The 72089-nt window shown below is 42.5% G+C and overlaps 1 pseudogene; it reads left to right on the top strand.

The window, feature by feature from the left end:
- Window positions 1-38787: 38787 nt before the first annotated feature.
- On the top strand, window positions 38788-39236 carry LOC147432864 (uncharacterized; annotated as a pseudogene).
- Window positions 39237-72089: the final 32853 nt, after the last annotated feature.

The following is a 72089-nucleotide window of genomic DNA, read 5'->3' on the forward strand; positions in this document are numbered from 1 at the left end:
GAGCTGACCTTATCCTGATGTGATAAGGCTTTAGACGCCATCCATTTGTCCTGGTCTTGTGCACTTTACCATCAATGTCTTGAAGTATGTAAGAGCCATTTTTGAACTTTTTGGTGACCAAGAACGGGCCTTCCCATCGGAAAAGAAACTTTCCATCCTTACGAGTGTCGAAGCGATTGTCATATCGAAGCACCAGAGATCCCTTTTTGATGTCTTTAGATGCTAGCTTTTTGTTGAACTTTTCTCTGCGCTTCTCTGCTTCTTGAGAATAGTGGTTGATGGCTTCTTCACGATCCAATTGCAGCCTCTCTAGATCCATGATCCTTTGATGTACTTTCTCCTTTTGAGAGCCTACCTGGCTACCCAATATTCGAAGACTTGTTAACTTCACTTCAATGGGCAAAAGCGCCTCCTTTCCATAAACCAAATGAAAGGGTGTGTACCCTAATGTGGTTTTGAAGGAGGTTCTATAGGCCCATAGAGCTCCATTCAGGTGTTGTCCCAATCTTGGCGCCTGGCATGTACCTGCTTGGTGAGAATTTCGCAAATGATTCCATTTACTTTTTCCACCAAACCATTGCACTGAGGGTAGTAAGGAGTAGAGTGTTGATGCTGAATATTTAGCTTCTTCATGAGTTCTCCTACCAAGTCTACTCTAAACCCTGGTCCTCTATCAGATAGTATTTCAAGAGGGGTGCCAAACCGGCAACAGATGTGGTCAAAGATGAAGTGACTCACATTCTTAGCAGTAATTCTATTGGTCGGCATAGCCTCAGCCCATCTAGTCATGTAGTCTACTCCCATGATGATGTACTCTTTACCTGACTGAGTGCGTGGTAGAGGCCCTATGGCATCAATTCCCCACTTCTCAAAGGGCCCATATACCTTTATTGGGTTTTGAGGTTCACAGCTATGAGCCGTCGTGGTCCTGCTTTCTGACATTCATCACATGTTTGACACCAGTATTTGACATCACGATGAAGACTTGGCCAAGTAAACCCAGCTTGTAGAACCTTTCTACTAGTGACGTCGTGTGCAAAGTGTCCTCCGCACATATCATCGTGACAAGCTTTTAAAATCTCTTCAATTTCACTCTTCAAAGGCACTCTCCTAAGCACACCATCCTTACCAAGACAATACAAGTCATCATTTACTATGCGATACCTGGTAGCCTTCCTAGCTAACCATCGCCTTTCCCTTGCATTCAAGTGTTTAGGAGCCTCTCCTTGCTCCAGAATGTGCATAATATCTTCCAAGTCCTCCTTGCCTTGCTGAAGTGGAAGTTTGATGGCCACTGCTCCCACTATTGACTCATTTAACTTTGATGATGCTAGGTGGTCTGCATCCTTGTTCTGGTCTCTTGGCACATGATGTACTTGTGCCTCCCTAAATCTCCTCATAAGAGCTTTGGCTTCTCTCATTTTAGTAGAGAGACGGGCATTTTTGCAAGCCCATGTACCTTGCATTTGCCTTACCAAAAGCATGGAGTCACCAAAACTGTTTAATCTCTTAATTGAATTATCGAGGCACCAACAAAGGCCATGAATTAGAGCATGATATTCTGCTTCATTGTTGGAGTGGACATCTTCTAGAGTGATCCCTTTACCATGGATCCTCTCTCCCAATGGGGATAAGACCACGATGCCTGCAACTGCCTTATCCTTGGTTCTCTTGTATGCTCCATCAAAGTAGAGGCTATAAGCATTGACCAAAACCTCTAGAGCTAGAGGTGGTGGAAGTTCCTTTCTCTTCAAATGGAAAACTTTTTCATAGCACTTGTTTGTTAAAATGTCGGCTAAGCATGCTCGAGTTGTTCTTTCAACTTGTATTGTATAATCAAACTCTTGAAGTCGCACCACCCACTTTGCTATTTTGTCAGAGATTTCCATATGTTGTAGTGCATAGGGAAACATATCCTCCATGATAAATTACAAACCTCTTCGGCAGCAAGTATGGCCGAAATTTGGTTACCGAACATGAGAGCTAACACTAGTTGTTCCATCAGGTGTGTAGGCCTTCTCTGTGCTTTCCATGAGGCGGCTAGCAAAATACACAGGCCTCATAAAGGAGGTTTTGGATCTTTTTGTAGAGGGCAGCACCAATGGCTTCTTCTCCCACACTAGGGTTTACAAAGAATGTTTCTTCCCAACAAGGTTGGAGGATTACAGGGAGTGACCCTAACATTTTTTTAATCTCTCGAAAATGCCCTTCACTTTCTTCACTCCAAACAAGGCGTCTCTTGACGAGTCAGCTGTTGTAGAGGAAATATCACTTGGGAGAGTAAGTGTATGAATCTACTCAAATATCTTAGCTTTTGCAAGAAGGAGATTAATTGTTTGATGGAAGTTGGGGAAGGTAGATTTAGCAATGTTTCTATCTTTTCAGGATCTACCTCGATTCCATCAATGGACACTACATGCCCTAATAGTGTAACCTTGCTTTCCCCAATGTGACATTTGTCCTTGTTTAGTTGTCCACCCAGCTTAGCTAAACGAGTAAATACTTCATCAATCTTGCCGAGATGCATACTTTTGGAGCTGTAAATACAAAAGTCATCTATGAAAACCCTTATGGACTTACCAAAGTAAGGTTGGAAGACCATGTTCATGAATCGTTGAAAGGTGGCTGGAGCGTTGGTGAGACCAAAAGGCATGACTCGAAATGCAAAACATCCCCATGGTGTGATGAAAGTAGTCTTTTTTTGGTCCTCCTCTGCAATGCGTATTTGAAAGTAGCCAGAGTAGCCGTCACACACTGTGTATCTCTCATGGCCTGCTACTTCATTTAGAATCTCATCTTGAAATGGGAGAGGAAAGTGGTCCCTCTTTGTTGCAGCATTTAGTGGCTTGTAATCCACGCACACTCGCCATTTACCATTCTTCTTTGGCCTCACCACTACTGGGGAGACCCATTCTGAATCTTCTACTGGGTATATGAATCCTACTTCTAAGAGTCTCTTCACCTCAGACAACAGTGCATTTTGTTGCACAACTCCTAATCTTCTTAGTTTTTGCACTACGGGCTTGCTCCCTTCTTTTAGATGGATATGATGCTTCACTGCAGTGACACCTGTAATGTGAGTGTAATCAGAAATAAACAATGATGCATGCTTCTTGAGAACATTTACATAACCATCCTTTTCTTCTTCCTTTATATCCTTGGATAACATCTCCTCTAGGCTGGCATCCCACACATTCTCCATTTGGATCCTTGGGTTGTCTTCTGATGAGGTAGTTTCCTTTATGGTGACGCCCTTTATGGTGACGCCCATTTATCACTCTCTTCACTTGAACTCTCTTCCTCGTCCATAGATGAGGAGCATCCACCTGAGCTCCACTCATCAGCTGACGTCTCTAGTTCAAGGTTCTCTTGTCGCCCATTCTTTAGGTTATAAACCACCTTCCGACTATGGCCACCCATGCGAGTCCTCAAACTCCAAGTCTCCTGTTGCCCGATCTTGCCTAGCTCCTATACCCATGAGCCAAGGTCGTCCTAAAATAAGGGGGTATCCTTCTCCCTTTACTGGCATCACATAAGCATCAACCTCTGTAGTGATTCCAAAAACAGAAACTCTCAAAGCTTTCACTACACCCACACAAGTGACAGAGACATTATTGGCCATTTTTGCCCTAAAGTTTGATGATTCCATTACCTCTAAACCCAATTGATGCATTAACTTTTCTGTCATGACACAAACCTCTGCTCCACTGTCAATGTAAGTTTTTGGAATCCGTTGTCCCTTGATTTGAGCCTCCACCAAAGGCACTACATCCTTGAGACCATATGCTTTGATTACACTTACTAGCTTTCTTCGCTTTGCCCTCGTGCTCACCATTTTTGACCATTGTCGTCGAAGTTTGGGGAGATATGAAGTAGTTGTGGCCAAGTAATCTTTGGTCCTTGAGAACTCACATTAGCTGTTAAGTCATAAGGTTGTGTCCGAGATCCCATAGGGAAATCAGAGATGTCAATTTGAGACCTAGTACGGGTCTTTCTCTTCTTCGCTTCATCTTTAGTTGCCCGAGATGTACTTGCTTCATTGCTTGCATCCTTTCTTGTTTCTTTACCTACTTCATCTTGGACACGCACACGTTTGATAGGCATTGTAGCCACTTCATCTATCTTCATCTTCCCTTTAGCTATTTCTTCCTGGTTGCTTCTGCCCTTGAGGACCTCCTCCATCCTTATGATGCTCACATTTGGTTGAGTAGCAGGGGCTTGAGCTTGAGCACAAGGTGGCTGCAAAATTTGAGGTTGCGGTTGCTCTTGTACTTGAGCTCTAGCACGGGGTGGACTTACTTGTTGTCGAGGACCTCTGACAGGGTAGTCATATCTTCTGGGATGAGGGAAATTATACATGCCGTGGCCAATTTCCCCACAATTGTAACACAACATTTCCCTTGCTTGACGTCGCATTGGTGGCCGATTCCCACCATTTCCCTCAATAGGACTTCTTGCACCCTGCACAAGATTTACTCTCAACCCCTCTAGCTGGTTTGTGAGATTGTTTATTTGTTGGAGCATATCTTCTTGTTGACCTCTATTGAGGTCTGGTGCATTAGGCACATTTGGAGGTGTGTGAGAAGCTTCCATAGTTGTGATATTGCCTCCCAAAGCTAGCTAGCCAGCTTGGGCTTGATAGAGAATCTTTATATTCTTTTCCCTAGCAATTCTTAAGGCATCTTCAAAAGCATTTGGAAATTTGCTCTTTACCTTCTCCTTAGCAAGGGGTACAAACCTGAGATAAATCGATCCTTTTGGAGCCAATTGGGAGCTCGCTCACCAGGGTTTAGTGAGTCTACCCATTGGCCCCAAAGTTTCAGAAAACCTTCCTCATAGGTTGCATAACCATAAGGGTCAACTTGATGAAGGGACGGAAGCCGTTGCAATAGTTCTTCTGCCGAATTGGCTCGTTGAAATCTTCGTAGGAAAGCCACCTTCAATCCTCCCAATCAATTCTTTGGGTTGGATCTAGAGCTTGGAACCATACCCTAGCTTCTTCTTTGAGCACCAAAAGAAAAGCTCTCAATTTCAATGCTTCGTCATCCCTCCCGGAGACAAGGAAAGCCATCTCCAAGTTATCCAAAAAATCCCGAGCATTTTCCCCACTACGCACAAAAAAATTTGGGAAAGCCATCATAAAAGTGGGTTGCCTTCCTCTCAATACAACACAAAGATGAAAACGTCTAGGCCCAAATCATATCTTATTAAGGGTAGAATAAATGGATTGATAGATGCATTAATCTCAGCTAGACGACGAGGGCCTAGTAAGTCCCTTATGATGTTTTGGAACCTACGCTTTGTGCTAGATATTATATGCACAGTTTGTCTAGCAAGAGGTTGGAAAGGTCCATATAAATCCCTATGATTCATGGAGTATGCTTAAAGCAAGATGAAGATGTGAACATCAAAAGATACATTATACTCCAAAATAGGAAATATTATAAGGTCAGGGGACAACAATATCTCTCTCAACCTCTCAGCTCCAAAATAGAAGACCAATCTTTGTTGGAAAAAAATCTTTCTATCAATGCGCACATTCACCCTAATATTCTGAACTGATTGAAAGTTGTAGAAAATGGGATTATTCATTTGTGCATTAATTACAAACTTCCATGAAGCACTTCATTGAAGTTGAGCTCTCTTGGATCCCACCATTTGAGAGATGCGAAGAATTTGCTCACCAGTGATTAGCCTAGCTTTGGTGTGACCATCTTCAGCTTTGTAGAGTTCATAGGGTTCGATGGCTACCCTCTCAACACCTTGAGCCTTCTTGCTAGTAGTAGTTGGAGTGCATCACCATATGTAGCCTCTTGCCAATACCGCACCCCATTGATGTGTAGCTCCCCCTCCAAAAACTTGTTAATACCCAAGTTTGAGAGTGCTTTCACCACCTGAAGTCGAGGCTTCAAAGGAAGTGTCTTCACACTAGCCACAAAGCACTGAACACAATTTTTTGACCTAGGGACTTGATGACTACAAGATTTTCCTTGAAGCAAAGACGGGTGTGTGTAGTTAACTCTCTTTACCCGCATACGTGCCGTTTGTCGATAAAGACGCTTCTTTTCTCGAGCTTCTTGGGGAGACCATAGTGGAAGTCTTAGAGAATTTGATGGATCTTCCTTCATAGGATTGATAGAGCGCTGCTTGAGAACTCCTCAGTGGGGGCACCAATTTATGACGAAGGAAATTTGGAATGGCGGCCTCTACACCAAAACAAACTCCATTGCGCCACAAGGGAAATGAAATGAGGGCACCACCTAGTCTTGGAAGCGTGGACTAGGACCGCTACACAAAAGAGAGAGAGAGAGAGAGAGAGAGAGAGAGAGAGAGAGAGAGAGAGAGGGAGAGAGAGAGAGAGAGAGATCACTATGAATGAAGCATTAACCATAGTGTGTGTACAAGGAATGGATGACTTTAAACACTCCCAACACAAATAGCATATATACTACCAAACAATCACTCAAGGATTAGCCAAGATCACATCAAGCACTCTCACACACATATAAAACATTTCTCTTAATTAACATAAGTAAGAGGAGGAGAGGTTACTAGCATGAAACAATTTGCACTCTAGGATGTGCAAGAATAGAGTGAATGAATGAGCTTATGGCTCATGGTGAGTGATACAAAGGCTCAATGGGGCTGAGGGAGGCTTGAAATCACAAAGGGGAAGGCCTCTTTATATAGGAAAGAGAGTGATTAGGAGTGAGGTTAAGATCCAAGTGTAATTTGTACAAATGAAGCTTGATTAGGGACATTCAACCAATGAAGAAGCCCTTCCAAGTGATTTGTTGACCAATTAGCTCCATCATCACTTGTGTTGTCTTCACTCCTTCCATAGCTTGAGTCCAAGAGCTTCCTTATTTTAAAATGTAAAGAATCTACATAAAATCAATACATATCTAGTAATAATAGGAAGGGGTTGAATGAGAATTTATGAATTACAACAAGATTAAGCATGACTTGAGAGGTGATTAGAAGAGGAACTTTGATGGTTTTTTGAGCTTGAGAGAGAGGAGGAAGGAGAGGAGGGTGAGAAGACTAATGGATGATTTTAGAGAAGGTCTCAATGTGGAAAAGGAAGGGTGTGTGTGTGTAAAGGTAGAGGGGGTGGTCTCCACCACAGTTGAAAAAACTGGCGTCCACCATTTTGGCCATATCTCCTAGACCGTAGATGCAAAAATTATAAAACAAATATGGCCAGAATCTCGAGCTCATCAGCTACAACATTGATGAAGACAACCTTTCTTGGATCGGAGTGGAAGTATTTTTTAAAAATTCAGCAAAATCATGTGTCTGGTTTCTTCCTTTACCAAGTCTTCCACTTGGGTCCCATTTGTTTGAATCATCATATGGCTCCAAAGCCATGATGATATGAGCCACTCATGACCCTTGAATCATGGGTGAATGGCTCCACAACCACATCATATCTTTTCTTTTCACATTTACATATTTTCCCTTCCCTTTACCACTAGGTTCTCTCTCTACCTTTCACTCTCGGTGAACTAGTCAAGAAAAAATCATTTTTTTTAAAAAAATTTCCAAGAGGTTGTTCTCACTCTTTCTTTTATTGTAAACCTCTAGAAGCAAGGAAAACCAACAAAATATGATAAACAAAAATTTGTGATAGGCTCGGATCAATGGCTTGAGTGTAAGATCTTGAGGGAGAGAAGGTAACTCCAATGTTCAAGTTAGAATGCAAACAAGAAGGAAAATGAGAACCTCTTTACCCTTGCACACACCACACCGTTGGAAAGAAACACCACAAAGTTGCAAAAAAACACCTATGTTGAACACCTGTCAAGTCGGGCGGGAAAACAACTCTAACTTAAACCATGATTAAAACTGATGAAAAAAAAATACCATAAAGATGAATCACGTTTCTTGTAGACCTCTGTAGAGTATCCATATGCTTGATTCGGACACCGAACAAGAGAGTTACAAGCTTTCGAAGTTGGCGCATCTCTCAAAAGCTCCAAAAAAGCTAGTCTTCGTTAGGAAAAAGGGTGTGTAAGGAATTGGAGGTATTAAAAGGGGAGTTTTTTGGCACTATCCCAAGTCATTTTCTTTATCTTCTTAGCCGACATCATTTCCCCCTTTGGGAACCTTTTAATTGGTCCATTTTAGGCTTTTTTTGGGTGAAAAATGAGTTGTCGGCAACTTTTTGACCAAGGCAAGTGGGGAAAGGGGATATCCAGTGGACAAAAAAGGTATCCAGGTGCTTTGGCAGCTGGTGTAGACTGAAAATGGCACCCCCTCTCTCCGCCAACACGCATGAGCCCTCACAAGAAAGGCAAGGAAGCTCCATTAGCTCCTTTCATACACCCTTTGGGGGTACCCACTCCCCCGCTTATACCGTCCAGTTTCCACTTTCTCCCCCCCATGTGGGATTACTCCATTGCCAATTGGCACCATCCTCCTACCTCTGTACTTAAGCCAATCAATTTTTTGTTTTGCCCCCACATCGAGCAATCTTGGCTGAGGCATGGCGGGTGACTTCGAGCACCGAATGCGATGTTGTAAAGCCCGGTTCGGAGCTTATCACTTCGGTTATTTCCAAAAATCCTTGGCCACAACTTTTCTAATTGAATCCATCAATCAGCCAGCTTGCCTTTCTTTGCATGTACCTGCATCCACTTTCGAAGTAAGGAACCTCCCACTTCCAATGCATGTAACTTATGATGTATGAGTCTGATTCACCGCCTATCAAGCATGATTGAGAGTAGTCATTGAAAACCACCTTTTAAGAGTTCAACCAACCCAACACCCAAACTCTTGCAAATGACTAAGCAGAACCAAGACGTATACATAATTTTTAGAAAAGCACTCTGAAAACTAAAAGCATTATGTACATCTATTACTCGAGGCTAGCGAGCAAGCTTTTGGCATGACTTAGTGAATGCATGCTTATCCAAAAATGCTGACATAGCTTGCCAACCCCCTTTCTGCTTAGTCATTCATGACAAGCAGAGGTCCCTAGGGTGAATAACTATTCCATTATCCCCAAAAACGTCATCCACATTTTCAGATTTTCTCCACATAGTCTCCTTCTATTGACAGCATTTTTTCAGTCACAATTGTCATCAAACGTGCCAAATACTTCTTCAATTTTTAACCATTAACACGATACTTTGATGTGCACCATTTAAGTCTACCAACAAATATGTGGCATTTTCAAACTTGTTTACAATACTAAAAGGACCATCCATTTGATTTGAAACTTCTTATGAAGGTATTGTCCAATTTACTATTGTATCGCAACACTAAATCACCCTTCTCAATTTTTTATCTTCCACGCACTCATTGGATTTTAGCTGAGCCTTCCTTGACACTTCTTCACATTAGCTCAAAGCTAAAACTCTATCCAATTGCAAACATTGAAATCTAGTAACCTTTTATGCCATGCAGTTTGTTTGCCTCTTCTTCCAATGACAACAACTTAAGAGCAGGAATTTCCACTTCAATTGGCAATAAAGCTTACTTGCCAAAACCAAGTGGTAGGGGACAATTCTGCGCTCGTTTAATAGCAATTCTATAGGCCCATAACGCACAAGGCAACTCTGAATCCCAAATCTTCCCATGTGTCTGCATCATATTTGTCAAGATTTTTACCAACTTTGCATTGAATCTTTCATTAAGACCATTGCATTGGGGATAATAGGAAGAACCATACTGATGCTGTATATGGAGATTTTTTGCATAGAAATCAAATAGTTCTCCTCTAAATCCTCGTCCTCTATCTGAAAGTAGCTCTAGTAGCACACCCAAATATAAACAAATTTCCCCATCTCTTTACTGGTAATCTATTTGATAGCCTTGGCTTCTGCCCATCGTGACAAATAATCCACTGGTGTCAAGATGTAAGCATTTCTTTCGCTACTCATGGGGTAAGGGTCCAATGGCATCAAGGTCCAATTTTCTCACACACCCAGTAGAATTGTCTTTTGAAATTCAAGTTTCAAAATTCTATTTCCCATCCTCTAACAAGGCAAACATCACTTGCACCAATGATTAATGTCGCATTGAATACTCGGCCATATATATACCTTCTTGCAAGATCTTATGCAACATGGTCTTGATACAAAAATGGCCTCCACAAGAACCCTCATGATTTTCTTCCAAAATTTTATAAATTTCTTCTTTCCAAGGCACACAACACAAAACCAAATCACCTCTTTCATGTAAGGCACATCATCAAGCATTTTGTATTTTTTTGGCTTTTCTGATGAATGCATACTTTTTAGAAGACGGTGAACCTCCAGGTCGGATACGTGTCAATAGAAAATTCGCGTCCTTTGATAAGATCTCCCACCCATGATATAAAGGGGCATTTGCCTTCACCACAAACACACAAGGGATCATTTCTTTGGCAGCATCATGAGCTTATTCATTTTGAGACCTCTCAACATGCTGCAAACTCCATGCTTCGAGCTTTTTGAGCAACGCTTTCACTTTGAAGCATAAATATTTCAATTTAGGGTTCTTATTCTTCCATACTCCCACCACCTTGCTTCACAACCAAAAGCATCTCCTTTTATTTGAAAGATTTTAATTCCCAATTGTAAGAAAATATTCAAATAACCTTCAAGAGCCATGTATTCTGCTTCATTATTACTCTTCGCATCAAGTTTCAGCACTTGCTTCCTCATAAGCTTTCCTTGTGCACCATAAAGCAGCATCATGACTTATTCGATAAGAACCATCAATAACAGTGAAGCATTAGGGATGGCAAGAGTCCCGTCTTCCCTCTTTCACACCATCTCTTCTTAACCAATCCGTAGTATCCTTATAAGTAAAAAGATCTCCCAGGGTAGCTCGAGTACTTTCCTCCACCAAAAAGGTGAAATGAACTCTTGAAGCTCAATAAACCCATTTCATCACTATTTTTGATATATTTGAAATATTGAACAGCCGGGGAAGCAATGAAAAGCTAGTGAGAAAAGTGAATGACTTTTGCACCAATAATGTCTGAATCGTCTGCAAGCATAAACCATACTGGTCATGACCAATTCATTTTCAAAAAAGTATCTTTCATGAGGAGTCTAAACTCTGCTACCATAATGAACAAGCTTCATAGAAAGATTCCTTCCTCCCTATAGCTCCAATAGCTCAGGGGGTTCACTATGTGTAAAACTATCATATCATGTGCCTTCAAGACATGTTTGTAAAACCCCTTATCTGTGAGTTTTGTTAAAAATATAATGTACCCTTTTCTTTTAAAATTTGTAAGTTTTTTCCAAATTTGAAAATAATTCCCTTTGTATATTAAATTTATGTAACTTTCAAGAACTTTAAATACCCTTCTGTTGAACTCACGTGATAGGTTACATTTTTATTAGGTGACCTCCCTGGGTCCAATAGCATCATCTCCACTGATGGGTTGACATAAAACTCCTTTTCCCAGTCATGAGATTGCATAATAGGTAACATACTCAAAACCTCTTTAACTTTGTCAAAAACTTGAATAATAGGTTGTAAGAAGCACAACAGCCTTCTATTGTTATTATCCATGTTTTTCAACAGTTCATCCACTTCTTTTGCAGTTAGAGTGTGCAAAGTATCAAGAGGTGGGCCTTGCCCTTGATTAGAAGGGCCTTCCCCTTGTGTAGCAATGTGCTTATGCATGCGCATGTCAGCAGGACCCTTGGACTACTGTTGCATTAATTGAATCACTAATGTGGATAGTTTAGTGACATTTTCATTTAAAGCTTTAAAATTTTTCATCGATGACTGGCATGCGTGTCTGAAGTGCACAAAATTCTTGAATGTCGAGCAACTCATAAGTGTCATCACCTGCCATAGTGTCGCGGACACTCTCCTTGAGAGCATCTGGCCATGAGCCATCAGTGGCACGATCTGAGTTATTTTTCTCAGAATCGAACGATATTGATGTTTGAATCCATGGCAACACAATGCGGTGCAAGGAAGACTCAAAAAAATAAATCAGATTCAAGAGCACTTGCAAAGTTCAATTAGCCTTGCTAATTTTGTCAAAGTCGATAGTAATCCCGGTGGAAATCGATCAAAAGGTCCGCCGTATAGGGAATTCCTTAATTCCTTGGTAGCCAATCAATTATGCGTGTAACCGCTAATTGATTTTGGAAAATAATGGTACATTGAACTCCTGCCGAGATGCTTTGATTAAATTTTTGAGTTTCGGCCAATAATACGCAAAAAAAATTCAATGTGTGTCAAAGTGTTTGCTAGCGGTGTCGATATGTCGAGCCTTGCCAAATCCGTACACAAGGGAGGGGGGGTATCCCACTGTGGGTACCGTCCCTTGTATTTGAAAAAAGGGCTTTGGCCACTAACCTCCAAGGTGTTGGGCGCCTGTGGAATGTGTAAAGAAAGAAGCTCATTAGCTATGGCCGCTTGCAGTAGCGTGGGAGGAGCAATATGAAGCCATGGCAGTCACTGCAGGGTGCAAGGGGCTTCGTCCCTAGGTGGAGTAATGATCCTCTCTCCCGGTGCAATGCCGTAGAGCCCGAAGGCCTGTGTTTGGTGGAGGTCCCACCTCGGTGGCTTCTCCTTTCAAGGGAAGTTACCCGTGATTTTTGGCCTGTCGTCCTCTCTCAAAAGAGGTGTGCTCCACGGTCCCTTGACCCCGACATTCAAAAAAGCATGCAAGTTTGCGTGGCTCCCCTCCTCAACGGCTGTGCCTTTCCCAAAAAAGAACCAAGCTCTGATACCAATGTTAGACAAGGGGAACTAGAACCTAGGAGTCCACCACCCAACCACCCACTATATAGCATGGCCCCTGGCCCTTTGCTCCAGTTGGACTCCCTTTCCACACTGCCTAGCCCGGCCTTGCCCTTGACTAGTCCAGCTTGCTGGTGTCCTCACATTCTCTTTGTCCCCCCTTTCTCTCTCTACTTTATATACTATTAGTATGCGACTTTTTCGTTGTTGCAACGAAGAAAAGTATCGCAATTGGATCTCTCTCTCTTTCTTTATCTATCTATAACTTCACTAACTTGATTCTCTTTGTCCCCCCCTTCTCTCTCTACTTTATATACTACTAGTATGTGACTCGCATTGCTGCAACAAACAAAAGAGTCTCTCTCTCTCTCTCTTCTCTCTCTCTCTCTCTCCTCTCTCTCTCTCTCTCTGTGTGTGTGTGTGTGTGTGGCATGCATGCATTCATGTGTGAGGAGAATGAAATTTTAGTCCTTGGAAATCACTCTAAGAAGATAACAATGTGCATGTATGACTTCTCTCTTTCTTTTTCTATCTCATATTAGAGCTTGAGATCATGATTCATCAAATAGATCTTTGATATCTCTTCTTCCATTATTTTCCCACTTTCTCAATTGTTTTCAGTTGAAGACTTTTTGGGTAGCTCTCCTCTCTCTCTCCTCTCTCTCTCTTCTCTCTCTCTCTCAATGAGCACATGGAGTGCTTTTAGCCAACCAATTGCAATGGGCTCATCTTTCACATGACTTCTTATACGCTTGAGTTGCCCATATCTCCATGCTCGTCAACTAATGACAATGTACCATACTTTTACCAGATTGCTCTTCTACACCATGCTATCAAAACCATGACTTGCCAATAGATGTGCTTCTTACAATCCTCAGTTGATTTGAGAAAGATAGATTTGGTTGGTTACACAGTCTAGGGTCACTTTTGGAGGGCTGCCAAGTTGCAAAGGAAAGGTGCTCTCTCTCTCTCTCTCTCTCTCTCTCTCTCTCTCTCTCTCTCTCTCTCTCTCTCTCTCTCTCTCTCTCTCTCTCTCTCTCTCTCTCTCTCTCTCTCTTCCCTCTCTCTCTCTCTCTCTCTCTCCTCCTTCCTGGACGGGTTATGCGCATTCGCATGTTTTTCTCTGACCTGCTTGAGGTTAGAGCGCCTATTCTTAAGGGTACCCAGTGGAACACTCTCTACCTGAGAGGTTATGGGTAATTGGGCTATGCAAAAGGAGACCATCCTCTTTCAAGATTGCTATCTTTGCAACCCCTATTAGTTCTACATTGATTTTTCATTCAATATATTTTGTATACCTAGAAATGATGCCATAAGCATGCTCTACGTTATGTGTATGTGTGTGTATGTGGGGGGGGCGGGGGGGGGGGGAGAGGAGAGAGAGAGAGAGAGGATAGGGGGGGGGGGGGGGGGGGGGGGGGGGAGAAGAAAATTGCAAGAAGAAGTCATTATCTCTCTCTCTCTCTCTCCTCTTCTCTCTCTCATCTCTCTCTCTCTCTCTCCTCTCTCTCTCTCTCCTCACACCACACACACACCCAAGTCTTGAGCTCAAGGCTTGCTCTCTAGATTTTCAATGTCCCTTTGGATTGTTCTATCTTGTTAAAAATTATGTTCTCTCTCTTCTCTCTCTATATATATATATATATATATATATATCACACACACACACACACACACACACACACATGCCTTGGGATAGATGCAAAACATGTAGAGCTTCTTTAAATATGAGCAATTGAAGTAGTCGGAGGTAGTGGCTCCCAAAAGATAAACCAACACTACTAGCCACCAAAGAATGCCTAATGCATGCAATCTAGGGTGTTGTGAATCCTTTCATCCCTAGTTAAGGTCTTTTTGTATTTGTTGTTGTAGGGAAGGGACCCATTTTGACTTCTTGCTTCAATTGATGCATCACCACCATAACCTATAGATAAATATATTTGGGCATGTTAGCCCTCACAACACTCTAACATATAGGAAGTGTCATTGCTTTGTTGGGAGGCCAAGAGAGTGCATGGAGAAAACTATGTCCCCTAGGTTTGAATAGGAGAATGGGCTCTTTCATCTCTCTCCTCTCTCTCTCTTCTTTCAAACACACACACACACTCTAGATGTGCAGCTAGAGCTGATTACACCTAAGCCATTAGCTCTTTACTCTCTCACTGGCAGCCCCAACACTCTGTGGCTTGAGAAAACCTATGTACACATGTTGATTGAGAATCTATTGCTACTTGCCAAGCTTCCCCACCAGGGTGGTGCCTATCCCTTGTTTGCATCCATTTCTCAACCAAGTTACTACTATTGAATGTCGTGGCACTATCACTTGGCCTACCGTACCTATGCGCGTAATCACCACCAATTACCATGGACTTGGTCTTGGCGTGGTGACCCACCTCACTATTTCTCTTTCATTGTCTACTTGCTAGTGGGAACACTATGTGTGTGTGTGTGTGTGTGTGTGTCACACGCACGGTGATAGTCACACACACACACACACACACACACACACACACATCACATTGGTGGATCTAGCTTGCTTATAGAAATAGCACCCACATATGCAATCAACTTTTTTCACAGACCATCGACAACCTAGTTGGATTACTAGCACATGTGAATGAAATATTGATTGTAATGTGCTTACAGAAAATCTCTGTATCCTTGGCTGCCAATACAACCAACAGTATTACTTCTCTGGGATGTATAGAGTAACTATAGAACCAGGATAAGCATTGGTCGATTGTCTTCACCTTTTCTAAATAAGCTTAGCATCCTTGAAGAGTGTTTCATATACCAAATCAAAATGATGTAATTTTGTGTAGTTTCTCTACACCAAGATTTATATATTCGATGGTGATGTATTAATAAAAACCTTCTTTTTCATCTCCTATGATCTAGCCAAAATTTTGGTCTACATACCTCTTTCTGGTTCCTCCTAGTGTGATTCTCTGGCACACCGGATCGATGTTAATATTTAAAGTCAAAAGGCCTTGATAAATTTTGTCATTTTTGAAATCACCACCACAATATATTATCGTATTTAGTATGGTTATGTGTATAGGCAACCATCTAAAATGTTTTTAACATAGGAAAAAAAGATAAAAATAAAAGGATATGATTGTTCCATGAACATGCTTATCATGGCTCATGTATTCAAAATAGAACCTGACCTCATCCAAAGTTGGTTGTGGTTAGATGGGGCACGCCCATAACTTTAAATGCATTAAATTGATTCTATAGCTGAGTTGGGATGTGTTATTAATAGCAACATGCATTTTTGTATGGCACTTTGATCATTATTCAATGTAGCTACTGCTTGCATGGAGTTGCATCATCGAGTTTGCATGCTTCTCGGGGGGGCTCACTATGTGTAAAACTACCATATCACGTGCGCTCAAGACATGTTTGTAAAACCCTTATCTGTGAATTTTGTTAAGAATATAATGTACCCTTTCTTTTAAAATCTGTAAGTTTTTTCAAATTTGAAAAATAATGCCCTTCTGGATATATATTTCTATAAGTTTCAAGAACTTTAAATACCCTTCTGTTGAACTCACGTGATAGGTTACATTTTTTTAGGTGACCTCCCCCGGGGCTTGCTTGCCATATCAAAAAGCGTTTCTTGCTAAATGCTTGCACCGCTTGTCATATTTATTTTTAATGGGTGTTTAGTATAATTTAATTATATAGTTTGTATATCAAAGGATATTTTCATTATAAACATACATACAGCATACTCTCTCCCTGGTCACGAGTGATCTTACGTAATTAAATTATTATACTTATAATTTTAATTTGGTGTATAACTAATGATAAAATCGTCCTAGCAGGTAGGATGGATCTTCTTCTTAACCAAGCTTAGTTATGCAAGTAGACGAGGGATACCAGTTTCACCTATAACCACAAAGTGTATTCTCTTTTTCTTCAAAGCATCCGGGTTCCATAAAAGAATTTTAGATTTTGAATTTGAACGCTTCTCTAGTGGTTCTCTATCTGTTCTTAGCATTGCTTTTGTAAGTGATTGAATTTCTCTCCTTGCTTCATCTAGAAAGAATACATCTAGCCTTCTTCCTCTGTTTGAGGATTTTTACTTTTAACATTCCTTTTCATCATACTCAAGATAGTGCTGATTTAGACTTCTACTTTGCCTCTTTTTCTACTATCATGAACAAACTATATTTTATTAATAGCATCCCGATATGGCCATTGGAAATAAAACAAGCTGAAATGTGATTAAACTACTACAATATTTTTATCTTTTTTATCCACAAGAGCAAGAAGTGCTTTTAGCTCTTTTGGTAATCCTTCCTCATCCAAACCAAAGAAATCTATATCACATATCTTTTCTGGAATTGTTCCTTTTATTCCCCAGACAAGTAAAGTTGGATTCTATTCAACTCAACAACCAGCTCTTTGGAATTTTGTACTTATCAACCATTGTGCACCTTTTATGATATGTTCTTTGGCCCTACTATATGCAATATCCCAGTGGAAGTTGTGGAACAATGTAGAACCAAGCCAGGCATCTTTTGTATACTAATCTTTTCAAGCCAATCATCTTTTGTCTACTAATATTACTTTCGAGCTTCAACAAATTTCTTTGGGAGTTGTGGATTCAAAAAAACTCTTTAACTCCTCTCTATTACCAAGAATAAAAAGATTTTCCCCAGTTAATTGGGTGAGATACACAAAGAAGTTTCTCAAAAAATTAACGAAATACATACGGCCTTTTATCAAATGCATATGCAAGAAAGAAGACCCTAGTTTAGCATGTTATGCATCTATATTATGAGTGGACCATTTATTGTGGTATGTTTTTCCAAATTTGACTAAGTTCTTTCCTTCAGCTCTGGACTGACACAAGTGTATGCCTTTATAGCATGGGCAACATCTTTACCTTTTGAGATATGACACACTATTATTGTTTATTATCATTTTCATCAATATATGCTGAAGACTGCTCTTGGAAATTTTGTTTCCAAGTAATTCTCTATTACCTTGACTTTCCAACACACTGATTGCTAACACCATTGAAAATATCCTTAGGCCTATGGAAGGAAAAAAACCCATGAAGTGTTATCATATACATGTGGTAGTGATGTGTGTGTGAGCACCGTAGGACCGCCGAGGCATTTTTTCCCTCTTTAGGAGGTTTTCCTCCGTGCATTGTATATATGTCCATCACTCTAGGACTATCTATCTTTCCATTGCACACTAAGTAAAACACTCTCTGTTGTGTACCTTGAGCATCCTTCACCTTCTCCAAGATATGTGTTTTTCTTGCAACCCTAATTCCAACAATTGGTATTAGAGCAGGTTGCATCCTCTTGGGCTTAGTTGCCAGCAGCTCCAACACATGCCTGTTCACTATCTCCGACTTAAGTGAGCTTTGGAAATCATTTGGAGGTCGAGAAAATCTTTGGATAATCTCTAGGAGCTTAGTCTGCTCAAATTTCTAATCCGGGCTCATTTTGACCTCCATTTCCACTACAGTGAGGCCTGCACAGGCAATTTCATCATTTTGTGTAGAATTTTTGTCGACGCTAATTATTATATAATGAGTCCCATATAGTCTAGTGCAGGTTGTGATATAAAGAATGTGCTAGTCTCACTCAGTTTCTCCTCATTTCGGCCAGTTTTCACATCAGTTGCATGCATTTTCCATGTCTCACAACAACGCGGATGTGTTCAAGATGTTTGTTGCCGAGGATAGATTGGATGGGGACAATTACCCCATGTGGGCTTACATGATGCAACATGTTCTTGTGTCAAAGGGCATCTAGAATATTATACAGGTCACTGAGTCCATTACATCCCAGCGAGCTTATTCTATCGTAGGCGATGTTGAGGATGTGGCACGTCTTGCTGCAAGGATTGCTGCTATAGAGTTGTTTTGCCTACGATAGAATAAGCTCCCTGGGACGTAATGGGTGTGCAGGCTCATGTGTTGATTGTGCTGTCTATGAAATGCACCATTACTCCTCACATTCATTCAACAAAATCAACAACACAGTCTTGGAATATTTTTCCTGATCTCTATGCAAGCCGCAATGAGGTAAAAATTGCATTGTTGCGTAAACAGCTGGAGTCGAAGATTATATGGAAACTTTCCTTGTTGGTGTCAAGGATATCAATGAGCACATTATTTCTTCAAGTGAAGTCATTTCAAACAACTCCCTTGTGCATACTGTTCTTGATGCCTTACAAATTTCTTACCAGACTTTTGCTAGTACTTGGAGACTTATGACCCAAGGAAATCCTGAAGTTGTCAAGTTTGATGCATTGTGCACATTTCTATTGCAAGAGTCACTTTCCAAAAAAAATAGGAGTAGACAGTGTGCAGCTGAACATGCTTTTATTGCTTCTCAAGGAAAGGGTGGTAGCAACAATGCAGCCACTTGTTATAATTCTTCTACGAGTGGAAAATAACCTATTCCTAGTTCTTCTATTGGCAGCAATTTGTCTAGAAATTCTAGTGATAAGGAAAAAAAGAAGACGCGTTGCCATTATTATAAAGCTAATGATCACTTGATCAAGTAGGGTCCCAAGTTGAAGTTCAAAGAGGCTAAGAAGAAAGTAGGTGGTTCCACTACAAATATTGGTTTCACTACAAATGCAACCATTGTGGATTCTTCTTTGAAAGGAGAATGTGATGCTGATATTGATGTAGAATGGGATTTTAGTGTGTAGAGTGCACTTACAATCCTATTTTCCATGATGCATGCATGTCAGTTGCTATAGATTCACATGTGTTGTATTTTGACAGTGGTGTACAAAGTACAAAGAACATTACCTCAAATCGTGGAATTGTTCACCTCTCTTAAGTCTGTCCCTCATGGGAATTCTGTCACTTGTGCCAAAAATGCCTCTTATCCGGTTTAAGGAGTTGAAAATATTGTTCTTACTGCTGCCACTTGTTGATACACTTTATGTACGTGGGATCAAGAAGAATCTTTTGTTTGTATTTGCACTTGCTAGACTTGGACTTGTAATCAAATTTGTGGATGACAGATGTACAGTTCATGATCTCAGTTTTGGTGATGAAATTGTTGCATTTAGCCTTTTGTACCATGGGCTTTATAAGCTCACTTTTTATGACAAGTATGCATTTGACCATTTTCAAGAAAAACTTACGAAGAGGTGAGCTTGTAAGAGAACTCCACTTTGCAGGCTTCAAACGGCACCAAAAAGCCTCTAATTTGATTAAAATTTGAACTTTATGGGGGGGTCTTCAATTTTGGAAACTACCCTTGCATTGGCCCATCTTGCATTCAAATTTGGCATCTTTTGGAGGAGGTAGCCACCTTGCTTCCATCTGCTCTTTTTGCTCTCTTGCACTTGGGGGGGGGGGGGGGGGGGGGGGGGGGGGGGGGCATTAGGGATGTCGCTATTGCCCCCCATGCATTTTTATCTTTTTATTTTTTCCTCATTTTTTACCCCTTCTCGGAGCTTAGCTTGCACTGCCTCTTTGGTCTATCTTTGACCCTCTTATTGTTCAATTCCCTCCAACCTTCTCTCTCTCTATTTTTCTTTACTCCTTCCTCTTGGCCATGGCCTCCATTTTCCCTTGCCTTTGCCTCTGCTCACCCATCAAACTGCGCTCGCGTAAACACATGGCGGGCCCCTGTTTGCACTTGCCTTTACTCACCCTTGCTTGCCTGGCTTTGAAACTGCTCTCCATGGGACTCCCCCTTAATATTGGGTTTTGCTTGGTCGGCCTTTGCTTGTCTTGGCTTCATGTGGGCCCACCCTTTTGCACTTGTTGCAGTTCGCACGCAGCTGCTCCGGCCCTCATCACTATGCAAGACTTCCACACATGGGCGCGCGCCACCGGCCGCCGCTCGCCACCAACACCAGCACCCTGCGCCGCCAGGCACTATCTCATGCAGCACCCAATCAGATCCACCGCTATCATAGCTCGCAGCAAGGGAGGGCTACCTTTCTCACCTTCATGTTCTCCAAGGGGCTCCCGGCACAGGCTACATAGCCCGACAACCTGTGAATTTCCGGTGCATGTGGGATTAACCCGCACCACATGGCAGCACACGGGGCACCTTCTCTTAGAATGGACTCCAAGGCCTTGTAAAAGAAATCTTCCACTCTCATTGTTTGGGTCCCACTCCACAAGCCTGTCATATTCTACTCAGAGGCCAGCTCCTTGAGCCGCAAAACCCGGCGGACAGACCCTGGTTTTGAATTTGAACTCTCATGTGCTCACTGCGATTCGAGGCTGCAAAAAAGGTTAAAAAACACTGCCAACTCCTTCTTGGACATTAGCTCCCGACTTCATCTTGTTGTATCCTGTTGACCGAGTATCCGATTGATGTGCCGTCGATTTGTGCTAGCTCCACATGATGCACACTATCACCCAGAACCTTGGTGAGGCCAAAAAGATGATAGATGGTGCATCCTCAAATGCGATAGACTTGGTCCACAACTGGCTCCCTGAAAAACTTCTGATGGCCATAACTTCCTATGCAAAGCTCCGATTGACAATCCGAGAAAATAGACACACTCTATAATTCAAATTCTATGCATCTACCTACTAACACGTGTTTGGGCCACCTGTCCCCAGCTGTCCTGTCTATCGGGGATCTGTTAAACATTCTAAGTTTAAACTGTAATATCTTGAGCATTGGGGCTTTGTTTGACGAGCCGTTTGGATGGGCTTTCTAGAGCCATCAAACATTACAGTCTAGGACAACGATAGAGCACTTTGGACACTTGATCTACCATTCCAATTGAGCCAACTTGGAACTATTTTAGCCTTAAAAAATTTCTTGGGTATGTATTCCCGCTTCCCTTTGGCTGCCAAGGACCTTGGTACCTACCCTAGCCTTCTGCACTGCACTGCCTGCTGCCTCTACCTGGCATATACCATTTCCTAGCTTAGACCAACTTTGGCTGCACCACCATCCTGAGAACTCTGAATGTCCATCAAAGCGTTTAAGCCCTTTCTACCTGCGTACTCGCGCTCGTACGGTGTGGGGTCATGTCCTGTCATCGACCACTATTCAAAACATACAAGAATCCATTATGTTAGGTTGTGCTCTCTCTTCACATGCTTGAACTAGATTTCTCTAAAGAACTTCAACAACTTTTTGATGGCAAAGAGCCAATGTTTTAAGGAATCAGGTTTTACTTGCCATTGGCTTAGCAGGTGCTTGATGACCAATAATGCATCGCCTTTGACCACCAACCTGGAAATGCCGAACTCGACGCATTGTTTCAAACCTAGATGGAGGGCAAGATATTCTTCTTCATTGTTGGTATGGACATCCTCTAAATCATAGGCTTTTGAGAAGATTACCTCGCCGCGTGGATCGTGTATCACCAACTCCTCCATATTTTCTTTATCACCCTCCTATATGCACCATCAAACCACATGGTAAAGGCTCCATCAGGTCGGGCTCCTCTTTGGCTTCATCGCATACTACTCTTAGATAAATTGGCAAATCCACTGCTTTGCTGACCAAAATGTTCACCAAATGGACTGACTTGTGTGGTCAATTTTGAACTCAAACTTGAATTCCTGCAACTCTATCACCCACTTCATGATCCGCTTCCCTAGCTTGAAGTGTAGTACTATTTCCGGCAATAGATTATTAGCCGTCAACACATAAAACTTACGCACAATGAGGTGCACTTTGAACTTTCTACAAGCAAAAACCAATTCCGGCATGACCCACTGCTCCGCTTCAGTGTAAGCCGCCTCTCCAGGACTTATTACCCTACTTTCAAAGTAGATAGGCTTATAGCTCCTTCCTACCTTCTGCAGTAAAACCGCCCCAATAGCACGGTACGGTACCTACCGTCAATGACACATAGAAATCATCCTCTTGGCTTGGAGGACACACAGCTGGTAGCAGCTGACACAAAATTTCTTTCACCTTGTCAAAAGATTCTTGAGCATCTTCATCACCATTCAAAACCATGCACCTGTTGGACCCTCTTTTGAGAGGGTACACATACATGACAGCATCCAAAAAAAAACGCGACAAGTACTTTAGCTTCTATACAAAGGATGCCAAGCCTTGCGCACTAGAGGAGGCTCCATCAAGACTAGTGCCTTGATTCTTTTCCGGATCAGCCCTCAATTCCATTATGTGACACCACATGACCTAGAAATTGTGCTCGAGGTTGTACTAGCTTGCACTTCTTAGGGTTTAATTGACTTCCTTCTTCGTCCAGTCTTTGAAAACATAGCCGAAGCTTTGACAAATGATCCGCCCTTGAGCTATAACCCCAATGTCATCCATGAAAACTCTAATGAACCTGCCCAAGTAGGGACCAAACACCCTATTCATCCAGTCTTGGAAGGTGGCGTAGGCATTCACTAAACCAAACGGCATCCTGTGATAGGCAAAGCATCCCCATGGAGAGATAAATGTCGTCTTCAACTAGGTCTTCAAGTGCAATTCCTATCTGAAAGTACCCTGAAAATCCATCCATAAAAGAGTACCTCTCATGACCGGCCACATGATTTAAGATTTCATCTTGGAACGGCAGCGGGTAGTGGTTTCTCTTGGTTGCCACATTCAATGGCTTGTAATCGACGCACACACGCCATTTTCCGTTCTTCTTAGGGGTGATAACCACTCGAGAAACCCACTCCGACTCCTTCATGGGGTATATGATACCTTCATCTAACAACTGGTTAATCTCCTACCAAAGAGCCTCCTTCTGAATCTCCCCTAACCTCCTTAGCTTCTGTGCCTTTGGTTTGCACCCTTCTTTAAGAACTATCTTGCACTCTACACCCTTCGCTCCTCGTAGATCATCGTACTTCGTCACAAATAAATTCGGAAAAGAGGCACACAGATCTACATAGCCTTCTCTCTCTTCCTGGGTCAAATCTTTTCTTAGCATAGCAGTTACCTCCTCCACACCTATGCCATGAACCTGTGGCTGCACCACCCCTTTTGCATTGGAGCCTTCAATAGTGACCCCAAACAAGTCGGCATCTATCTTTAGCATATCATCCTCACTTTCCTCTTCCTCACTATCTGTGTAGCCCTCATCATAGCCTATCTCGGTCTCGTATTCATGGCTTGTTGTATCACCTTCATCTTTTTCTGCCACAGGGTGAAAACGGATCTCTTTGGTCTTTAAATCAAGCACCACGTGTCTCCCTCTCTCCTTGTCAAGCAAGGTGAACACCCTGCTCCCCCAATCCTGCTTAGCCCCTATTGCAAGTAGCCATGGCCTACCCAAGATGATTGGATAAGCATTATCACCTGCTTTCATCACAAAGAAATCAGCTAGGCACTCAATGCCTATCACTTTCACTCTTACGTCTTGAGCCATTCCCAAACACCTCGCTTTGGTATGGTTAGCCATCTTCATGCGTACATTTGATTTAGCTACTGCTGTGACACCTATTTCCTTCATAGCAGCCTCCGTCATGACGCAAACCTGTGCTCCACTGCCCAGATAGGCCTGAACCTGCATCCTCTTTTCAATGACCGCATCCACTAGAGGAAGGACATTCGTCGGCCTACCCACCCTCAATGCCATGTTCTGTATTGCATGCACATTTCCCTTAGCCTTTGGTAGCCTCGTGCTGACACTTGTACACCACTGTCTTCGTAGCTTGGGATTTAAAGCCAATAGCTAACCAAAGGTGATTTAGCCTTTTGATTTTGAACATCGCTTACCAAGTCATATTCCAGGTAGCCCGCCCTAGCTGAAAGTCTTCTTGCTTGATTTTGCGATGCCTCCTCTTCTTGCTAGTTTTCGGCTGCTCCTTGACTTCAAACACTTTCTCTTTACCTTTACGGGCCCTCGTCTCCGGCTCGGTTTCTGTCTCTCTTTCCATCCTTGCTCTTTTGTTGGCCAAAACTTCAACATCCTGCTTATGCACTCCGATGATATTCACCCTCGGGACTTCACCACCATCGTGAGGAGATGCTGCACCTGATTCTTGACTACCTGCTCCCTCAGGCCATTAAGCTGTGCTTGGCCTCTACCTCTGCTAGACAGTGGATAAATACCACCTCTTTCTCTTAGAGGATGAGTGCAATCCGGTGCACAGTGTCCTTCTTTACCGCTATTGTAACACCGGCCAGTAGTGGCCTTTCCCTGTCCCTTGCTCCTCTAGGTTGACCTCTATCCATCATGTTTAGCCGCAATTCCTGCATTTTCTCAGACAAATCTTGCACAGTTCGCACCCAATTTTCTGGCACAATGGCTACAGCTCGATTTGCAGGGTTCTCATCATGAACAACATCCCTCGGAACCTGAGGTTAGACCAATGCTTCATAACCCGACACGCCTTGTTCAATCTTCTTTTTGATTTTCCTACTTTTTGCCTTTGCGATGGCCACTACACCATTATAGTTTTCTAGGCTCTCAAAATCCACTTTCTCCCTCACTTTAGGATGCAAGAATGCCATGAATTTATCCAGTTTGAAGTAGTCGCCATTGGCCAATTGAATGGCACCCACTAACTCTGCCCAGCACACTTCAAAACGATCCAAAAACAAACTGAACTCTTTACTTACATCCTGCTTGAGCACTGAGGCAAGCTTTTCCATGCATGGGAACCTCCCCATATATCTTTAACCTTTTACCAAAATATTTTCTATTATATAATTTACTTTTGATTTTTCTTCCCTTTTTCACAAAAGTTTTAGCCTTTATTAAATAAATAAGACTTATGCTAATCAATCACTATGTAGCATAAATAAGCCAGCTTTCTTTGTTGATCTCTCTTTTGACCTTAAATATAAAATATATATATTCTAAATTACATTATATATTTTAGTATTTTCTAATATATTTTTCATGTATGTATATTATTCCACCCTACCAAATATTTTATTCACTAGTTTTCATTTTCAAACCTCAACCCCACTTTCAAATTTCAATAATACCTCCATCTAGATGATTGCCAATCTTTTCAAAACTCTAGGTCATGTTTTCATATACATGAAGGAGTTTACACTTGAAGGCAAGAGAGAAGTCCACTCAAAGGCGACCACCAAAAGACTTTTGCAGCCACAAATAATACATTATTTGGCTGAATTTTTTATGTAAAGAAGAACCCTGAATCTGAAGGATCGTTCAACATGAAAGATGTAGCTCGTGATCTCAACTTTTAGCTCAAAGTTTTTTAATTTTTGGAGTTATGAACGCGGAGCTATGATTTTTGTAGTGGACCCAGTTTTCTCATGTAATGGTGACACACGCCATCCCTAGTTTTCTTCCCTCTAGAATGGCTATGGTTCTACAAGTATTCAAGCATGATTACAAGAGACAAAGCTCTTTTAATGAGGTCTTGGCAAGTCTAGAGTGATTCTATCACTATTTTTGGAGGATCCATCCTCATCAACAACTATCCACCTTCGACAACCTCTCTTGTAAATTTCTTACCTCTCTCTTTTCTCCCTAATAATCCTATGTCTAGCCAAAGCTAGACTATTGTAAATATCTCCTATCCTCTACATTCTACCCACATTCTCTCTTCTTCTCTCTCTATTGACTCTGGTATTTTAAATAATGAGGAGAGAAGATGGGAGCCACAGTCACATGCACCCCATTTTCCTAGTCACCAGAGTGGGACACTCACCTCAATTAGAAATATTTCTAAAACCTTCCCTCCTTCCCTATATAGGGAGGCCATGAGAGCTCACTAAAAAAAAACACAAAACAAAGACACACACACACACACACCTATCCATACACACTCTTGTGCTACATGCTTGTAGCATGAACCCTAATTACATAATCACAACACCATTATTATCACCATCACCATGCACAAAAGATGAGCACTACACCTCCACACCACTTGTAATTAAGGGTTGAAGGCACAATTTCAAGAAGAATAAGGGTGGACACACTCATTATATTCCTCGCCATCGAATCCCATCTCTCCATTATGCCTCCTACGATCTTGTTCCCTTCTCAATTTCCTGCCATACGCTACCTATTGTATTCATCTTTTGTAAGCAATCAACGGACTCTATCTTGATGCCATACTTTGTGTCGCTTTGGATACATCTCATTGTGAGTATGGTATATGCTTGTTCCTTGCCATTTTTTTTCCTACTTATGTAAAGGTGTGCGGATTCGCCACCATACACACACTCTCTCTCTCCCTTTCATATTCCTATCATCTTGCTAGTTGCCTCTTGCGGTGTGCGGATTCGCCACCTCTTGTATGAGAAGTGAGCATACTCGCAAGTTTTGCCTTCCTCATTATCTTTCTTACTAACATGCACGAGTAGCAAGCCCATTCTCACTCATTCACCACTCCTCTCACCTTATTCTCCGACCACCCCATTCCACATCTGGGCATGAATCTTGAAATTGTTTTCCATGGCATGCTTCATTGTGTATATGTATGCGTCCTAGCCGCATATCTTGCTAGGTGGTGCCCCTATTGTGTATCCCCCATGATGAGGCCATTGTGCATAGTCTTGGTGTAGAGGCCACCGGGTCTATTTTTTCACTTCCGCCTCTTATTTGGTTCCCCCATGGAGGAGGCTGACATAATTACTTCTCTTCATGGAGGAGTGGCTTCTTGAATTCTCTAATTGGACCACTGAAGAGGAGGAGCTTCAAGCACGTTTGACACAAGTCATCAAGACACTCTTGCGAGGGTGTTGTATTGTTAGCATAGAAGAAGTTGTAAGACCCTCTTTCCCTACTCAGATTGTTTACATTTCTCATCATCCCCACAAGCGTAAAAGCAAGGCACAAGCTACATCATGCTCACATTGTAGCCAAAAACTGCACCTTCGACATGAGTGCAACCCAAAGTGAAGAAAAGGCCATCATTTTCTCCCTCGACATCCGCACAGGCGTTCTCACATCAGTAGGCTTTTAAGTAGCACCAGGCTTCTCTACATCTACATCCACATCTTGGCCACCTATTTCACCTACGCCCACAACAAGCCTTCACAACTTGAGGAAGATACTACGAACACGTGGTCCCTCCCTCTCCCTTGCACCAAAATATTCAAGGGTTTTCCAGCGCCGACAATCACCCCGTCTCCAAACAAAAGGGTAAATCTTCCAAAGTCTTTCTATACCTCACTCTCAGCTCATGAGCCAAGAACTAGAAACAACGGCATGGATTCTACATCGTCTACCGAGTGAAGTGGCGGAGCTTGTCATTGACAAGGTCTTTGACACAGGTTTTGCTTGGCAGAAAGACAAGACCTCCACCTTCAAGGGGTGTGCTTGTGAATCAAGGCTATGATGACGACTTTACAGCTTGCTATGTATCCATCCAACTTGGATTAATACAAGTGGTAAGACTCACCACCTACCTCATCACACTTGTGTATACACTAGATGGCACTCTATCTTGTAGGAAATTGAAGTTGCTCAAAGAGAGAGAGTTCAAGCTTTTCCAAGAGCTTGCTAGAGGGGCAGTCCTAGAGCTAGAAGACGAAGACAACCTTGTACTGTGGTACTATAAATTTGACCTCGACTACCAAGAGCTCTACACCTCCGACTATAACCTTCCACCACAAAGGAGAGAGCCTTTCCGAATTATCATGTGATGGACCCAGTGCATCACCCTTTTGCAAGGAACCAAACTTATGCACCACAACGAATTCAATCAATCAAAGTAATCTTGGACCGCAAGATGTTTTATCAGCAGATCATTACAACCATGTTTGGTAGAGAATGACTGCAAGAGATAAACACCTCTTCTCTACCCTTTATCCTCCCTATGATTAATCATGAAGTGTCTTTTGATGTAGTTATTTCCATCCTTGTATATTATGTTTTCCATCTACCGAGCACCCATGTATTGAATCTCTATTTATAAAAAATTAAAAATTAAAAAAAATATAAGTTGAGTTAATTTTCTCACTCTCACAATGGCAAGTGTAGCATTTCCAAACTTTACTGGTAAGGTGGGTGAGGATGCTGCAGACTTTCTAGACAACTTGCAAATAACATGTGTCATCTCTGCGAGAGATGATGATGCTTCGCGCTTGCGCATCTTCCCACTTCTAATGAAGGTGGAGGCAAGATCATGGTACAATGCCTTGGCACAAGCACCAAGGAACTGTGGGACTTATTAAGAGCAGCCTTTGCCAAGCGTTTTGGAGAGGGCACAACATTAGAGAAGCTACGGCATTGTTGACAGAGTTGAAGCAGAGCAGTATGCTGGAATACGCATCATATGATTCAAAGTTTATAGATTTATGGGGGCGATGGGTGCATCGCTAACAGAGGATAAGGGGGCACCTGATTTCCTAAAGAAGGATCGTTTGTGGCTGTTATGGCCAAGGTTATGGCCAACTCTTAAAGAGAAGGTGAAGGACAGGTTTCCTACTACTATGAGCTAGCAGTTGAAGTGGCCCGCCTTAAAGACAAGAAGTTGCGCCTACAAGCCAGAATATCGATGAAGAGGAAGCCATTGGACCCGACCACCTCTAGCTTGACAGAGTTGAAGCAGAGCAGTATGCTGGAATACGCATCATATGATTCAAAGTTTATAGATTTATGGGGCGATGGGTTGCATCGCTAACAGAGGATAAGGGGGCACCTGATTTCCTAAAGAAGGATCGGTTTGTGGCTGGGTTATGGCCAAGGTTATGGCCAACTCTTAAAGAGAAGGTGAAGGGCAGGTTTCCTACTACGTATGAGCTAGCAGTTGAAGTGGCCCGCCTTAAAGACAAGAAGTTGCGCCTACAAGCCAAGAATATCGATGAAGAGGAAGCCATTAGGACCCGACCACCTCTAGCACCACCTACAACAGCCGCCCAGAGGATTCAACCACAACAACCAATTGAAGATCAGCAAGACCTGCTCAACCGAATCACCAATCAACTTGAGAAAATCTCAGTCCATTTGATACAACAAGGCATGCACACAATTGCAACCAATAGCAAGGGAGGGGACAACGAAGGCAAAACCAAGAATACCACGGCTACAATTGTGGGGAGGATGGTCATGGCATGTACTACTGTCCACACCCAAGGAGGCATAATTTCAATAGAGGAGCCAGGCAAAACCAGGTTTCACCACCGAGAGCAAGACCACCACCACCGAGGGCACCACAACAAGCACCACCCGTGCAAATCCTATAACCACCCATTCAACCACAACCACCACCACCACCACAACCTCTCATTCCACCCTTACCCCCACCACCAGTTGGCAATCAAACAATAAGCGTCATCAGTCTTGAAGGTAAAGGAAAGGAGAAAGTGGAGGAGGATAAGACCAAGGTTAAAGGAGTAGATGCCATAGGGGTAAAACGCACTAGGCATGGTGAATCTTCCCAAAAGGAAGAGAAGATGAAGACTAAAGGAGAATCTAGCAAAAAGCCATCCAAGTCATGACGTAAAATTGACATTGTAGATTTCTCTTTGGGTGAATGTTCTAAACCATATTATTTGGCTCAAGATGTTTCTGTGGAGGGCCCAAAAATCACCTGGCCCCAATTACTCCACCTAGCACCTAGGGTGAGGAGACAATGGACAAAGATAGTTAGCATGAGACGACCAAAGCCAAAGATAGCTGGGGCTATCTCTGGGAGGAATGTAGATGACATACTACCAGTGATGGATGCTTACATCAAAGGGAAACACATCTCCAATATCTACATCGATGGTGGCACACAAATATGCGTCATGAGTGAAAAAATGATGCACAATTTGGGTTTAGAGGTGAGTCGGCCGGCACCATGCCGAGCCAAAATGGCAAATAATGTAAAAGTTCAATGTGTTGATGTTATAAATGCAGTTAGGATAAAGGCATTCGACACCGAGGTAGATGTGGACATCTTTGTCATTCCACACAAAGGGGAGGGCTATCCTATCATTCTAGGGAGGCCTTGGCTTATAGCTATGAGAGCTAAGCAGGACTGGGACACCGGCATAATCCAGATGAAGGATGCAAAAGGAAGGCCAATACTTTACGACAGGAAGATAGGTCGGCAATGCGACATGGATCTAGAAACCTCTATGGATGAGTTTTCTAGTGGTGACTCTTCAACCACTTCAGAGGAGGAGTCAACAGTGAGTGAAGAAAGTGACAGTAGCATTGAGGTGATGGGGATCATTCTCAAGGACCCTAAGAAGATGGAGCAACCTAATGCCTCATCATCAAACCAAGGGGAGACACCAGGTATACAACCTCTGGTAGAAGCACGTAAGCTACATCAAATGCTCTCTAGTGAGTTGTGTGGGAAGGAGCGTGAAGATTATATTTTGATGCTAAGTAATTTTACCACATTGTTCATTGATGAATATGATAAAATCACTGGCATCACAGTAGTTCAACATCACATTAAGCTCAAGGAGGAAGTAAACATGTAGTGTGGAAGCTCAGGTGGCTAGGAGTAATTCAACAAGATGCCCTGCTCAAAGAGGTGAGGAAATTGCTAGAAGCCGGTTTTATCTATCCTGTTGAAGACTCAGAGTGGGTTTCTCCAGTGGTAGTCACACCAAAGAAGAATGTTAAGTGGAGGGTTTGTGCTGATTACAAGCCTCTTAATGCAGCCACAAAGAGGAACCATTTTTCTCTTCCTTTTCAAGACGATATACTCAATGAGGTAGCAGGACATGAGCACTACACGGTATGTGATGGCTACTCAGGCTACTTCCAAATTAGTATCGCTGAAGAAGATCAAAACAAGACAACCTTCATCACACCATGGGGATGTTTTGCTTAGAGAGTTATGCCTTTTGGTCTCACTAATGCTCCAGCCACTTTTCAGCGATATGTGACAGTTTTTTTTCAGCCATTCTTTGGAAAATCAATCCGTGTTTTTATTGATGTACTTTTGTATCTATAGCTCTCGCTCTCTTCATTTGGAGGAAGTTTATGAAGGTCTAGCTATGCTACAAGATTTGGGGGGCCAACTCAATGTGGAGAAATGCCACATTGGTGAAAGCAAGGTTACTCTTCTTTGCCACGTGATCTCGGCCAATGGCATTGAAGCTGACCCAAGCAAGGTTCAAGCCTTGCTGGCTTTGACCTCTACCACCACAACAGAGCAGTTGGTCTCTTTTCTTCAAAAGGTGAGGTATTTGAGTAGGTTCATTCACTTGCTCTTCCAAGTGGTTCTCCCTTTACAACAAGTTACCCATCAAGAGATCTTCACTTGGAGTGAAGAAAATGAACAACAATTCAATGAGGTAAAACAAATTTTAGCTTCACTTCCCACCATAGCACCTCCAAAGTGGGACGAGCCATTTTATGTAAACCCTAGTGTGTTTAATGACACACTTGGGGCTGTATTGATACAAAAGGATCCTCAAACTTCGTTCATGCATCCTATATACTTCTCAAATAGAATGATGACTCCATCAAAAAAGGAATACACAGCAGTGTAACACATGGTGCTTGCATTAATGTTTGCTACCACCAAATTTCGCTTTTATTTATTGTCTAGACCATTCATAATCTTAACAATGGAAGAAGTATTTCCTTATGTAATGCAGCACATGGATGTTTCTTCTAGGATTTCCAAATGGCTCACAAGGCTGCAAGAGTTTGACTACACAATGCAAGTGGAGAAATATACAAGGGCCAATCTAGGAGGTATTCTCACTCATCGCCACTATGAAAAGAAGCTAAAGATAAATCCAAATGATCAAGATATTACACCCCATACTGGAAGTCCCTAAGGTAGAGGAGGCTCACTCTCTTTTCTTTGATGGAGCCTACAAGAGGAAACTGGACAAAGCTGCAGCAGGCATTGTCATCTTCAACGAGCAAGGGGATAAGGTTTTCTCCATTGGGAATCTCTTGGATTATCACTCTAACAATGAGGCAGAATATGTAGCCTTAACTCTTGGGTTAGAGTGGTGTGTGACAGAGGACATTCAACGGTTAAATGTATTTGGTGATGCCATGCTTTTAATAAAACAAATACAAGGAATTTGGGCTTGTAAAAATCATAGCTTGCTAGGCCATTTGCGCAAAGTCAAGGAACTTTTAGGGAAATTTCAAGTTGTACAATTACATCATGTCCCTCGAGCAGAAAATCAAGAAGCAGATGCTCTAGCTAGAGAGAAGTTGCAAGATGTTTCAGTGGTGGGTGCTATCAAGTTGAAGCTTCCTCTCTTCCAAGGTAGCGATGCTATGCCTGACATCATGAGTTTCTTGGACACAGGAGAGTGTCCTAAGGATCTTACTAAGGGCCAAAAGCAGTGGCTTGTGCACAAGGCAACAAAATACCGCCTTATCAATGATGGCCTCTACTGCAAGGGTAAGGATAAAATTCTTAGGCGTGTACCTCTCTCTAGAGAGATCACTGAAATCATTTCAAGTTTCCATGATGGTGTTTGCAGAGGACACTTTGCACTTGACATCACTAGTAGAAAGATTCTACAAGCCGGGTTTGTATGGCGTAGTCTACATAGGGATGTGCATCATTGGTGTAAAACATGCAAGGAATATCAAAAGGCATGGGATAGGAGGCTCACATATGAGCCACAGACTCCTATAATCTCATATGGACCATTTGAGAAATGGGGAATTGATGCTATTGGGCCTTTGCCAAGGAGCCAATCAGGTAAATTTTATATCATCATGGGTGTGGACTACATGACCCGGTGGGCTGAAGCAGTTGCCACCACCCGATTACAGCTAAGGAAGTGGCTAAGTTCGTATTTGAAAACATTTGTTGCCGTTTTGGCACTCCTCTTGAAATAATTTCTGACAGGGGACAAGGTTTTAGAGGAGACCTTGTAGGAGAGCTAATGGAGAAGTTAGGTATCTCACGACGACACTCAACTCCCTACTACCCACAATGCAATGGTTTGGTGGAAAAGGTAAATGGTATGATCTGCAAGATCATCACTAAACATGTAAACAATCACAAAAGTGATTGGGACAAGCATCTTATGGCTGCACTTTGGGCTTATCGCACTTCATTTCGCATATCCCTTGGGTTCACACCATATCACTTGGTGTTTGGTAAGGAAGCCATTTTACCCATTGAAGTACAATTGGCTAGTCTCAGGGTGCTAGCTGGGCAGGTGGAACGTCCTAATGCTCATCTCCACAACCACATTCTTGATCTAGAGAGGCTTCAACTAGATAGAGAAGACGCTATCAACTATTATGCAGCACAGGCAGAGCAACGTCGACTTACCTTCAACAAGGGACTTAGGGCAAAAGGTCTCAAGAAAGGTATGTTGGTCCTACGGTATGAGAACAGGTTTGACACTAGGAAGGATAAAAAGTTTTCGCCCAGATGGGAGGGGCCATTTGTCATTAGAAAGCGCTACGCCAATGGCAGTTACCGATTCATGGATGCAGATGGTAAGCTCCACAAAACACGTGTCAATGGATGGAGGTTGAAGCAATACTTTTTGAGGTTTGATCAAGCACATATGATGGAAATCCCTGAGGAGGGAGACTCCTCCACCTCAATTGAAGAAGGATCAAGTACAGCGCTAGAGGCATGAATACCTCTAGCCATAAGGGGAGGGCTAATGAGGCAAGCTTTTCCATGCATGGGAACCCCCCTATATATCTTTGCCCTTTTACCAAAATATTTCCTATTATATAAGTTACTTTTGATTTTTCTTCCCTTTTTCACAAAAGTTTTAGCCTTTATTAAATAAATAAGACTTATGCTAATCAATCACCATGTAGCATAAATAAGTAAGCTTTCTTTGTTGATCTCTCTTTTGACCTTAAATATTAAATATATATATTCTAAATTATATTATATATTTTAGTATTTTCTAATATATTTTTCATGTATGTATATTATTCCACCCTACCAAATATTTTATTCACTAGTTTTCATTTTCAAACCTCAACCCCACTTTCAAATTTCAATAATACCTCCATCTAGATGATTGCCAATCTTTTCAAAACTCTAGGTCATGTTTTCATACACATGAAGGAGCTTACACTTGAAGGCAAGAGAGAAGTCCACTCAAAGGGGACCACCAAAAGACTTTTGCAGCCACAAATAATACATTATTTGGATGAATTTTTTAAGTAAAGAAGAACCTTGAATCTGAAGGAGCGTTCAACATAAAAGATGTATCTCGTGATCTCAACTTTTAGCTCAATTTTTTTTAGAATTTTTGGAGTTATGAACGCGGAGCTATGATTTTTGTAGTGGACCCCAGTTTTCTCATGTAATGGTGACACACGCCATCCCTAGTTTTCTTCCCTCTAGAATGGCTATGGTTCTACAAGTCTTCAAGCATGATTACAAGAGACAAAGCTCTTTTAATGAGGTCTTGGCAAGTCTAGAGTGATTCTATCACTATTTTTGGAGGATCCATCCTCATCAACAACTATCCACCTTCGACAACCTCTCTTGTAAATTTCTTACCTCTCTCTTTTCTCCCTAATAAGCTTATGTCTAGCCAAAGCTAGACTATTGTAAATATCTCCTATCCTCTACATTCTACCCACATTCTCTCTTCTTCTCTCTCTATTGACTCTGGTATTTTAAATAATGAGGAGACAAGATGGAGCCACAGTCACATGCACCCCATTTTCCTAGTCACCAGAGTGGGACACTCACCTCAATTAGAAATATTGCTAAAACCTTCCCTCCTTCCCTATATAAGGAGGCCATGAGAGCTCACTAAAAAAAACACAAAACAAACACACACACACACACACCTATCCATACACACTCTTGTGTTACATGCTTGTAGCATGAACCCTAATCATATAATCACAACACCATTATCATCACCATCACCATGCACAAAAGATGAGGAGCACACTTCCACACCGCTTGTAATTAAGGGTTGAAGGCACAATTTCAAGAAGAAGAAGGGTGGACACACTCATAATATTCCTCGCCATCAAATCCCATCTCTCCATTATGCCTCCTACGATCTTGTTCCCTTCTCATTTTCCTGCCATACGCTACCTATTGTATTCATCTTTTGCAAGCAATCAATACACTCCATCTTGGTGCTTACTTTGTGTCTCTTTGGATACATCTCATTGTGAGTATGGTATATGCTTGTTCCTTGCCAAATTTTTTTCCTGCTTATATAAAGGTGTGCGGATTCACCACCATACACACTCTCTCTCTCCCCTTCACATTCCTATCATCTTGCTACTTGCATCTTGAGGTGCGCGGATTCGCCACCTCTTGTATGAGAAGTGAGCATACTCGCAAGTTTCGCCTACCTCATTATCTTCCTTACTAACATGCACGAGTAGCAAGCCCATTCTCACTCATTCACCACTCCTCTCACCTTATTCTCCGACCACCCCATTCCACATTTGGGCGTGGATCTTGAAATTGTTTTCCATGGCATGCTTTATTGTGTATATGTATGCGTCCTAGCCGCATATCTTGCTAGGTGGTGCCTCTATTGTGTATCCCCCATGATGAGGCCATTGTGCATAGTCTTGGTGTAGAGGCCATCAGGTCTATTTTTTCACTTTCGCCTCTCAGCGCCTTCAGTTTGCCATCCATCTCCACTGGGGAGGAAACGCGCTCGCAGAGCCGGCCAAGCATGCCTCGGCTCACCTTCTAAAGCTTCATACCATATCTTTGCCTTCCCGTGCACCACCAAAGGAAATGTCTGTATCTTGCTGTCCTCGTTCGGCATGCGCAACGACAACATATACAGCTCAAAGTTTGCAACCTACTCATCAGGATTTTCTTCACCTGTAAAAATTGGCCCATAGCTTCGAGACGCGATGTCGACCAACACCAAAAACTCCTTCACTTCACTTATTGGAAGCAATCAGTGTGATCCTCAGTGGGGGATCCACATGATGGTGAGGGGGAATGAGGAGCATGCCCAGCGCGCTAACACGGCTGCCTCTTATAGCCCAGAGCACACATTGCACCCCAATCTACTAAAAAACCGATTTCGAGCAATGCACCGTCGACCAACCAACTCAAAACAGCATCGCTTCACTTGCACAAAGCACCACACGACAACGCACACACCAATGCAGCGGTTTTGTGCTCTCCCACACACTCAAATCACCGCTCTCTCTCTCTCTCTCTCTCTCTCTCTCTCTCTCTCTCTCTCTCTTTCTCTCTCTCTCTCTTTCTCTCTCTCTCTGCACCACTTCGTCGGGGAGGCAACACTCACCGCACACACCCGCACGCACACACACGAGAGCAGAAGAGCTAGGGGGAAAGGGAGGCGAGACGACGTCAAAATCACCTGCTATGGGGGGCTTCTCTTCTTCATTCACACCAGAAATAGGCACAACATCGTCGCCACAACCGGCGCACACCAAAAAAGCACAAAGGGCGAGCCCCGCTCCAGCCATACACAAAGGTTTCCATGAGACGTGCTCCTCGTGAGCTTTCCGCCGCTTCTAACGAGCGAGCCCTCAAAAGCCTTTTCCTCTGCAACGTGCTTGCTTTTTCCGTGCTGCTTCACGGACCGTGCATCTCGGCTTCGACTATCGAGCACGAGCGTATGAAGATCTTCTTCCTCCTTCTCAATTCCCTCTTCCTTAGCAAAAAGAAAACCCTCCTCCACTTTTTCGAAGCTCGGTGCCCCATTTCTTGGTCTCTTAGATTTTTTAAGAAGGAAAAAAAAACTTCTTTTTTGAGCCCCAACGCCTGGCTTTCTTCTCTTCTTACTCAGGATTCCCTTTTTTAAATCAGCCTTGAAGTTCATCACCATATTCTTTTTTGTTAAACATTGGAATCAAGGCACCGCTTACCTTTTAACTTTACAAAACAAAAAAAGTTTAAGCATTTGACTCACTTGCCGTCGGTGCTCCATGTGTTCGGGCTGGTCCATCAGCTCTTCGATCATGTCACATGGGAGATCCACCTGTCGGCTCCGCATCATGATGCCTCGACAGCCTCAAACGGTATGTCCCAAACATCGGGAAAAGCATCCGACCATCCATGTTCCCTACGAACTCACGACCTCGGCCAAGCATATCTCTATGCTCCGGATTTCGATTTAGGTGCCATCGACTTCGACTAGCACCACATGCTGCATGCTATCCACTAGACACCTGGAGAGCTCGAGAAAACACCAAATGGCAGGTTTCCTAATGCGGCCTAGTGAGCACGTATCCGACCCCCGACAAATATTCCTCAGGCCATAACTTGCCCGTCTGAGCTCCGAATGGCAAACCGAAAAGACCGGCATGCTCCACAACTTGAGCTTCACATGTGTATCCCCTTATCCCAATTTTGTCCACCTGTCTATACCCGCTTTGCCCGTCGGGACCTGCGAAGCATTCCATCTTCAGACAATCATAACTTTCACATCGAGACTCCGTTTGAGGAACCGTCTAAACCAACTTGCAGAGCATCTCGAAGACCATATTCTAGAACACTAACTCATCATTCCGAGCACCTTTACCCAATTTCCCACCTGGACCATTCTGGGGTCTTTTTGGCCAAAAAAACTGTATTAGACACACTTCTGCCACGACATGCTCTCTCAAGGCCTTCGTTCATGCTTTAACACTTTGCCGTGCGCATTCTAGCACCCTTTGCACTGCATAGCACACTTTATAGCGCGGACCAACTTTGGCTACACCATTGTTGGAAAGGGGGAAATGGAAAAACCCCAGCACATAAACTCAATGCCTCTATATAGCTCAGTGATCTCACAGCACCCCTATCCCCTAGCAAACACACATCCAGATACACAATCTGCAAACAACGAATGCCCAAGCCCAAACCCGACCATCCCTCAAGATCATTGGCAGACTCACGTTTGCCCACAAGCTTCCATCCTCGAGACATATATGACAACCATACAGATAACACTCACTCACTCAATACATTCGACATACCACAAGATTTTTGTAGTCCTTTGCACACCCCTTGCTTGTACAAAAACAAGTCGCACATACAAAAACAAGTCACATACACAACACAAACATGAGATCGAAAGACAATGTTATGTATGTGCTCAAACAATGAGCAGAGGGAGCCTGATTTTCTTGAGCTTCATATCATATACAACAATGGATTAAATTGGAAAAAAACCCGGCATAGCATACGGAAAGTCTATGGTGAAGTATGGGCGAGAGAGTGTGCATGGATACGCTCTCCCTCAAAGCGGCGCATCACCTTTTCTTTGCTTATACCCCTCCTTACATGAGCTCTTGTCGATGCTGCCCCTGCATGAACGGGCGGCCTTCATCAACCCATCATGACCTTGCTTCCCTTCTCCTCCTTGATGGCGCCTCTCTCCTCTTTGATCACGCTGCCCTGCAACACCTCCCTTTAGCGTTCCTTCGCCCCGAACTGCCTCATGCTTCCCCGCTTCAAGCCATAACTGCAGCCCACCCTTTGGCAACTCACACCTATGGTCGGCCACCCTCTTCACTCGCGGCCCCTCAGGCCAGCCCTCCTCAACAGCGCTCAGACCCTTCCAATTGATTCCTCGCCTTCCTCATGGCCCTTGGCGGCCCTCCTGCAGCCCTGGCATCCTTAAAACTCTCGGGCTCTGCAAACCCGTCACCTCCTCCTTCTCAGGGGCGGCTTCCCTCGATGGTATCACCACCCTCCGGCAGCCCCTCTCAGCAGTCGGCCAACCGAGTGGCTCCCCTGTCTAATATTCAACTGCGCCACCCCGTGGCTCCTGCAGCCCTAGCAGCCTTGCAACTGTAGCCCTGGCCAATAGCGACCTCGCTATTGGTCGCCTTCCCCTCTACAAATGCTCCGACTCCCTCGTTTTATGAAACTCCGTATGGCTTCACCCAGGTGGCGCCACTACCCTCAATCTCCAATTGTCGACTTTCCATGTAGCGCTGCTCGTCGACTGCAGACATCGTTTTTTTTATAGCTTGGCTATCTTTTTAAAAAAAAAGGACCACTGGTGCGACTTAGCGGCCGTCCCCATGCAAAATTGACCACGGCCCACGCAAAGTTGACTGTAGCCTCAATCACCCCAAACCGATAGACCTCAAGGCCGTGATAACCAAATCCAAATATTTCCATCTTCGAGTAGCCACCGCCACCTTCTTCCAGTCGCACTTCAATAGCTTTGTAATTTGCCGATAGTGGAGGGCACCCCAATTGTTGGGATTAAAAACTCCCCCTTAGCTTCTCATCACCCGCGCTTCAAGCTGTGCCCCACACAAAGCTTCATAAAAAGGCTACTTCTCATGCGGATGAATGGCCTTATGGCCGCCCCTCTCATGCCATCTCCTACGATGGCACCATTTGGTGGAGATACCGATTGAGCTTTGAAACCCTCAAGCACTTTGACCTCCAAGGCTTTTGCACCATCTTCAACCTATTCAATGCCTCGTTTGAAAAAAAACACCTGCAGTTTGGACTAGCAACTGCTCCAACTCGGTGTACCTGGCTCCGAGCACCATCAAAGACTTCCCCATGTACCTGCCACTTGCGTGCAAACCACCATGCATGGACTTCTTGCACTTCCATAGATCGACACAGTTTGGATGTACCAGCGTGTCCCGGGCTTTATCAAATATGTCTAGCCACTCTCCAATGTAAACTAGCCTTGCAGGGCTTCACTTGGATTGATTGACTTTTTAATCAGTTTACACAAGAGTTCCTGCTAGATTTTCTCCATCATTACTGCCTTACCTTTTTTTGAGACAGTTTTGTGATTGAGTTGGATTCACACATTGACAGATTTAGACATCTTGGTCCATTGGTATCCACTCTCACAGGAGTGAGATTTGGGCATGCCCTAGTGGTTTACAGGTGTTTACATGTGACTATACGTTCTCACTTGATGAGTATTCCAAGCATAAGGCTATAGCATGCCACCGAGAGAACGAGTGATCGAGAGATCAAGGAGAGAATATCTCCCTGTGGAACCACGTTGGAGAGGGGGAAAGGGGAACATACACAACACACAACACAATGCCTCACTATAGCCCAGAGTATACACAACGCCCCAACCCACTACAGTTCACCTTCAAAACTCAAAATTATCCGCAAGAAAACCATTGATTTCACACAATCATACGCACATACGTCCTACAATGCATCAAACAGACTGAATCACTCTGTTCCGCTCAATTCACAACGTTCCACATTCACACAACCTCTCTCTATCTCTCTTTGCACAACCAACCTTGAGGGGCACACACACCTACACACGCCCGAAAACACATGCACACAAGTAGAGAAGATAAGGGGGAGGGGGGAATGATGCTTGGAACCGTAGGGAATAGTCTACTAGCATAGGCAATGTCATGTACAACCAACACGCTGCCGGCATGAACCTCGGCAACCAAAACAAGAGCTCCCAAAGCCTTGGCAAAAAAATCCTCCTTGGTCCGAGGACCTTCTTTGGCCAAAAGCCTTAACAAATGAACATAAGCACCCTTTTATAGGGGTGTGCCTAGAAATCCCAAAAAAGAAAAAATGTGGGGTGATCCATGTAGTGCACTCCATTTGGAGTTCCTTTTAGAAGTTTTATGCATTGTTAACACTTGGCTTAGTTACTTTTGGAAACCTTTGCATGCTACACCTTGGCCTTTTCCCTTACATTTTTTTGGCCAGCCTTCCGGACTCCCTTCTCCTTGCACTTCAGTTGATTGTCAGTATCTCTTGGCAGTGGGACAAGCCCTTTACACGAGGGGGGAGGCAATAGCGACCTCGCTATTGCCCTCCCTCTCCTTCTCAAAAAGTTGGTGCCCCAAGGGCCGCCCGACCCTCCTCTAGCAAGCGCCTGCCACGTCATCATCTGGTTCACACCCACGCGAGCGCCACCTGCTGCCATGCCTCACCGACTACGCCGCTCAAAACCACCGCGCCACTGCCTGTAGCGCCCCACGCGCGGACGCCATAGCTGTGCCCAAGAGAGCTCCACTCTCTCTCCTTGGATGCTTATGGAGAGCCTACGGCCCTGCCCATATACAGTGAGACTCGAGCTTGACACTGCGCATGTGGGGTATCCAGCTGCCACGTGGCGGCCCAAGAGGCCATGGCCTTTTGAACTTCAAAAACAATAACCCCATTACATTTTTAACACAAGCCTTTTTTTTGGCCTGCCTTCATCTAGCTTTCATTCTCTTATCCCAGCTCCTTGGCAAGCTACAAAACCCGGGTGAAATCGTGCACTGCCGCCCTGCTTCTCCATGATCCACAGCGCATTTCGAGTTCTCCAAGCCCAAGACCCGAGGCCACCAAAACACGACCAATTCATCCGCCAACAACTTCGGGCAAAGATACCCAATCTTCCGATTGCCGTAACTCTTTGCTCCGGACTCCGTTTGGCATGCACTCACTTCCTGCTAGCTCCATATAGTGTATACCTTGGTCTAGAACTTGGTCGAGGCCCAAAAGATGCCAGATGGCACATTCTTCAATGCGGTCAAGTGGACTCAGACCGGCCCCCGAAAAAACTTCAAATGACCATATCTTGCAAACCATGGCTCCGATCCACGATCTGAAAAGACGGGTAGGCTCCATAAATCGAGCTCTACGCACCTGTATCTCAAGTTCTGCTTGGACCACCTGTCTCCAGCTGCCCTGTCCGGCAAGAATCTGCGAACCACCAAAACTTTAACCTTCAATAACTTGGGCTCCGTAGCTCGGTTTGATGAGCCGTCTGGACCTGCTCCTTCAGCACTCCAAGCTCTTCATTTGTGGACCCTAAGGCTACACTTTTCATCTCTTTCACCTGCTACCCCAATTAGCCCCTTATGTAGCCTTTCTTGGCCTATAAGCCGCATCATGCATACACTTTCGCTGCTACCTGTCATCCCATGAACTTCCTAGCTGGACCATCGCTTTGCCATGCTTCTGCTTGCTTGTATACATCTGTCCATGCCATCTTATAGGTTCGACACACTTTGGCTGCACCAACGTGTGGGTGCAACGAATGCTCTTTGCCCTAATGCGGTAAAAAGAATTTTCAACGAATGCTCTCCAAAACACTGCGGTACTAACATGCAACGAATGCTCTTCGCAAATGTGAAATAAATTGAGTGCAATGCGACTCTAATAGAAGCCAATCTTTTGCCATGCTACTCACCGGAGGTGCCTTCTGACGCACATATCCCTTAAGTGTTTTCATGAAACGTTCTAAAAAGAACATCCATCTGGAATGTATTGTGCCAGCTATTTCCACCTCATCAACTATGTGAACAAGAAGGTCTACATGATCATCCTCCGAGCTATTAGAAGCTACATCTTGTGGCCTCACGTATGATGCTTGACCAAAGTGCTGATAGACCGCTTTTGGCGTGTACAAAGTAGCGTTTATATGCATGGTCATATGTACAAAAGGATATAAATACATGCATTTGGGAGCTTTGAAAAGTGGTTTCAAGTTACAAAAAAGGTGCAACGTGTGCACATTGTAAATATGCGCTTGCGTGTCGGCAGTCGGACACATGTACATGCCTGGATAGGGTATCGGGGCCTTGGATATGGTTCTAGGTGGCTTGTTTTGGCTTTAGATAATATGTTTGAGCTTTCTAGAATGTAAATAATGCAAGTGACAAGTGTGGGTACTATCATCCTGCTCAAAGGGTTAGACACATGTGGTAGCTGTCTATTAGCGACGCCTGATCTGCGGTGATACGTTCATCACCCTAGAAGTGGTCAAGAATGGAATGTGGGGATGTGTAAATGTGCTTTGGGTATCAAGGATCAAGGTGCAAAATTTCGTGAATTTTGGAGTCCGTTTGGGGTTTTTTTCTGCGAAAAATGCTCGCCGGGGGTCAAAACTGGCCAAAACTGGGCCAAAAAGGTCAAAAAATGGTCAAAAAAGGTGTGAAATGGCTTAAAATTGCCACATCACTCATGGTTCCGTGATGGTCCAGGCTGAGGGAGGACTTTGGAAGAGCAATATCAACACTTTCACCCCTCTTTGTGTGGGAGGAAGTAGGGTTCCTACATGTGGTCTAGTGTAGTCCCGTTGCGTTCTCGTCCTGTTTTTGAGTGTATGGAGGAGTGGATGAGAGATTTCTCTCTTCAATTTTGCACTTGGGAGAGTCTATGGAATTTATAAGGTTTCCATGGATGTGTGTGTGCAAGGAATTGAGGGAAGAAGGTGCGGCTTCCTTCAAGACTATGTGACCCTGTATCGGTGCCATTAGGGTTGCGCTACTCCAAAGAGTCCAACAGAGTGGAGTTTGGTGAAGCTTTTGCAATGGTTTGAGAGTGGCCTTTTGTGGCTGGAGTTTTTGGTTTTTTAATGGTTTTTCTTGTATATTTTGGTCACCATCAAGCGTGATTTGATCACCTCGACTCACCTTGTAGTGTCTGCGGGCAGGCAAGGGCTTGAAGGTCGAGGCGTTTGGAGTTTGAATTGAGCTTGTGGGTAGAGTTTTCCGGAATCATTTGAGTGGTAGTGAGTGAGGTGAGGATTTTGTGTAATTCCTTGTGTTGTGTTGAATTTTTTGGGTGTGTGAGTGTGCGCACGACATCTTTTGCTCCATCATCCTTTTGCGATCCTACTGGGGAGCGGAAATTTGCCGGTTGTGCACCCAGGTGAAGCGGTTTTGCTGTGAAGTTCGAGCTTCATTGAAGAAAATTGGTGGTTTGGTTGAGGTGCAAGACTTCAACTTTTGTGGATTACTCACGCAAGGGAGAAGCGACTCCAAAGAGATGGCTTATAGTCGTCCAGTGTTCACAGGGAAGGAGGATGTGAAGGACTGGATTGCGGACTTCGCGTGGCATACGCTTGGTATGCACATTGTGAATGACGAAGCCAAGCTTCATGTATTTCCTCTTGTGCTCAAAGGAGAAGCTCGGGAGTGGTTTGAAGGTTTAGAGAAAGAAAAAAAGCAAACATGGGAGCAGGTGAACCTGGCAATTTTTTACAGGTTTGGAAAGAAACTAACCGCAACAAAAGCGACAACAAAATTGAGAGGTTTGCAGCAAGATGTTCATGCTAACTTTAAAGAGTTCTTGCAACATTTCAAAGGAATATGGATTCAATTAGAGGTGGCATCCGAAGTACCTCCAAGGGATTTCTTTAAAGTGCGTCAATTTATGGATTGTCTCTATCCAAGTGTAAGGGAGAAGGTCGATCAAGATGAGCCTGCTACATTCAAAAGAGCTGTGGAAATTGCCGAGGCCAAGAGCAATAAGATCAAGAGAAGGTGGGAGCAATGCATGACACACACTGAGCCATTTGTGGTGCAATCAATGGTCCCTGTGACAACGGATGATAGAGTGGAGCGAGTGGTTCAAGGTCCAGATCCTGTTACGGCCCGGGTTCTGCATGATCTTGCCGGTCAATTGCAAGAATTAAGAATTGACATAATGAATAGAAACCAAAGAGAAGAGAGGCCGACTGTGTGAGGACAAGGGTAGGACCAGTCGGGGCCAAGGGCCAGGATGGACATGCAGTCAAGGGGGTCCCTATACTTAGAAGGCCAAGGGCCTATATAGGGCATGGCTGGGTGGTGATGAGCATGTCAGTTCCCTTGCCCTTATATTGGTATCAGAGCTCAGGGGAAGGAGCATCCATGGAGGAGGGGAAGAGGCAGGGCCTTCTCTCTCTTTCTCTCTCTATCTCTCTCTTGATCTCTCTCTCGATCTGTCTATCTCGAAGAAGAAGAAGAAGAAGTGAGCCAGGGAGGAACAGGCGGTGCAAGATATGCAACGTGCATGTAAGGTACATGCATGCAAAGAAATTGGAGCTCAAAAATGGCATGGCCGCAGGAAACGACTCCTGTGCAAGAGCCGAGGAAGAAAGGCGGAGCGCGGAAAGAAACCCGTGTGTCGGGATGGGGAAGAACGACGACCTACACCAAATCGTGCATGTATGCCATCATCGGTTTCGCGCTCGGCTAGGGAGTCGAAGTCGTCACTGCACGGCATGCTTTTGCGCATCGCGCGTCGACTGGTTCCCTTATCTCTTCCTTGCGGCTCTGTTCGCCGCCATAGCCAGGTTTGACAGCTTTTTTATTTTTAGTTTTTTTTACTATGGTCATGGGCGCCATCCAATAACCAAGGGGGCCACCCCAGCTTAGGGGGCCGCCCCACCATTGCTTGGCCCAAGGGGCCACCCAAGGGGGCCGCCTCAAGAAAGGCCTGCCCGTGTCGTGGAGGTCGACCGACATGGGGAAAGTATGGCACGCATGCATCTCGTACAAGCTTCGCCTCACCATCGGCAAATAAACCATGCACGACATGGAACTAAGGTATGCACTGGACAGGATCGGCACGCACACTATGCATGACAAGGTCGTGTTTTCTAGAAACTTCTGTAAGCTTTTCGAGTTACCGAAGCATCAATGGTGATGCAGTTCTTGCGTTCAAGAAGCTGCGACGATGATGGCGTCTATAATATTCGTTGCTAACCTTCAAAGACAAGGTATGCATAATTGTTGGACTTTTCTTGTTTAATTCGTTCTCAATATGCAACTCTTAAATGTATGCTCGAGCACGGCTCACTTGGTCTTCAACGTGTCGTTTTGATCATTGAGCAAGGCTCATTAAGTGCATACACCACTGTGGTGTTGAGTACACCACTCCAGAGTTAACCGTTGCGACTTTTTATCATGCATGGCATGTATATACTTACAAGGGCAATGTCCGAAACAAAGCTTTCATTTTTGTCCTGCTAGCATCTGGAGTATGCTAGGAGCATATCCATTTGGGAATTTTTTTACAAATGTATGGTATGCCCATTTCATGGGAGTGCATCGGACAAATTCTCGTTACCGTATGGAAACTGTAGGCAACACCTATGATTTGCTTATCTTTTCTTGGCACAGGAGGCACAAGTGCTCAGCATGGCCGACCATTTGTCATAGCCTGCCAAACAGACAAGAGTCTCTTTGCTTTCAGTGATTCAGTTACGCAGGTAAGCATATCAGTATTTTTCTACTCTTCCATACAAGGTGCAATTGGACAAGGTCCATTATCTGTGTATGGTCGACACAGTTCACTCTATTCCCTATGACATCTGTCATCAATAGAATTTATTGGCAATGAGGCCAGACATAGTTATTTGAAGCATGGCTTCTCCTGAGTACTTTCATAGCGCAAAGGCAAGGCCAAAGGGCCAAATTTTCAGTATCTCAAGGAGATAGGCATGACAAACTCCTTGTCACTGTTTCTACAAACCGACATAGGATGCTTTCCACACAATACTGGTTCATTTCACTTGAAATTGCTCGACAAGGTCGATTCTTTTGGTCATGCAGTTTTGTAGCCACATCCGTTGGCTATTAGCACTACCAGATTTAAGTGAAGCAAGGCTTCTATTTATGCATCTTGCATAGTGACTCACCACGTTTGGCATATGCTATGAGCATACAAACTTGGGAAGGCTTTGGCAAACGGTTTACAAATTATTTCATTCCGTATATGACGGATGTATAGGATACAAGAGGGCGTATATCCATATGCGACAATTCTTTCTCTCACGGCAGATTTGGCTCTGAGCCACCTTTACGCGAGCTTTCCCTTTGGAATCTCATGACAACCGGTTTGCAACAACAACTACCAGGTACTTCCCAATGACTTGGAGTCAAGGGCATTGGCACACAAGTTTGGGAAACTAGAAAATTAAGGAATATTCGCTCACAAAATCCCTACCAGTTTGGGTTGCTGTCAACATACAACAACACTTATTTCATAGGCAAGGTGCCAATACTCAGTCATTTTCATACAATCACGACCCTTGCAAGGAAGGTAGGTCAAAATGTGGTTGTGTTTTTCTGTTACCTCTCTCATTGCGCGACTCATAGTAGAAACTTGTTGCATGCTTATAGGATAAGCTGCACGTTAGGCATAAGATGCACAAGAGCATGCCAATCAACTATACAAGTCATAGTCGTTTAAGGAAAGTTTCTCAGCCCAGCATGCTCTTCTTCTCTCGTTCTCTCTTTCTCTAAGGGAAAAATGAAAATCTTCTAAGAAGTTTTTGATACGTGTTTTGCTTATGAGTCGGCCTGAGCCAAGGTTCTCTAACTCGCATCTAAAACGTGGCTAAGATACTACTCAAATTAGTCTTCATTGGTTCATCCATTGAACACTAATTTGCACAAGGGCTATGAGCCCCTCAGGCTAAGAGCCATTGTCGGGCCAAGGGTAAGACCCAACTATTGGCATTCTTTGGGTGATTGTTCTCAAGATTGAACAGATCTACCCAGGGGAGCACACATCGACATTAATGGACAAGCAAGAGTCTTGTCATTACGGATGTTTAGGGTGTCATTTTTGCACTACATATTTTCAGTGCGACACTCAAGTTGATTTTTTTGATAATCTTCAACTCACATCAACCGATCTCTATAAGGAAGTATAGATGCAACCATCAGTTGCGACAGCATGGCTGACCATCAGAGCTAGGCAGTTCACTTGTGTGGATTCCCTGCTCTCTCTATAGCACCACGGAGTGTCTATGGACATATTGTTTGGGTACGACCCAGCGGGTGACTGCTAAATCACCCCATAGGCATTGAGGATCACAGTTGATCTGCATTGAGGATCACAGTTTGATCTCTCCCAGTTAGCCTTTCAAGGAAATAATTCCGCAATCTACCACGCAGTAGCGGACAAACTCAACTTTTCAAGTTGATTTCAATCATTATCTACACAGTTAACTATGTTGATTACTGTTGCTTGCTAGTTTAGCAATTTCTACAAAGGGTCTTACCAAGGGGTTTGACTACGTAAATTTTAACCAAAGGGGTTGGATTGCGAAGGCAATGCCCACGGTTTCCAGTGCAATATTGTTTGTTTTTTCAGGTAGGAGACGTGCTCCTCTACGCTTGAAGACGGGTAAGTGAACATTACGTTCAAATTTCCAGGTACGCATCTATTGATTTGGTGTTATTTCATTTTTAGTATGCTTTGCTCAGCTTTTTCAAGACGTATATGTACGCTTGAATGTTATAGAGCCATGCCAAGGGCATGAAGGCACAAAGTATTTTGGGCCAAGAGTCCAATCTATCTTTCTGTCTTTTGCTGTTACGAACCTACTTGTAGGGTTCGATTTGGAACATGTTGTCACGTGGGATACAACATGGTCTAGGAACTCAAGGAGTTCAGTTTAGCCAGTGTGGAGCATGACAATGAGGGTCCCTCTCACTCTTGTTGCAGAGTGTTTGTAGTTACCTCCACACACAAGTACCAGCTCGTACTTGATGGATGTCTCTTTTTGATATCCTTGTTTGAGACATATTCCACATGTGGAGAATATGAGTCTCTGGGACTGACACTGGCGCCAACTAGCTAACAATGTGTCGCGACGAAGTCCCTAGGTGTTGGTCGCATCCATGGATTCGACCATTTTGAGCACACAGTATCAGGAGCAATTTCAGTGGCCAGAAATTGTCAGGTGCTACAAACTTGTTACGATTACAAGTGTAGTGAAACCACCTTAACGGAGGGTTTTTTCTACATATAGCTAAGTATGCTATATCCATGAGAATGTCTCATGGTTGGTACCTAGGTGTGACCTGGTTGTCACATTCTGTTATGGTCCAAAGTCTCGTCATGGAATTGCGGTTCGGATATGTTTGTGTTAAATGCATGCACACTAGGTGTTATGGGCCCTAGTGTTTAACACAAATTTATTCGGAGCGGCATGCAACTTCATGGACATTATTGTTTCTGCAATTTTTTGAACTGCCAGTGCAATCTTTCTTGCATACTTAGTATGAGTTTACATCCTGCCATACAAGGTGATGGCTGAGTTTGGGTGTTTGTGATTGGCTGCTTGAAACTCCAATTTGCTTTCAACCTAGTTGCTTGTCTCCATTCCATATCGAGTATATGGCTGGATACTCAATGATTGAGTCATGGTTGTCGTCAGTCATGGGCGACTGTCTGTAAGTGGTAGGGGGAAAGCACCTCACTCTTACTGCTGCTATTCATCCCGCGTAGGATGGGCAATTTACAAGCATTCTATTTAGTAATAAAGGATATGCAAAGTGCATACGTTAGTAAACCACGCTAAAGGATATGCTAAGTGCATACGTTAGCAAGAAGTGAAACAACTGGATCGGTTACCTTTCTGGTTTGGAGTTTACTTACTATCAGTTAACGCATGTTGCGACTAGGTAGTCTCTTCATGTATAACTCAAGTTCTCAACCTTGAACACTCGTTAGGGTGGGGTTGTTTACTGATGATGAAAATTGAGACAAAGTCAAGGACTTAAAATTGGCTGATAAGTTACGTCAGCGTGCTACTTTCATGGAAAGTGATAAGAGGCACTCTTTTTGGTACACCTGTGTTGTGATAAACTCGTTTACCATGCTCATGAGTGTTCTAAGTGGAGTCTACACACTACGTTTGAATAGGGACCGATACCATCAGATGGTTACAAATGGACAACAATGTAGAAAATCAAGATGTTGCTCTTGGTTTCATTGAACCTCCTACTGAACCGGGTTTCGATTCAACGAGCCGTTGGATCCATGAGGGATGCCATGTTGGAAAACATTAGTGTTCTTATGAAGATGCTACCACTTGTGTTTTTGAGGACGAAAACGCTTCTTCAAGGGGGGAGTAATGTCAGGACAAGGGTAGGACCAGTCCGGCCCAAGGGCCAGGGCCAAGGTCCAGGACGGACATGCAATCAAGGGGGTCCCTATATTTAGAAGGCCAAGGGCCTATATAGGGCATGGTTGGGTGGTGATGATCATGTCAGTTCCCTTGCCTTTATAAACTCGGAGAGGTAGGGGACAAAGGCTACAAGGAAGATGCTACAATTGTGATGAAGAGGGTCACTATGCTCCTGATTGTCTTGAACCACCAAGAGAGAGAGGAGGGATACACCCCCTATAAGGAAGTGGTCGAGGAAGAATAGAAGAGAATCATCAAGAAAGGGCACTAGAAGCACCGCCCCCGCAACAACAAGTGCAACCGTTGCATGCAAATGGAGAAGGTAGGGCTATTAACATCATTACCCTTGAGCATCAAGATGTGGATGTTTTGGCCAATAAGAGAGCTAGGCATGATAGGGAGAAAGATACAGAAGAAGAGAGGGAAACAAGAGGAAGGAAAGGAAAGGCTAAGGTAGAAGACAAACCAGAAAGTAGCAAGAGGCGGCAAAGAAGGAAAATTGATCCAAAGGACTACCTCCTTGGCCAAGGTGTTGAATACTATGATATTGTCGATGACATACGAAATCAAAAGGCAAATATATCTTTGGTCAGTTGGTGGCTTTGAATGCTAAATTGAGGAGGCAGTGGACCAAGTGTGTGAGTACGCGACTCCCTTCCAAGAAGGAAAAGCATCAAAGCATGGTGTCATCTTTGAGGGTTGGTCACCCAGTGGATATGGTGCCAATAGTTGAAGCTATGCTGGGAAAGAAGACGGAAGTGCAAGAATATGTGGATGGTGGTGCCCAGGTGTGTGTCATGACCGAGGCTATCATGAAGGAAGCAGGCGTTAAGTTGTTAGTGAATTCTTCGATCCGTATGAGGATGGCCAACCACATGGGGATTCAGTGCTTGGTTGATTGCTACGTGATGGAATCGGGTGAGAATGCGTATTCAATCATTTTAGGGAGGCCATGGCTTATAACCCTTGGTGCTAAGCAGGATTGGGGCACGGGCTTGATCACCATCCATGACAAAGAGAAAGGAAGGATCATTGTCTACAACATGAAGACACACAAGAGCCGTACATAGACCCCAGTGGAGATACAAGATACGGATTTGACAGAAACCACATCATACGATAGTGATGCTTCACCTACATCATCAGAAGAAAGTGTAGAGGAAGTCTTGATGCAATTATGTCCTGATATTTTTAGGATAAGTGTTGAAAAGGAAGCATCGATGCATGATGTGAAGGTCAAGGAGGAGAAGGATAGTCCAAAAGCAATTGTAGAGCCTGCCAAAGTGAATGTACGGAGCATGCTAGGAGAGGACTTGAGGGAAAAAGAAAAAAAAGGAGCATGAAGACATGTTTACAGAGTTTCCAAAGCTATTCACCACTGAATATACAGAGTTGCAAGGAGCTAAAGGAGTCGAGCATAGAATCAATCTAAAAGAAGGTGCCAAGCCAAAGGTTCAAAAGCTTAGGAGATTGGGGTTCATTCATGAGAAGGCACCTCATGAAGAGGTGACGAAGCTTTTGGAAGCAGATTTCATCTTTCGAGTGGAGGAGTCCGAATGGGTCTCTCCAGTTGTTATTGTGCCCAAGAAGAAGGGAAGATTTAGGATATGTGTAGATTTCAAACCTTTCAATGCGGCCACAAAAAGGAATCATTATCCACTACCCTTTCTAGATGAAATCCTCAATCAGGTTGCAAGTCATGAACGTTACTCAATCATGGATGGATTTTCTGGCTACTTTTAGATCTTGATAGCAATTGAAGATCAATTGAAGAAGACCTTCATTACTCCTTGGGGTTGTTTTGCCTACAAAAGAATGCCTTTTGGGTTGGTTAATGCATATGCTACCTTCCAAGGATGGATGAATAGAGTGTTTGGTCCCTACTTGGGTAAGTTCATTCACGTTTTCATGGATGGCATTGGGTGTAATAGCTCAAGGGTCACACATTTGGAGAAGTTGAGGTTGAGTTTGGAAAGGCTTCAACAAGAGGGTGGGCAACTCAACCCAAAAAAGTGTAAGTTTGCTCATGCCAGAGTCCATTTGCTAGAACATGTGGTTTCCCAAAATGGAATAGAAGCTGACCCAGAGAAAGTGAAGGATTTATTGCTTATGGATCTAGCTAGCAACACAACGGATTTGGCATCATTTGTGCATAAGCTCAGGTACTTGTCACGTTTTTTCTGGATGCTATGTCAGTATGTGTATCCTCTCTAGAAATTGAGTCAAAGAGTTCAAGGGTTTGAGTGGAATGAAGACATGCAATAGGCTTTTGATGGCATCAAGGAGGTATTGTGTGCTTTACCAATAGTGAGTCCTCCCGACTTGCAGTTGATTTTCTATGTATCTATTAGTGTGGGGTCAGTAGCTTTTGGGTCGGTTTGTTTACAAAAGCAAGGAAGGAACTTCAAGAAAGTTTTTTTTGACAGCAAGATGAAGAATGTAAGCGAGTTCTCCTATACGGAAATGGAACAATGGGTATTCGCCTTGGTTCTTGCTTGTCGAAGGTTTAAAACCTATTTGTTTCCCCAAAAGTTCTATGTGATCACCACATCGAATCTTTTGCCGGATGTAGTACAACATTTAAAGCCTAGCAAGCGCATCTTAAAGTGGACTTTGGAGCTTCAAGAGTACGAGTTTGAGTTTAAAGTGGATCATTCTGTTAAAGCTCACTTGGCAGACATAGTGGTACATAAGGGGGGGGGGAGATTCTATCTTACCCAAGGGTCGACAAGGATGATCATGAAGAGGAAGTAGATATTACAGATGCGTATACAATGATGTTTGATGGTGCATACAGGAAAGTTCTTCAAAAGGCAAGTGGTGGGGTAGTCATTAAGAACCCAAAAGGTGATGTAATCTTTTCTAGAGCTTACGATCTTGACGAAGCTGAAAGTAACAATGAGGCCGAATACCTCACGCTTTTCCTTGGGTTGAAGCAGTGTGTTGAGTTTGGATTGAAGAGGGTCATTGCAAAAAGAAAGACAATTTGAAGAAGTGGTTCTATGGCATCAAGAAGCTTTTGCATGAGTTTGAGAAGATACAGTTTAAGCATGTTCCTCGTGAAAATAATAAAGAAGCTAATGAGTTGGCTAGGGACAAGTTGGATGCCTTGGTATCTCCTTTAAAGGTCAAGGAAGCCTTGTATGCAGGAAGGGAATCATTGCAAGATGTAGAAGTATTTCTTGGTAAAGGGCAATGTCCAGAGGGCATGTCAAAGGTTCGGTGTAAGAGAATAGTTGCAAAAGCAAGAAACTACACATTGGTAGGTGAGGATCATGCTTTATGGCAAGGATAGAATTTTGAGAAAAGTGCCATACAAAGAAGAGATAGGCTTGATTTTGAAGCACTGCCATGAAGAGACATGCCATCAAGGCAAGGATCAGGTTGTATTTCGTGTTTTGAGAGCAGGTTATTGTTGGCCCTCTATGATGAGAGATGCTTATTTTTGGTGCAAGTCATGCCATGAATGCCAAGTGTTTGCAAATCCGAAGTTTTTCACTAAGCCTCAGAAAGCTATAATGTCTTTTGATGCATTTGCAAAATGGGGAGTAGATGTTGTAGGTCCAATGACAAGGACCAAAAATGGTAAAAGGTATATCCTTGTGGCTGTAAAATATTTGACAAAATGGGTGGAGGCAAGATCAGTAAAAGATGTAATAGCAGGAAGAGTAGCCTCTTTTTTATATGAACAAGTGTGTTGCACATTCGGAGCTCCTATGGTTATCATTTCTGATTGTGGACCAGGGTTTAGGGGAAAACTTGTTGCTGCTCTCATGGAGAAATTGAAAATTCAGCATAGGAATTATTCTCCTTACTACTCACAATGCAATGGGTTGGTTGAGAACTGCAATGGTCAAATTGTGAAGATGCTATCAAAGTATGCTAGAGAGCATCCTAAAGAGTGGGACTTTGGACTTGGAAAAGTGTTTGTGGGCTTATAGAACTGCGTAGAGAGTGTCAACACAGTTTACAACACCAATGAGCTTGTTTATGGAAAGGAAGCTCTTATGCCCATACAAGTGCAGTTGGATGCCTTGAAGTTGTTGTGCAGAATGCAAGGTGAGCATAATGACAAGCTGCAAGAAAGAATTCCTTCTCTAGAGTTGCTGCGAATGAATAGAGAGAAAGACAGTGATTATTATCTTCAACAAGAAGAGACAAGGATGGAGAAAATGGATAAGAGGCTTCCAAAGAAAGAGATCAAAGAAGGAGTTTTGGTGATGAAGTATGATTCTTGCTTGGATTTTACTTTTCAGAAGAAATTGAGGGACAAATGGTTGGGTTGATACAGAGTGAAGCATGTATTTTCTAATGGTACCAATGAGTTGGAAAATTGTCTGGTGAACGTTTGTGCTATAGAACAAATGGGTATTGATTGAAGAAATATTTTGCAAGGGATGTGGCTCCAGATGCAAATAGTCTCTTGGTTGAGCATAAATGCTCTACCTAGAAGGTGGGCAATGATGATAGACCGCTTTGGCGTGTACAAAGTAGCGTTTATATGCATGGTCATATGTACAAAAGGTGTATATAAAAAGGATTAATTTGGGAGCTTTGAAAAGTGTTTTCAAGTTTAAAAAAAGGTGCAACGTGTGCACGTTGTAAATAGGCGTGCTTGCGTGTCGGCAGTCGGACACATGTACATGCCTGGATAGGGTATCGGGGCCTTGGATATGGTTCTAGGTGGCTTATTTTGGCTCTAGATAATATGTTTGAGCTTTCTAGAATGTAAATAATGCAAGTGACAAGTGTGGGTACTCTCATCCCGCTCAAAGGGTTAGACACATGTGGTAGCTGTCTATTAGCGACGCCTGATCTGCGGTGATACGTTCATCACCCTAGAAGTGGTCAAGAATGGAACGTGGGGATGTGGAAATTTTCTTTGGGTATCAAGGATCAAGCGTGCAAAATTTCATGAATTTTGGAGTCCGTTTGAGGTTTTTCCTGCAAAAAATGCCCGCCGGGGGTCAAAACTGGCCAAAACTGGGCCAAAAAGGTCAAAAAATGGTCAAAAAAGGCGTGAAATGGCTTAAAATTTCCACATCACTCACGGCGCCGTGATGGTCCAGGCTGAGGGAGGACTTTGGAAGAGAAATATCAACACTTTCACCACTCTTTGTGTGGGAGGAAGTAGGGTTCCTACAAGTGGTCTAGTGTAGTCCCGTTGCGTTCCTGTCCTGTTTTCGAGTGTATGGAGGAGTGAATCAGAGATTTATCTCTTCAATTTTGCACTTGGGAGAGTCTATGGAATTTATGAGGTCTCCATGGATGTGTGTGTGCAAGGAATTGAGGGAAGAAGGTGCGGCTTCCTTCAAGACTATGTGACCCTGTATCGGTGCCATTAGGGTTGGCGCTACTCCAAAGAGTCCAATAGAGTGGAGTTTGGTGAAGCTTTTGCAATGGTTTGAGAGTGGCCTTTTGTGGCTGGATTTTTTGTTTTTTGATGGTTTTTCTTGTATATTTTGGTCACCATCAAGCGTGATTTCACGTGTTGATCACCTCGATTCACCTTGTAGTGTTTGCGGGCAGGCAAGGGCTTGTAGGTCGAGGCATTTGCAGTTTGAATTGAGCTTGTGGGTAGAGTTTTCAGGAAGCTTTTGAGTGGTAGTGATTAATATGAGGAATTTATGTAAATTCCTTGTGTTGTGTTGAATTTTTTGGGTGTGTGAGTGTGCGCACGACATTTTTTGCTCCTTCAGCGCCTGCGAACACGTCTCTCGGGTTGCAAGATTGCTACATGTTGGCCAGCGTAAAAGTTTGACGAGTTATAGTTGCCAAAACTCGATCTATAATAGATGGATCAAACTCGCCAAATTTGCAAATGTGCTACAAAGAAACGCGTCTTGTCCAAGGCACACCATGATTGCATTGATTACAAGGACATAAGATCCTTCTTGAGAGATAGGTGTTTTGGTTGGATGGCCCTGCATCCTCGTCACTACTCATAATGAAGGTAAAAACCCTATAACCTGGACATAATATTTTTCTTCTATTGGCATCCTCCCTCTTCTCTCTCTCTCTCTCTCTCTCTCTCTCTCTCTCTCTCTCTTTGTTCACAATGTAAACTACCTCACATTCTCTAGTCATGTCCAATCCCTGCACACCTCGGTCTAGAGGTGTACAGAGATCAAAATCATAGGTTATAATCTCGTCTTTATTGGTCAATGCCTATATTTGTGGGTACAGACCCAGGTCTACATGATAGTGCATGTAGTGGACAAAACCCTTTTGCCTCTTCTCTAACTGTAGCAATTCACAGCATCTTAACATCTCTTCACAACATATCTTTGTTCAAAGGACTACTTAGCACATTACATGCTGGCCTCCAATCTGAGTATCAGGCCGTTGAAAGCTTTCCAACTTATGGTCGCATCTGCAGAGAGAGAGGGATCATTGTTCGCCTAACTCTAATTTTTTTACCGTAATCTCGATGGTAGACTTTAATATAAAAACTAAATCCAAAATCTAATCTTAAATCTAACCTACAGTCTTAAATCTAAATCTAATCTAATCTCAAACTCAACATAAACCTAAATCTTAAATCCTAAACCTAAATGTAATCTAACTTAAATCTAACATAGCTAACTAATCTTAAATCTTTTCGTAATTTTAAATCTAACATAATCTTAATCTAACGTAAATCTCAATTTAACATAATCTTAACCTCAACATAAACGTAAACCTAAATGTAATCTAACATAATCTTAAATCTGATTTAAATCTTAACTTAATCTCTCTGTCTTTGTTTTTTCCCTTACCTCTCTCTTTCCTCCCCTCTCTCTCTCTTTGGTTTTTTATTCTCTTTCTTTCTCTTTGTTTTCTCCTCTCTCTCTCTCTCTCTCTCTCTCTCTCTCTCTTTGTTTTATATACCTCTCTCAATCTCTCTCTTTACTTTATATCTCTCTCTCTCTCTCTCTCTCTCTCTCTCTCTCTCTCTTTTCCTCTCTCAATGTGTGTGTCTAGATTCTTTGTTTATGTATGTGTGTGTGTGTGTGTGTTTTTGTTTATGCATGTGCTCTCTCTCTCTCTCTCTCTCTCTCTCTCTCTCTCTCTCCTTCAAAGACACAATGTGTGTGTGTGTGTGTGTGTGTGTGTGTGTGTGAGAGAGAGAGAGAGAGAGGGGAAGAGAACATGAGAGAGAGGAGAGGGAAGGAGCATAACTAGCTCTCCTTCCTCTCTTCGTGTGTGTGTGTGTGTGTGTGGAAGAAATAGAGAGAGAGAGAGAGAGAGGGTACCTCTTTTGCTTGGATGCCAACGGAGAGAGAGAGAGGAAGAGTTTAGCTCTCGTGTTGTTGTGTGGTGTGAGAGAGAGAAAAACTCATATCTGAGATTTGATTTTTTAGTGCTCTCGGTTTATCTTTTACCCTTGTCGGCATCGTTATGGGCATCGCTATAGACGTCGCTATGCAACAAATAGAATAGCGATGCCTATAGCGACGCCCATAGTGATGCTTATAGCGACACCATGGATTTTGACTTTTGAGCATCGCACTGTGAGCGTCGCTAATGTGAAGTGCCTCTTGTAGTGCTAGACCATGATTTGATGAATGAAATTGTATTTTTATTGGATCACTTGTTTATTTGTGGTCTGGATAAGTCTACTCAAACCCTTGTATTTATTTGTAAAAAACTAGCCCATCTTGCAACCTATAAAATGTATCATCTAGTGAATTTGAAATGTCTCACCATTTTGAGGTGATATAATGCAGGTTTCATAATATTTTCCATAGAGAACAACATATTACCACCCTCTAAAAATAATTTGTCATATGTAAAAATCTTAATTTTACTGTTCATAAACAAACTATCTGTTATTCATTAATCTTTATCAAATACGTCTTTAGTGTATTATTTAAAAATAATAATATATGTTTTCTCTTAATATCTCAAACTCATTCATATAAGCTCTATTTAATAGAGTATGCAACAATCTTTCAAATCGTGCTAAACGAAAGATATGCCCTACTATATTCTTTTCGACTTTAAGAACTTCAAAGATTAGTCCTATTACCGATTATTTGATTTTTCCATGGATGTGCTTACCATGGCTTAAGCAATCTAAAATGAACATGTCCTCATCTAAAGTTGGTTGTGACCAGATGACTTTAAATGCATCAAATTTATTTTTTAGGTGATTTGGGATGTGTTATTAACAACAACATGCATTTTTGCATGGCACTTTGATCATTATTCTCTACAGCTATTGCTCGCATAGAGTTGCATCAATGAGTTTGCATGCTTGACATATCAAAAAGTGCCGCTTGCTCACCACACATGCATTGTTAGCATGCAACCAAGAAGGAAAACAAGAACCTCTATAGCCTTTCACACACCACACTGTCAGAAGGAAACACCATAAAGCTGCAGAAAACACCTATGTGGAACACCTGTAAAGTCAGGCGGAAAATAGGCCTAACCCAAACCATGATTAAAATTCATGAAAACCAAGACCATAAAGATAAATCTTGTGTCATGTAGACCTCCATAGAGTATCCATATTCTTGATTCCGATAACAGATGAGAGAGTTACAAGATTTTGAAGTTGGCGTATCTCTCAAAAGCTCCAAAACAGCTAGTCTCTGTTAGGAAAAAGGGTGTGCAGGGAATTGGAGCTATTAAAAAGGGGATTTTTTTGGCTCTTATCCCAAGGAATTTTCTCTCTCCTCTCAGTCGACATCGTTCTCTCTTTGGGCACCTTTTAATTTCCAATTTGGGCCTTTTTTGGATGAAAAATGAGTTGTCGGCCACTCTTTGACCAAGGCAAGTGGGGAAGGGAGTTGTCCAATGGACCAAAAAGGACCCACGCACCTGGTTAGCAGGTATGAACTGAAAATGGCACCCTCTCTCTTGCCCAACACCCACAAGTCCCCCATAAGCAAGGCAAGGAGGCTTCATTTTCCCCTTTGATACACCCTTAGGGGGTACCCACTCCGCCCCTTATACCCTCCAATATCCACTTGCTTCCCCCCTATGGGATTACTCCATTTCCACTTGGCATCATCCTCTCACCTCTCCATTTGAGACAGTAAATTTTTTGTTTTGCTCCCCACATCGAGCAATCTTGGCGGAGGCATGGCTGGCGACTCTGAGCACCGAATGTGACGCTGTAAAGCCTGGCTCGGAGCTTATCACTTTGGCTATTTCCAAAAATACTCGGACACACCTTTTTTAATTAAATCTGTCCACTTGCCTTTCCTCTCATGCATCTATACCCACTTTCTAAGTGAGGAACCGCCCACTTCCAATGCATGTAACTCATGATGTATGAGTCCGATTCACCGGCTACTATCAAGCACGACTGAAAGTACTCATTGAAAACCATGTTTTAGGAGTTCGACCAACCCTACACTCTTGCAAATGACTAAGCAGAACCAAGCCTTATACGTAAATTTTACAAGAGCACTCTCAAAACTCAAAGCATTATGTACATCTATGTACTCGAGGCTAGTGAGAAGGCTTTCTAGCATGGATTAGTGACTTTATCTTCATCCAAAAAATGCTTGAGATAGCTTGCCAACCCCCCTAGCATGCATGATCATTCATGAAAAGCAAAGGTGTCTAGGGTGAACAACTGCTGCCTCTCATCCCCAAAAACCTCATCCATATTTTTAGATGTTTCCATATTGTCTCCTTCTATTGATAACATTTTATCAGTCACAATTGTCATCAAACATGCCATATATTTCTTCAATATATAACCATTGAAATGATATTTATGTTGTGCACCATTCAAGTCTGCCAACTGATATGTGCCATTTTTAAATTTGTTCACAACAGTAAAAGGACCCTCCCATTTGATTTGAAACTAATTTTGAAAGGTATTGTCCAACTTACTATTGTATCGCAACACCAAATCACCCTTTTCAAATTTTTTTATCCTCCACGCACTCATTGTCTTTTAGTTGAGCCTTCCTTGACACTTCCTCATAGTAACTCAAAGCCAAAACTCTATCTAGTTGCAAGCACTGTAAATCCAATAACCTTTTCTGCCATGCATTTGTTTTCTCTTCATCTTCCAATGAAAACAACTTGAGAGAAATAATTTCCACCTTACTTGGAAATAAAGCTTCCTTGCCATAACCAAGTGGTAAGGGGAAAATCCTGTGCTCGTTTTGATAGTAGTTCTATAGGCCCATAACACACAAGGCAACCCTGAATCCCAAATCTTCCCATGTATCTGAGTCATCTTTGTCAAGATCTTTACCAACTCTCAATTGAACCTTTCATTAAGACCATTGCATTGTGGATATTAGGGAGAACTGTACCTATGCTGAGCTTTTTGCATAAGAAATCAAACAGCTCTCCTCTAAATCCTGGTTATCTATCCGAAAGTAGCTCTAGTGGCACACCAAATTTTGAAGCCTCAATCTCCTTACTAGTAACCTGTTTGACAACTTTGGCTTCTTCCCATCGTGACAAATAATCCACTGCTGTCAAAATGTAAGCATTTATCTTGCTAGTCATCAAGACCCCATTTTCCAAACACATCAAAAGCTAGAATTGTTTATCGCAATTCAGGCTTCAAAATTCTCTTTCCCATCCTTTGACAAGGCAAACATGACTTGTACCAATGATTAACATCCGGTTGAATACTCGGCCATATATAGCCTTCTTGTAAGACCTTATGCAACATGATGTTCATAGCAAAATGGCTTCCACAAGATCCCTCATGATTTTCTTCCAGAATTTTGTAAATCTCCTCCTTCCAAGGCACCGCCACAAAACCAAATCACCTCCTTTCATGTAAAGCACATCATCAAGCATTTTGTAATTCCTGGCTTTCATTATGAACGCATATTTTTTAGAAGATGAAAAACCTTTAGGTATAACACCTGTCAATAGAAAGTCCACTTCCTTTGATAACATTTCCCTCCCATGATATAAAGGGGCATCTGCCTTTACCACAAACACACATGTGATCATCTCTTGGGAAACATCATGAGCTTCTTCATTTTGAGACCTCTCAATATGTTGCAAACTCCATGCTTCAAGCTTTTTGAGCAACACTTTCACTTTGAAGCATAAATTCTTTAATTTAGGGTTCTAATTCTTCCATACTCCCAACACTTGCTTCACAACCAGCAAAGCATCTCCTTTATTTTGCAAGCACTTCATTCCCAATTGTAACCAAATATGAAAACCACCGTCAAGAGCCAGGTATTTCTCTTCATTGTTACTTTTTGCATTAGGTTTTAACTCTTGCTTTCTCATAAGCTTCCCTTGTGCATCATAAATGACAATGCCTCCTGAAGCAGCATCACTTCTTTGATAAGAACCATCAAAGTACAACAATGAAGCATTAGAGATGGCAGGAGTCTCCACATCCCTTTTTTGCACCACCTCTTTTTTGAACAAAACCGCAGTATCTGTTGGAGCTATATATGGCTCACTCTACTCAACTTGGTCACACCTATATATTTGTATCTTCTCCTCAATATGAATCAGTCTTTGGGAGCGTATATGGTGTGTCTCTTGTCTCGTCTCTCTCTCTCTCTTTCTCTCTACATATCAACATGGTATGAGAGCGGTAACGATCACGCGCCGATTCAATTCATGGTGACAAAATAGTATGTGTATGCGATTTGCATGTAAGATTCAAAATTGCTACAAATTTTATTTTTGAGTGTTGATTCTTGTTAACTGTGGTTGTTTTGTGTTAAGAATAATATGATTAGTTTTTTGTGTGGCGTTTATTGCTAATCAATGTAATCGTTGATTACGTTTTCTTGTTGATGACACCCTGAACTTCATCTCAATTTTTCGGGGTGTTCTACTCAAAATTTGGAGAAATGGGAAAAGCGCCATAGAGCATAGCGCAATGGCACTTTTCTTCCAATGCTTATTCGTCTCCTCGAGCTCTTCGATTTGAGTTCTAGGTTTGCGTCAATCGAGTTCGCAGCAGAAGTTATGTTGTTTTTACTGCAATTGAGCTTGACGCATCTTTCTTCGTCCAAGTTCTTCGTGAAGCGTCCGTAATCGTTTTTCTTATTTTGGCGTTAACTTTTTCAAGAAGATTTAATTGTTTTCTATTCGTATTGTGGCCGTCAATCTTGCGTCTCACGCCACTCTATTTTGAGGACTCTTTTATTATTAACGTCTCCTTTACCCTACCTTTTTTTGGTGACGTCTCTCACATCTTTGGACGTTCCTTGAGCATCCTTCTTACGTTTATCGTCGTTGACATAATGTAGTCTTCATATCTCTCTCATTGTCAATTGAGGCCTTCACCATATATGGTGTGCAAATTTCGCGATCTTATCTTATACGTCTTCTCGCGACAAGATATGGCTATGAATATTCTCATCAATGGCTTTCCTTCTGGCCAGCGTTCTGTTACTCCTTTCCAAGGTCAAGGTTTTCTAGGCTAAAAAGCAAAGATGTTGTTAATTATTGAAGGCGATGAAATCTCCGATGTTGTTCTTGGAAATCGTGTTTGTCCGCCTCAGCCTATGATACGGATAACGATAATGTGCTTATCACTGAAGGACCTATATTTGAAGATTGGAATGTTTCCTATACGGATTGACAATGACGTGATAAAGCAGCTCGTCGATATATTCTTTTTGCTCTTACTGATTCCCTTTTGCTTGATATGTATGAACTGCCTACTTCCCACGACATAATGAAGTACCTTATTGAAAACTTTCAGAAGAAATCTATCACAGAAATACTTTATTTCAGAGGGTTGCTTAATAAGTTACAATATGAAGTTGGTACAGGCATGACGGGACATATTGAATCTTTCAAATCTATTATTAATCAACTTGCTGCTGCCGGTGATCCTGTTCCATAAAAGCAACTGATTACACTTATCTTTGATACGGTGAAGGACTCTTCTTATGATAACATTGTTACTATTCTCTCTAATAAAGATGGTCTTGATTTCGACCAAGCCTGCATGTCTTTAATTGAATACTCTCAACGTGAAGAACGTCGTGATGCTGGTCATGATACAACTATGATTTCACAAGAGGAGACTGAGTCACAACAGATGGAAGGTGCTTTTTATGCTCGAAGGCGTCCATTTCAACAAGGCAACCGTAGAGGTGGCCGTCGCGGTAATATTTTCTCTCGTCTCAAATTTCCTAATAAGCAATGTTCTTACTGCAAAAGAAATGTCCATACTGAAGATGATTGTTGGGCACGTCAATATGATGAAGAACACAATATTACCACAAAACAGCCACGTTGATCTAGAGACTCTTCTTCTTCTTCTTGTGAATATTGCGGACAATCTGATCATCCCACTCATATGTGCTATAAGCATGGATTCGACACAGATCAGAATAGAGCATATGCTACTAAACATTGAAACAAAATTGTACTAGAAATAATTTGCGTCCTATGTTCAGTTGTTCCAGACAGAATACTTCATGTACGTGATGGATCACTTTTTATTGTCGATTCTGGTGCTACAGGAAATATGACATATTAGTCTAAGTGGATCCATAACTATCATCCACTACCAGTTCAACGTGTTGTTTATCTTGCTGATGATACTACTTGTCAAGTAAAGGGTATTGGAGACTTTTATCTTGGTACCTTATCTTCTTCCACTCGAATTTTGCGAGGAGTATTACATGTACCACATCTTCAATGTAATCTTCTTTCAGTTTCTAGACTTGTTGATCTTGGTCTGTTTATTGGATTTGATCATACCAAATGCCGAATTGAGAAATATGGACAAACTATAGCCATTGCTCCTCGAAACGGTAATTTTTTTGAACTCTCTCTCAACGATGTTGTAGCAAATGTTGTCATAGCCCCAGGTGATCATGGTTGCAAAGTATGGCATCACCGTTTTGTTCATGCTGATTTCTCAAAACTCCTTGATCTTCAACGTCGTGATCTTGTTCATGGCATGGATCTTAAAGCCCATCCCCATATGGGAATTTGTGAATTTTTTGCTCTTGGGAAACACAATCGCAAACCCTTTCCTCTTTCAAATACAACTCATTCTCATGACAGATTGGATCTTGTTCATACCGATATATGTGGACCTCTACCTTCTTCGAGATCACAATATCGCTACTCCATTACTTTCATTGATGATTTCTCAAGGTATAGGACTGTATTTCTACTTAGAAAAAAATATGAAGCCTTATCTGTTTTCAAACAATTCTACAAGGCTGCGGAACTTCAAACTGGTCGTCGCCTTAAGAAGCTTCGTAGTGAAAATGGAGGCGAATATGTTTCTCGAGAGTTTGTGAGTTACTGTGCTGACAGTGGAATTCATCATGAACACACTATTCCATATTCGCCTCAATGGAACGGTGTTGTTGAACAAAAGAATCGCACTATTCTCAATGTTGTAAGATATATGCTGATTCATTTTGGCTTATCTCGTGTTTTTTGGGCTGAAGCTACTTTGACACCAGTATTTATTCAGAATCATCTTCCTACTACTGCGCCCTCTGGTAAGATACCCATCACAGTATGGACAGGTGACATTCCTTCTGTATCTCATTTTCGAACCTTTGGATGTATTGCTTATATTCATGTTCCCAAAGAAACACGAACAAAGCTTGATGCTCCTGGTCTTAAAGTTATTTTTATTGGATACTCTGACACTTCCAAAGGCTACAAATTCTATGACCCTTCCTCTAAGAAAGTAATTGTAATCATGATGCTACTTTTAACGAACAGCTTATGGGAGGCTCATGGTCCATGGATGATTTTGATGATACTAAATCATTGCTTCAGGATTTTCCATTTCTTTAAGAAGATGAAACTCTTCCTATAGAGCCTATTGATTTTGAACATGGCTCATGTCATGTTTATGATGATGATATTGCTGATAATGCTTTTTCTACTTCTGAAGATCCCGTTGCTTATGATGAAGCTATCTCTTCACCACAAAAGGATCAATGGCAAGAGGCTATGGAAGCAACGTACGATTCTCTTATCTCTAAAGGTACATGGATACTAATTGAATTACCTCCTGGTCGTACAGCTATTAAATGTAAGTGGGTGTATAAGACAAAAGTAAAAGCAGATGGATCTTTGGACAAGTTCAAGGCGCGTTTAGTTGCAAAAGGTTAGTCCCAAGTAGCAGGTGTTGATTATCAAGAGACTTTTTCACCAGTTGTTCGCATTATAAGTGTTCGAGTTTTATTGGCATTTGCTATTCAATTTGATTTAGAAGCTCGTCAAATGGATGTGGGAACTGCTTTTCTTAATGGTGACTAGGAAGAGGAAATTTATATGGAACAACCAGAAAGGTTTGTTATTCCAGGTAAAGAAGACCTTGTTGCTCAATTCCATAAGGCACTATATGGTCTCAAACAAGCTTCGCGAGCCTGGTATACAAAATTTGATCTTTTTCTCACCTCTAAAGGATTCATCTCTTGCTCATCAGACCCCAACTTATACATAAAATTCCAAGGTACTTGTTTTGTGATTCTTGCTCTTTATGTGGATGATACCATCCTTGTTTCCAATGATTTGGGATTTCTTCAGCAAGTGAAAAAGTTATTGTCTTCTGCATTTGATATGGTGGATCTTGGAGAGATTCACTCGTGTCTTGGCATTCAAATCCAACGCAACCGTACAAAAGGTATTTTATTCCTTCGATAGTCAAAGTTTATTGCAGATACTATTCAAAAAATTGGTATGGAATATGCACATTCAACCAACACACCTTGTCTTGCGAGATCTACGAAGAACACTTCTGACAATGGCGGTCAACTTGTCACAAATCAACCTTATGCTAACTTGATTGGATGTCTTTAGTTTGTTGGTATGAACACTCGTCCTGATATTCTGTTTGCTGCTAATTATCTTGGACAATATCTTGCATGTCCTTCTCTTAAGCATTGGTTTGCTGCAAAGTGTGTATTGAAATACATGAAAGGCACTACAGATTTTGGTTTAGTCTATCGACAAAAACTCACATTGGATTCTATGCAATCTCTTTCTCTTTTGGGTTACACAGATGCAGACTAGACAAGCTCACATTTATCTATGCAATCTACTAGTGGAAATTGCTTCTTTATAAATGGATGTCTTGTTTCTTGGACCAGCAAGAAACAACATTGTGTTGCAGTTTCTACGATTGAGTCAGAATATGTTGCGGCATCACTTGCAGCTCGTGAGTTGATTTGGCTTCGAAAAATGCTGGTTGATATTGGTCACTCTCCTCTTTCTAGCACACCCTTGTGGTGTGACAACCAAAGTGCTATTAGTCTTGCAAAGGACTATGTTCAACATAATAAGTCAAAGCACATTACTGTCCATTATCATTATGTCAGGTATGAAGTACGCAAAGGAACCATTTCGGTTGAACACCGTCCAAGTGATCAGATGATTGTAGACATTTTGACCAAAGGCCTCAACGAGTCATGTTTCATCCTCTTGCGCTCGGAGCTTGGAGTTGCTTCGACCTCACTCTTTCTAGATTAGCTTCTTTGCTATTGTAGATTTGTACATATGACATTGTAATCTTTTAGGTACCATGCACTATGCACACTCCACATTTGCACATTGTGATCTCTAAGTCACTTGAATATTTGTACATAGATGCACAATTCACTTTCACATCATCATCGCTGGTTCATATTTTCACATTGTATAGGGGCTTGGGTTTTTCCCTTGAACTCCCGAAGGGTTTTTTCATCCAAAGCTAAAGACCTTTGTTTGAGTGGGGGTGTTGGATCTATATATGGCTCACTCTACTCAACTTGGTCTCACCTATATATTTGTATCTTGTCCTCAATATGAATCAGTCTTTGAGAGCGTATATGGTGTATCTCTTGTCTCGTCTCTCTCTCTCTCTTTCTCTCTACATCTCAACAGTATCCTGATAGGTGAGAAGATCTGCTAACGTAGCCCGAGTACTTTCTCCACCAAAAAGGTGAACTGAAACTCATGGAGCTCAATAATCCATCTCATCACTGTTTTCGGTATATTTGAATTACCAAACATCTCGGGAAGCAATGAATAACTGGTAAGAAAGGTGAATGAGTTTTGCAACAAATAATGCCTGAATCACCTGCAAGCATAAACCATACGGGTCATCACTAATTCAATTTCAAAAACATCTCTTTCATGAGGAGTCTTCACTCTGCTAGAATAATGAACAGGCTTCATATACTGAGATTCCTTCCCCCGTTGTAATAACATAGCTCTAATAGCATCATCTCCCACTAATGGGTTGACATAAAACTCCTTTTTCCAGTCAGGAGCTTGCATAATAGGTAACGTACTCAAAACTTCTTTAACTTTGTCAAACACATCGTCACACTCCAAGGGATCATTCTTAACTGTTTGCTGCAATGGATACAGTAGCTTTGATGCCAAAGGTATGAAACGAGATATATATTTAACTTTTTGTATGAAAGTGGCCAATTGTTTGGTATCTTTAGGGGATGACAGTAACAGCAAAGGCTCCACTTTCTCTAGATCTGCTTCAATCCCATTTTTTGAAATAACATGCCCAAGAAGCGTCACCTGTGGCTGTGCCAAATGACATTTTTAAGGATTGAGCTCATCCTCACATTCATCATACCTGGAAAAAGTCATTTCAGGCTTTTGAACATGCTCTTTCCTTGAACTGTATACACAGAAATCGGCTATGAATTCTTTAAAAAACTTCCCAAGGAACGGGGTAAGGACCCAATCTACTTTTCTTTCAAAGGATCCTGGCCCATTTGTCAACCCAAAAGGAAGGAAACAAAAGCAGAAACAACCCCATGGTGTGATAAAAGTAGTATTTTTCCTGTCTTCAAGAGCAAGGATAAGCTGAAAGTATCCTAAATACCCATCACAGACACTATATCTCTCAAAACCAACCACTGCATCTAACAAGTGACAAATAAAAGGAAAAGGGTAGTATTTTTCCTGTCTTCAGGAGCAAGGATAAGTTGAAAGTATCCTAAATACCCATCACAGACACTGTATCTCTCAAAACCAACCACTGCATCTTTCTTGGGCACCGCATTTAGTGGCTTGTAGCCAACACAAACTCTTCAACACCCATCTTTCTTTGGGGTGACTACTACATGGCTCACCCATTTAGCATTATCCACTGGCACAATGAAGAGTGCATCCAAAAGCTTATACATTTCTTCCTTTAAAGCATTCATATATTCCTTACCCATCCTTCTTAATTTTTGCCATATTGGCTTCGCCCCTTCAACTAGCTCGATCTTCATAGGATCTCCAACAAAACCCCTTATTTCTTGATATGAGTTAATGAAAAGATTTGGAAACCTGTCCAACATTGCTAAGTACTCCCTTCTTTCTGCTTGTGTCAAATTAGTACTCATCATATTTTTGATCAATTCTTTCTTCACTGGCAGTTCCTGTTTAGGTTGCATTACCTCTTCAAGTTGCTCTAAATGGCTTGAAGCATTTATATTCCCTGATATTTGCAACACTTTACTAATTTATTTTTGTTCTTAATCCAACAGCAATAACGACACTTCACCCTCATCACTAAAACTCAAAGTAGTGCTACTTTTTGAGTCTTCGGAACTATCATCACTGGTTGATTTAGACTCATCATTCTCACTCACATCTTCAAGTGCCATAGGTTGTTTGGTATTCATATGAAACACTTTCTTTTCACCCTTCCTGCCATGTACACCAATTGTGCCCTTGCCCCAATCTTCCACGACACCAACACCTATCAACCAAGGTTGTCCCAAAATGAGAGGAAAGGCTCCCAGACCAGCTAGCATAACATGAAAGTTCACCATAACCTTCACGTTAAAGACTTCGACTTCCAAATTCTTCATCATTCGTAAACATTTCACCTTGGCATGGTTTGCTAGTCAAATCCAAAACCCAGAGCTTCCGTATGTAATGAGACCCAGTCTCTGGACACATGACTGTGTGATCACGCAAACTTGAGCATCTCCATCAATGTAGGCTTCTCCCATGCCCACATCTTTGTGCCAAGCATTCACCATAGGATAGATGTTGGGTTGACCTCCAACTTCTGCCTTATTCTCCTCCTTTTGGCTACAGGGACCACTTTCCTGTATTCATTAAGCCTTGGAGCTTTCCATTCTTTCTCTCTGCCAATGGGGATTGCCTCCTCAAAGGTGACAGGCCTTTTCAGCTCAACTTTGAACTTCAGAATTTCTTTTAGGTTTTCCACAAAGCGGTCCTTCTTTAACATGGATGAAGGGATATCCTTTCCTAAAGCCTGTGCCCATTTATCCCATAAACAGTTGAACTGCATGAAAAAACCATCAACACTTTGATTAGCCCTCTGAGTGACCCCAGAATTTCATGCCAAACTTCATCAAGTACTTTGATGGATCGGTATTGTGCCAGGAAAGCTTGCTTCACACTGTTGTAGTCCAAAACCACCCCTGGATTTTGTGCCTCCATCAACTCCTCAAAATTGTGTAACCAAACTTTTGCCTCATCCTGTAAACTATATTGCAGCTGCCGCAACAATATAGCTTTCTTGGTCTAGTATATTGTGCAGTAAGCAATTGACTTCAAAATTTTCAATAAACATCTATGCATTTTTATTAGGAAACCCATGAAATTGTAGGAACTCATGTGCCATGTTTAATTGCCACAAAAACACTTACATGTGATGTCAAAAACGCAAGGGATGTCGATGGATCGCTCTAGTACCTAATCCACCTCACACTAGGTAACCCAGCCCACAGTGCTTGGCTTCACAAACCTCACTACCCTCCAAAGGCTGCAATCCAATTATACAACCACCTCAAGTGCTATCCACAATTTGCACATACATAGTCGGTCGTCCATAAGGACCCACACCCCTTCTACATTCACTACATGCAGAATAGACATATTTCATAGGAAGTAGAGCATAGGAGCACTTGCTCCTCCATGGGGTACCAAAAAAATGTTAGTGTGCAAACAAGAAGGAAAACAAGAACCTCTATAGCCTTGCACACACCACACCATTGGAAGGAAACACCATAAAGCTGCAGAAAACACCTATGTTGAGCACCTGTAAAGTCAAGTGGGAAACATCCCTAACCCAAACCAATACTAAAATTGATGAAAACCAAGACCATGAAAATAAATCTTGTGTCATGTAGACCTCCGTAGAGTATCCATAAATTGATGAAAGTCACCTGTAAAGTCAGGTGGGAAACAACCCTAACCCAAACCATGACTAAAATTGACGAAAACCAAGACCATGAAAATAAATCTTGTGTCATGTAGACCTCCGTAGAGTATCCATATGCATGATTCCGATAACAAACAAGAGAGTTACAAGCTTTTGAAGTTGGGGTATCTCTCAACAGCTCCAAAAACGCTAGTCCCTGTTAGGAAAAAGGTTTGTGTAGGAAATTGTAGCCATTAAAAAGGGTTTTTTTTTTTTGCTCTTGTCCCAAGGATTTTCTCTCTCCTCTTAGCCAACATGGTTATCTCTTTGGGCATCTTTTAATTGGTCCAATTTTGCCCTTTTTGGGTGAAAAATGAGCTGTCAGCCACCTTTTGACCAAGGCAAGTGGGGAAGTGTCACGGGAACCGAATAATAGAGATAGACAGCAAAACAGAGGAAGAAATCTTTGTATTGATAGTGTTTGATACAACAGAGGAGCAATTGAATATATATATGGGCGCACTCCGTTGTACGGAGCTCGAACCTCCCGACCACCCCCGAGCTTCAATTCGCTTGCATGCAGCGTCTCACTCGCACTCGCACTCGCACTCGCAGAAGAGAGAATGGTGAATCCCCCCAAAACGCACCACTCGTCCTTCTATTCTCCTCCAAAAGCCTGCGACCTCTTAAAATAGCCGCTTTTCTATTTTTGGCGCTCGGTCGACTCGACTTGCGCACCAATATACTTGCGAGAACAAGGTAAAAAAAACGTGATCGCGCTGTCTTCAACTGAACATAACTCCCAAACGGAGCCAAAACAGCCCAAGTCCGTCTCATACAATCTTGTGCCTCGCTGCGCTCTTCGACGGCTATGTGATGGAAAATTTCCATAGCCTGCTCGATTTGCTGAAAATCAACCTGCAAAAAACATTTTCTACAAAAAACGATGCAAAAACAGCAAATCCAATTTTTTCTTAATCTTTGGCCTTCAACGAGCATCAAAACATCAAAATCTCTAAGACTCAAAGACCAAAGTTGTTCCTTATAACGCAGGATTCAATCGCTTCATACATCACGTTTTCAAAATCCCACGTTAACGCCTTCAAAAATGCCCCAGAAAGTGCCTTCCGGATCAAAAAATTTTATCGGACGAAAACAATCCACATATCCTTCTACACAGTGGACTAACTTTAAAATGACAAAAACTTCCTAGAAAACAAAATTTATTACTAAAACACCTCGAAATCAAGTCTTGTTACAGGAAGGGAGATGTCCAACAGACCAAAAAGGACCCCAGGCGCTTAAGCAGCAGGTATGAACTGACAATAGTGCCCTCTCTCTTCCCGATCACCCACGATCCCCCACTATGAAGGAAATGGAGGCTTCATTTGCTCCTTTGATACACCCTTAGGGGGTACCCACTCCCCCCCTTATACCCTCCAATTTCCACTTGCTCCCCCCCATGCGGGATTACTCCATTGCCACTGGGCATTATCCTCCCACCTGCCTACTTGAGCCAATAATTTTTTTGTTTTGCTCCCCACACTGAGCAATCTTGGCAGAGGCGTGGCGAGTGACTCCGAGCATCGAATGCAACGCTGTAAAGCCCGGCTCAGAGCTTATCATTTCGGCTATTTCCAAAAATCATCGACCACACATTTTCTAATTAAATCCATCAAATCTTCCCACTTGCCTTTCCTCTCATGCATCCACACCCACTTTCTAAGTGAGGAACCACACATTTTCTAATTAAATCCATCAAATCTTCCCACTTGCCTTTCCTCTCATGCATCCACACCCACTTTCTAAGTGAGGAACCGCCCTCTTCCAATGCATGTAACTCATGATGTATGAGTCCGATTCACCTGCTATCAAACACGACTGAAAGTAGTGGTTGACAACCACCTTTTAGGAGTTCGACCAACCCAAAACTCTTGAAAATGACTAAGAAGAACCAAGCCTTTATTCAT

Source organism: Adiantum capillus-veneris, chromosome 20 (genome assembly GCF_014529385.1).
Source record: "Adiantum capillus-veneris isolate H3 chromosome 20, ASM1452938v2, whole genome shotgun sequence".
NCBI classification, from domain to species: Eukaryota; Viridiplantae; Streptophyta; class Polypodiopsida; order Polypodiales; family Pteridaceae; genus Adiantum; species Adiantum capillus-veneris.